Source organism: Acomys minous (genome assembly GCF_964271855.1).
Source record: "Acomys minous genome assembly, chromosome: 6".
Classification (NCBI taxonomy): domain Eukaryota; kingdom Metazoa; phylum Chordata; class Mammalia; order Rodentia; family Muridae; genus Acomys; species Acomys minous.
Window position 1 is genome coordinate 121,972,438 of NC_140487.1, and position 71,221 is coordinate 122,043,658.

The 71,221-nt window shown below is 50.6% G+C and overlaps 1 protein-coding gene across 1 annotated transcript; it reads left to right on the forward strand.

Annotated features, from left to right (window-relative positions):
- Positions 1 to 7,997: 7,997 nt before the first annotated feature.
- Positions 7,998 to 46,337, forward strand: CIROZ (ciliated left-right organizer protein containing ZP-N domains). Its single transcript, XM_084786295.1, is given in 13 exon segments — positions 7,998 to 8,119; positions 21,436 to 21,536; positions 23,842 to 23,940; positions 27,554 to 27,678; positions 29,018 to 29,161; positions 34,205 to 34,246; positions 35,730 to 35,867; positions 36,392 to 36,476; positions 37,594 to 37,790; positions 38,021 to 38,144; positions 43,737 to 43,909; positions 44,467 to 45,435; positions 45,437 to 46,337. Coding segments are annotated over 13 exon segments (2,289 nt in total). The 5' UTR covers positions 7,998 to 8,111; the 3' UTR covers positions 45,521 to 46,337.
- Positions 46,338 to 71,221: the final 24,884 nt, after the last annotated feature.

Consider the following 71,221-nt stretch of genomic DNA (forward strand, 5'->3'; position numbering starts at 1 on the left):
AGATGGTTGTGAGCCACTGTCTGGTTGCTGGGAATTGAACTCAGGACCTTTGGAAGAGCAGATGAGTACCATGAGCCATCTCTCCAGCCCCTCCCCCCACTTTTTTTGTTTTATTTTGTTTTTTGAGACAGGGTTTCTCTGTGTAGCCTTGGCTGTCCTGGACTTGCTTTGTGGACCAGGCTGGCCTTGAACTCACAGCAATTTGCCTGCTTCTGCCTCCCGAGTGCTGGGACTAAAGGCATGCACCACCATGCCCAGCTATTTATTTATTTATTTATTTATGGTTTTTCCAGACAGGGTCTCTCTGTGTTAGCCTTGGCTGTCCTGGAGTCACTTTGTAGACCAGGTAGCCTTGAACTCATAGTGATCCACCTGCCTCTGCCTCCCTGAGTGCTGGGATTAAAGGTGTGCACCACCATGCCCAGCCCTCGTAGGTTTTTAAAGTCATTTTTTTGCAGGAGTTGGAGAGAGGGCTCAGTGGAAAAGCATTGCTGCTCTTTCAGAGGACAGAAGTTTGGTTCCCAGCATCCACATATGGCCAGACGGCTCATAGCCATCTGTGACTCCAGTTCCAGGGAAATCTGACATTACACACTGTAGTGGTAGTAAACATGTTTTTGTTTTAATCCCAAGTGTGGGATGTTAAACAGACTTGGGTGAGGATGTGTAGCGTTTTTCCGCTGAAAACAGACTTGTGAGGGAACAGGTGATGTTTGTTCACTGGAAGAGGACCTGCCTCTTGCGGGAGCATGGTCTTTGCCAATAAACACTCTAGTACAACTCTGAGAGGAGCCATATATATATACCCCAAAACAAGAAGGGGTGCTTTTTCTTCTTGGTCTTGGCTGTTCATCACTCCTCTTCAAGACACTCCTAGAGAGAACCGTTCCAGCAAATGCTTCAAGGCTCAGGGCTCCCGCTGCTGCTCCGGGTTCTAGCAGCTGCCATTACACTCACCTTTGCTGAATTGCTGGTTTGCTGTTTAACTGGTCTATTGGAATCCTGCTGACTACACCTGTAGAATTACTCCAAGGGACTGGGTATAAAAAGGCTCTACTTCAGCTGGGCGATCGTGGTGCAGGCCTTTAATCCCAGCACTCGGGAGGCAGAGGCAGGCGGATCGCTGTGAGTTCGAGGCCAGCCTGGTCTATAAAGCGAGTCAAGGACAGCCAAGGCTGCATAGAGAAACCCTGTCTCCAAAAAAAGAAAAAAAGAAAAAAGGTCTACTTCTTCTGTTTCTATTAACCTCTTTTCTCTACTGTCTAGGGTAGATGGGCTGGAAGACAAGTGTAAGCATTAAAGAACCCTAAAGTAGGTTTGAAAACACTCAAAGCCTAAAGCTGGGCATGGTGGTGCACGCCTTTAATCCCAGCACTCGGGAGGCAGAGGCAGGCGGATCGCTGTGAGTTCAAGGCCAGCCTGGTCTACAAAGTGAGTCCAGGACAGTCAAGGTTACACAGAGAAACCCTGTCTTAAAAAAATCATTAAAAAAAAGTTCAAAGCCTACAACACATAAATAAAGATAAAACAATCAGTGGTGGCGCGTGCCTTGAATCCCAGCACTTGGGAGGTAGAGACAGTTGAATCTCTGAGCTTGAGGCCAGCCTGGTCTATAGAGTTACACAGAGAAAGTCTGTCTCAAAAATCAAAACAAGGGCTGGAGAGGTAGCCCAGAGGTTAAGGGCACTATCTGCTCTTACAGAGGTCCTGAGTTCAATTCCCAGCAACCACATGGTGGCTCACAACCATCTAGAATAAGATCGGTGCCCTCTTCCAGCAGGCAGGCAGAACATTGTATACTAAATAAATAAATAAATTGTTTTTTCAAAAAATCAAAACAAAACAAAAATAAAAGTAATAATTCTAAAATAATAAATATAAATCATTTCTATGAGAAAAGTAATCCAGGAAAAAAAAAAACCCTGAATCAAACTAGGCTAGCCTCAACTTGCAGTGATTCCCCTGCCTCAGCCTCCTAGGCACTGGCATTATAGACATATGCACCAGGCCCCTCCTTAAAATTCCTTTTATAAAATGACAAAGTATTTACATATAACCTATGCAAATGCCCCCATATACTTTAAATCGTCTCTGCATTCCTTACAATACCTAATAAAATGTAAATGCTATGTAAATAATTGTTGTATTGAGTTATTTAGGGAATGACTTACAAGGAAAATTTATGTACATATTTAATGCATGCTTCTCCCCCCTACTTTAAAAAAAACAGGTGTATGTGCTTCTTTGTGTGAGCATGTCTAAGTGGGAGTATATGTGCCTGTAGGAGACAGGTCTGTGCACGGGCAAGTCAGAAGACTGCATCACACACCCGCCTCCACATCACTCTCTACCTGATCTCTCCCTGAATCTGGGACTGAAGTTTTCTAGGCTAGGAGCCAGAAAACCATAGCTTTCTGTTTCTGCCTTTTCGGAGGTGGGGCTACAGGCATGCACTGAAATGCCCCCTCTCCTATGTGGGTGTTGGGTTCCGTACTGTTTCCCCACATTGCATAGCAAATGCTCCTATCTACTGAGCCATTTTTCCAGTTCCCAGTTTTTCTTTCTTTCGGTTTTTCAAGACAGGGTTTCTCTGTGTAGTCTTGGCTGTCCTGGATTCACTTTGTAGACCAGGCTGGCATCCAATTCATAGTGATCCACCTGCCTCTGCCTCCTGAGTGCTGGGATTAAAGGCGTGCGCCGCCATGCCCGTCCCCAGTTTTTCTTCTTTTGTTTTTTTGAGACAAAGTCTCGCTACTTAGCCCGGGCTGGCCTTACACTCACTATGTGGGTAGCTCACAAGTCAGATACACAGCAACCTTCCTGCTGTAGTTTCTGTAGTGCTGAAATTACAGGCCTAAATCTTTTAAAATCCGTTTGTTATTCTTATTTTTGAGGTGGGTCTGATGTAGCCTGGAGTAGCCTTGAGCTCCTTGTATAGTTGAAGATAATCTTGAGCTCCTAATCTTCTTGCTTCCGCCCCCCAAGTGCTGGGAGTACAGTTATGGCCAACATGCCTGGCTTTAACACACTATGTATTTGTTTGTTGAGGTAGAGTTTCTTTGTGTAGCTTTGGCTGTCCTGGAACTAGCTCTGTAGACCAGGCTAGCCTCAACCTCACAGAGCCTGCCTCTGCCTCTTGAGTGCTGGGATTAAAGGCATGTACCACCACTGCCCAGCTTTTGTAGTACACAATTTAAAAAGAGCTAAAGTGGGGTCGGAGAGATGACCTCGAGGTTCAGAGTACTGTCTGTTCTTCCAAAGGTCCTAAGTTTGATTCCCAGCAACTACCTGGTGCCTCACAACCATCTATGATGAGATCTGGTGCCCTCTTCTGGCATGCAGGTACACATGCAGGCAGAATACTATATAAATAAGAAATAAATAAACAAATCTTTAAAAAAAAAAAAATAAAAAGAGCTAAAGGAGAAGAACTCAGATGTTCCCAGCACAGGGAAATGACAAATATTTAAAGAGATAGAAATGCTAACTACCTGATTTGATGATCGTATATTGTACACAATTGTCAAATTGTCACACCGTTCCCCATAAATATATACAATTACCGTTCCCCATAAATATGTACAATTATCATGTATGAGCTTAGAAACTGGGATGCAGCTAATGGTACAGTGTTTTCTTAGCATTGTCTGTGTTTGGTCTTCAATATCACAGACTTCAAGTTTTATTATTGTTATTTTTAATTATGTGTATGTCTGCATGTATACATGAGTGTAGGTGTTCACAAAAACCAGAGGGATTTGTCACAGGTAGAATGATGTGGGTGCTGGGAACCGAACTCAGGTCCTCTAGAAGAGATGTGCTCTTGGCTGGGTGTGGTGGCGCATGCCTTTAGTCCCAGCACTTGAGAGGCAGAAGCAGGTGGATCACTGTGAGTTCAAAACCAGCCTGGTCTACAAAGTTCCAGGACAGCCAAGGCTACACAGAGAAACCCTGTCTCAAAAGAAGAAGGAGGAGGAGGAGGAGGAGGAGGAGGAGGAGGAGGAGAGATGTGCTCTTAAGCATTGAGCCATCTCTTCCCCCCCACAGATAAAGCTTCATCTGAACACAGCATGTGTACTCATCTGTCTATCCTCTGGGTTTGTAACATTTAACATTCATAGTGGCATCTTCAAAGCCCTAGTGTTTACTGTGTGTTCTTTACAGCAAAGTTCACCAACCTGTAGTCTATCACTTCTAACTGCTCACAGAGTCAGGAGATGACCACCCTGTTTCATGTACATTCTCTGATGGTCCCTAGTAATCCAAGGCACCACAGAGGCGCGAAACTCCTGGCCCTCTGCTAGCTACAAGGCTGTGTTCACAGAACCCTTCCTTGGCACAGGTACCATCTTAGCAATTGATGCCAAGAGCTTCTTGACTTGGAGCTGGAGAGATGGCTCAGAGACTGAAAGCACTATCCTGGGTTTAAGGTTTAATTCCCAGCAAACACATGGTGGCTCACAACCATCTATAATGAGATCTGGTGCCCTCTTCTGGCCTGCAGGCAGAACTGCCATGATAATAAATCTTTAAAAACAAACAGACAAACAAACAAACAAACAACCCCCAAGAACTCTTTTTTAAAAGATTTACTTTATGAGTGCTCTATCTGCGTGTGTTTGTGTTGCTAGAAATTGAACTCAGAAAGCTGGGCATGGTGACGCACCCCTTTGAATCCCAGCACTCGGGAGGCAGAGGCAAGTGGATCATTGTGAGTTTCGAGGCCAGCCTGGTCTACAAAGTGAGTCCAGGACAGCCAAAGCTACCCAGAGAAATCCTGTCTGGAAAAGCCAAAACGAAAAAAGAAACTGAATTCAGGACGCAAGAGCATACAGTGTTCTTGATCATTGAGCCATCTCTCCAAGCTTGGGTTACTTGACTCTAGCGTTGTGGAGCAGGTTAGTACCATCCCCAGGCAAGAAGGCGGCAGCCTGAAGCACAGCCCGGGGCCCCGCCCCACCCAGAGCCCCGCAGCACCTGAGTGCCTGAGAGCTGCCGCTTTCCCGCCCACCTCTGCACAGCTTTCCCAGCACTCCTCCTCACTCGTTTCGCCTCTCTAATTTTTGCCACTCTGATGAATGTAAAACGCTCTCTCATAATGTCACTTTGATTTGCATCTCTCTGATATCTGCAGAGTCGGAGTATCTGGGCTCTTAACTGTTAATTTGCTTCTTGAAATCAAACTAGTATATTTTCTAAACAAGATGGGGAAAAAAGGTTGCTTTTTTTTTTTTTTTGGTTTGGGAAGGAGCTGTGGTGGTGGCATAGACCTTTAATCCCAGCACTCAGAGGCAGGCCCTGAGCTCACTGAGTTCGAGGCCAGCCTGGTCTATAAATGAGTCTAGGACAGCCAGAGCTACACAGAGAAACCATGTTTCAAAAAACCAAAACCAACCTGGGCGTGGTGGCACACGCCTTTAATCCCAGCACTCCGGAGGCAGAGGCAGGCAGATCACTGTGAGTTAGAGGCCAGCCTGGTCTACAAAGTGAGTCTAGGACAGCCAAGGCTACACAGAGAAACCCTGTCTCGAAAAACCAAAAAAAAAAAAAAAAAAAAAAAGTTTATCTGCCCAAAACACCTCAATGATAACAAGAGCCAGATATTAAAGTGTCAAATAAACCCAGTGTTGTACTAGCAGCATTCTTGGTGAAGAAGCATTGCCAGCCACGGGTGGCTCAGTGCTTTACCTCCAGAGCAGTGATAAAGAACTGGGGCTGCAGCTCAGTGGCAGAACACTTAGCCTCCAGTGTAGAACGCCCCAGGTTCAATCCCTACTACCACCAAAAGCAAGCAAGCAAGCAAAACCAGGGATGACTGTAAAAACTGTCAGATTCCTGTGACAGTTGTCACAGGTCATAAAGTCACACGGGATTAGGGCCAGTAAGATGGTTTATCTGGTATGGACACCTGCAGCCAAGTCTGAGGGCCTGAGTTCAATCCCCAGGACTCACATGGTGGGAGAGAACCCACTCCCCAAGGTGTTCTCTGACTGCCACGTGTCTGTGGTGGCATGCCCACCCACCCACAAACACACACAAAATAAATAAATGGAAAAAAATGAAAGAAATGAACTGGGATTTCTCTTGGGGCTAAACTAATATAGTGGCTTATTCACTGCCTTCATAATGGAATCAAACGCTAACTTTAAATTAGATGTTAGTGACGGTGAGAATGTATTCCCCTCCACTGAAGATCAAGAACTCCTGAGCTTATACAGATATGTGCCTTTGAGGGTGGGCCCCACATTAGATGGCTCAGAACCCTGCCTACCTCAGAGAAAGTTCTGGACGAATGGCAGCTCTCAAAACAACTGGCTTGGGGTTAGGGATTTAGCTTAGTGGTAGAGCGCTTGCCTAGCCAAGCGCAAGGCCCTGGGTTTGGTTCTCAGCTCTGGAAAAAAAACAAAACTGGCTTGAGGGCATATAGCTCAGCGCTTGCCTAGTGTTCACAAGGCCACAAGTTTAATCTCTAGGGTGAAAAGAACTACACAGCCATGTCACAGTGTCCACACATCCATTTTCTCAGCCAGCTAGCAATAATGAAGGGTGAGCTTTTAAACACAAGAACCGTGTTCTGGGTTGACTTACTTCAGTTAGCAAGAACTGCTAGCTGGAAACGGAACCACAGAAGCCAAAAAAGCAAGCTTAGTACATTTTGAGACTTTCTCAGAACTACATGGACTTTTATGGATTCCGCCTTTGTTTTAGTTTTGGCAGGTGGTGCTCTATCTACGAGCTGAATTTTACGGCCTGAATGGTTCTTCCATCATGGAGTCAGTTGTGCTAAGGGCTGGGACCTTGTTACATAACAGATACAATGACAGGCTTTGCATATATTGTAACTTACTAACCAGGTTGACTTTTGGCAAGCCTAGTGGTAACAGTACTAGTTTTCACCGAGACGGGTGAAATTGAAAACGTCTGGCAAGTGTGGCAGTTGGAGTTTTTATTTTTCTTATTAATCTTTGACCTTCAAGTGTTGAAGGAGGTCCACGGTGGGTTGGTGGTTGTGCTCTCCGGAAAACCGGTTTTGTGGGTAGTAGAGCCCCATAGATTAGATGCAAGTTTTCATTTGCAAGAGAGGAGGCTGCTGCTGAATAAAACCTTGGTGAGATCCACGTGGGGGTGTGACTTGGCTCAGCTCCTAACTGTTACTCAGGAGAAGCGATTTTGAAAATGTGATGTCTCCCAAATGGAAAAACGAAATCCGAGCTCATTTGTGAAAGATCCCAGTGAAACTGCCTTCTCTAACAATATTCTAGAAGTGTGTGTGTGTGTGTGTGTGTGTGTGTGTAGATTTGTTTAAAGATTTGTGCTAATGCTGGAAGGTAGTGGCCCACACCTTTAATCCGAACACTTGATAGGCAGGGAGATTTCTGAGTTCCATGCCGTTCTGGTTTACAGAGTGAGTTCTAGGACAGCCAGGGCCACACAGAGAAACTTTGTCTTAGGAGAAAAAAAAAAGATGCGTGTTAAGGCATATGGCTATTTCCATACAGGTATTTGTGTGTAAGGGGGATGAGGATTATGTTGTCAAAAAAGGGAAGAGAATTTACTTTCTAATTCCTTCTCTATTTCATTTATTTTCTTTAAGTTTAAATTCTATTTATTTATTTACTCGTCTGAGTATATGTATATGGCCATGGTATGTACCATGGCACCTGTACAGAGGGCAGAGGGCAGCTTGCAAGAATTAGTCTCTCTCTTTCCCCTGTCTGGGTCCCAGGGACTGAACTCAAGTAGTCAGTTTTGGTGGCAAGTGTCTTTACACACTGAGCCATCTCCCCCACCCTTCCCTCTCTTTTTAAGGTTTAAACAAGAGCCTCAGTGGTCCCTGCAGTTCTTCGTATGGTGAATGATTTGTGTACCAAGGATATTTGGCCTGGCCTTGGCATTCCTGTGTGAGACAGCCTGAAGTGGATTCTTCAAGGGTCCCTGTGAAGGGTTACCCAGCGGTGCGCCCCAATCTGGATTCTTCTGTTTGGTGCAGTGAGAACCCTCAGCGTGTGTGTAAACAGGGCCTGCATGACGAGTTTTCGAGAATTACACCAAGGCCCAGGTTCCATCCAGGCCTCCTCGGGTGGCTGAGAATAATCCCTGGGCAGCGGGGAATGAACAGGTAAGTTGTCAGTAGAGAGCCGCGTTAAGGAAATTAGAGTTAGTGCTAATGAAGGGAGCTAAGCACTAACGAAGGGAGGAGATTCTAGAAGACTGGCCCAGGAGTTCGACTTGTAACTGCCCTGTGTGTTTTGAAAAGTTTCAGAACAAAATGGAGGAAAGGGCCAGTAAAATGGCTCAGTTTATGAAGGTGCTTGTCACCAGCTCTGATGACGCTTAATCCCTGAAACACACACAGCAGAAAGAAAGAACTGATTCCTGAAAGGGCACTCTAACCTACACACACACACACACACACACACACACACACACACACACACCACACAATGTATGTATGTGTGTATGTATACACATTAAAAAAAATGTATGTGAACAGAGTGTGCTAGTTTAAAAAATATATATATATTTCCCCAAATTCTGCGATACCTGGCATAATTTCCTTCTAGTCTAATTAAAAATAATTTTAAAATGATAAATGCAGCCAGACCCAGTGGTGCAGGCCTTCAGCTACACAAGAGACTAAGACAGGAAAATTGAAAGCTAAGGCCAGCAGGGCTGCAGAGTGAGTTCAAAGCTCGTTGGGCAAATGAGTGAGACCCTCGTTCTCAACACACAGACAGAAGGGACAGGAGCCCAGCTCAGCCAGGGGAGTGTACGTGCTTAGCAGGCATGAAGCTCCAGGGTCAACATGCTGAGTGGGAGGACGAGGTGCTGAAGTCCAAATGCTCCCCCTCGAGCCTCAAGAAGAAGTGCTCTCACCTGGCTAGCCATCTCTCAGCGCTCTCACCTGGCTAGCCATCTCTCAGCGCTCTCACCTGGCTAGCCATCTCTCAGTGCTCTCACCTGGCTAGCCATCTCTCAGTGCTCTCACCTGGCTAGCCATCTCTCAGCGCTCTCACCTGGCTAGCCATCTCTCAGTGCTCTCACCTGGCTAGCCATCTCTCCAGGGCTCTCACCTGGCTAGCCATCTCTCAGCGCTCTCACCTGGCTAGCCATCTCTCCAGGGCTCTCACCTGGCTAGCCACCTCTCCAGGGCTCTCACCTGGCTAGCCATCTCTCAGTGCTCTCACCTGGCTAGCCATCTCTCAGCGCTCTCACCTGGCTAGCCATCTCTCAGCGCTCTCACCTGGCTAGCCATCTCTCCAGGGCTCTCACCTGGCTAGCCATCTCTCAGCGCTCTCACCTGGCTAGCCATCTCTCCAGGGCTCTCACCTGGCTAGCCATCTCTCCAGGGCTCTCACCTGGCTAGCCACCTCTCCAGGGCTCTCACCTGGCTAGCCATCTCTCAGCGCTCTCACCTGGCTAGCCATCTCTCCAGGGCTCTCACCTGGCTAGCCATCTCCCAGGTCCCTTGTTTATATTCTGGAAGCTGGATCATGCTGGCCTCAAACTGGCTTTGTAACAGAAGATCACTTTGAGCCCCAGATCCCCCTGCCTCTACTTCCTGCACTGCAGCCGTGAGGGACCACAGCCAGCTTTTGCTGTGGGTCAGAGTGTGTCCTTACAAAATTACGTCAAGTGCTGGGGGTGTGAGCTAGCCCAGAGTGCTTGCCTTGCACATGTGAAGTTCTATCCTCAGGACTGAAAAAACACTTTTGTTTTCTTTTGTTGTTTATAGACAGGGCTTCTCTGTGTGGCTCTGGCTGTCCTGAAACTCCTGATGTAGACCAGGCTGGCCTCGAACTGTTTTTGCCTCCCCAGTGCTGAGATTAAAGTCATGTACCACTACACACCGCTTAAACTTTTTTTCTCTTTGAGACAAGGTCTAATTTAGCCCAGGCTAACCTTGAACACACTGTGTAGCTAAGGATGATTTTTTTTTTTTGTATACATGTTTTGCCAAGGTATGTGTTCCTCAGGTCACCCGAACTGGAGTTACAGACATTGTGATTTGTTATGTGGATGTGGGGAATTGAAGCCATAAGGTTGTGCTCTTAACCACTGAGCCATCTCTCCAGACCTGAGTGAGGAGGACCTTGAATTGCTAGTTCTCTTTCTTCCCTGGCCTTGACTTTGTTTTTTTTTTTTTTTTGTTTTGTTTTTTGAGACAGGGTTTCTCTGTGTACCCTTGGCTGTCCTAGGCTTGCTTTGTAGACCAGGCTGGCCTTGAACTCACAGTGATCCTCCTGCCTCTGCCTCCCAAGTGCTGCCAGCCTTGACTTTCAGAAGTGGCTTATCAAGCTAGGTGGTTCAGTGGTACAGCACTAGCTTGTGTAAGGCCCTGGATTCTATTCCCACTACTGCAATGAAACACACACACACACACACACACATACACACACACACACACACATACACACACACACACACACATACACACACACATACACACACACACACACACACACATACAGAGAAAGAGAGAGAGAGAGAGAGAGAGAGAGAGAGAGAGAGAGAGAGAGAGAGAGATTCTACAGATAAAATATAATAGTTGAAAATTAAGATTTTCGGGACTGGAGAGATGGCTCAGTGGTTAAGAGCACTTAGTAGAGGACCCAACTTTGGTTCCCAGATTCATATGGAGGCTCACAACCATCGGGAACTCAGGTTCCAAGGCTTCAGTTGTCTTCTGATCTCCAAAGGCACCCATGTGGTATATATATACACTTGTAGGCAAAACAATCACAGACATAAAATAAGTCTTAAAAAAGTATTTTCTGAGACAGAGTTTTTCTTGTGTAACCCTGACCTGGAACTAACTCCGTAGGCCAGGCTGGCCTTGAACTCAGAGATCTGCCTGCCTCTGCCTCAGGAGTGCTGGGATTAAAGATCTGTGCTACCACTGCCCTCTCAAGCTGTTTTTTGTTTGTTTGTTTGTTTGTTTTTAATACAAGAGCTACAGGCACCATCTTCGTTCAGCAGATCAGCCTAGGCCATAACCACATGCCACAGCCAGGGTGCCTTAAGCGCTGATGTCCTTTGTCTGTTAGGGAGGCTGCAGGTCCCAGGTCTAGAAAGTGCCTGCAGGGATGTTTTCCTCTCAGACTCTGTCTCCTCTGTGTCCTCTCATGGCCATCCTTCTGTCCGTCTGTCCTACTGTGCTCCTCCATGAGGCCACATCAGACTGGGGAGGACCTGCTACGGTTTGACGTAGAGACTTCTTGAGAAACACTATCTCCAAACTTAGTTCTTGATGACCACATTGCCTCCTCCCCATTTCCCTCCCCCACCTCCTCGTTTCCCTCCCGTCTCCTCTTTCTCACCACCCCCTCAACCGCCCCCTCTTTCTCCTCTTTTCTTCCTCTGCCTCCTGTTCTTTTCCTTGGAACCCAGGGCTTCCCTGTGGTAGGCAAACCATTGAGCCTATATGTTAGATTTGTCACACAAACTAGAGCCACTTGGGAAAAGGGGACCTCAGCTGAGGAACCACCTCCATCAGATTGGCTTGTGGTCATGTCTATGGGGGACGTATTATGATGATGATGATGATGATGACGATGACGATGATGATGATGACGACGACCAATGTGGGAGGGCCCACTCTACAAAAGTGAATCCAGGACAGCCAAGGCTACACAGAGAGACCCTGTTTCGAAAAACCAAAAAGAAAGAAAGAAAGAAAGAAAGAAAGAAAGAAAGAAAGAAAGAAACCCTTTTCCTTCCAAGTTGCTTTTGGTCAAGGTGTTTATTATAGCAACAAAGAGCAAGCAGCATCCCATTATTTTGAGGTCTCAGGAATAAAGCAATTAATGTCACCCCAGGGAGCACAAAGCAACTGAGAGGGGTTGACACATATCTGTGCATTCTGGCACCTGCCTGGTTCCTAAGGGGAGGGGACAGGCTGGCCCTTTACTTAGGAGCTGGCAGTGCCACTAAACTCATCCAGGGGAGGAGAGAGCCACCAGGCTGAGGATGTGGGGGTCTGTGGCAGTTGCCTGGTAAGTGGCCTTACCCAGGTCTTCCAAGAGGGTCTTATCTGGTCCTCGTGGGAGCTGCAGGCCAGGGGGGCCCTAAGTTTCCCTTATGCCCTTTGGAGCAGAAACCAATATTTTCTTTTAGAATCCAAAAGCTTCATGTCTAGAGAGGGAGAGGTAGTGGATGATGCTTGGTCAGGCCTGTAGCTGCTTCATGGACAAGGATAAAAAGAAGGCATTGCAGGGCCCAGTCTTCTCAGGAGAGGTCTGGCTAGTCACTCCCACCTTCCCCAGGCCCCACATCATCATCCCTTGGCATACGGAGCCCTTGCCTAGCCTGCACAAGACCAGGGCTCAGTCTCCACTGGAAAACAGGACAAACCCACTCAGAACAGGAGCGAGGCCTCTGCAGGCGGCTCGGAGGTCAACAACAGCTGGCAGTTGGCCCTGGGCTCTTACTGCAGGGCTTTTGTGTGCCCTGTGACATTTGTATATCTGTGGACAATGAGAGTGATGGAGAAGCTGGATTGGGTGGGCAAGCTGGAGGAGGTCTGGGTCCTGTGCCAGGAACCATCCACTTCTCATAACTGCTCAGAGTTGGGGGGCAGGAAAGGTCACGTCTATCCGCACGCTGGAAGGCAAAGTTCAGGAGCTGTAAAAGCCAAGATGGACTCTCATGCCTCGTGGGAGCTGGAGGTGGAGATTGGAGATAGCTCCTGAGGAGACTGAGGGGTGCAGGGGAGACTGAGGGGTGCAGGGGGAGACTGAGGGGTGCAGGGGAGACTGAGGGGTGCAGGGGAGACTGAGGGGTGCAGGGGGAGACTGAGGGGTGCAGGGGAGACTGAAGGGTGCAGGGGGAGACTGAGGGGTGCAGGGGGAGACTGAGGGGTGCAGGGGAGACTGAGGGGTGCAGGGGGAGACTGAGGGGAGCAGGGGGAGACTGGAGGGTGCAGGGGGAGACTGAAGGGTGCAGGGGGAGACTGAGGGGTGCAGGGGGAGACTGAAGGGTGCAGGGGAGACTGAGGGGTGCAGGGGGAGACTGAAGGGTGCAGGGGAGACTGAGGGGTGCAGGGGGAGACTGAGGGGTGCAGGGGGAGACTGGAGGGTGCAGGGGGAGACTGAAGGGTGCAGGGGGAGACTGAAGGGTGCAGGGGGAGACTGAGGGGTGCAGGGGGAGACTGAAGGGTGCAGGGGGAGACTGAGGGGTGCAGGGGGAGACTGAGGGGTGCAGGGGGAGACTGAGGGGTGCAGGGGGAGACTGAAGGGTGCAGGGGGAGACTGAGGGGTGCAGGGGGAGACAGAAGGGTGCAGGGGAAGACTGAGGGGTACAGGGGGAGACTGAAGGGTGCAGGGGGAGACTGAGGGGTGCAGGGGGAGACTGAGGGGTGCAGGGGGAGACTGAGGGGTGCAGAGGGAGACTGAAGGGTGCAGGGGGAGACTGAGGGGTGCAGGGGGAGACTGAAGGGTGCAGGGGGAGACTGAGGGGTGCAGGGGGAGACTGAGGGGTGCAGGGGGAGACTGAGGGGTGCAGGGGGAGACTGAGGGGTGCAGGGGGTGACTGAGGGGTGCAGGGGGAGACTGAAGGGTGCAGGAGGAGACTGGAGGGTGCAGGAGGAGACTGAAGGGTGCAGGGGGAGACTGAAGGGTGCAGGGGGAGACTGAGAGGTGCAGGGGGAGACTGAAGGGTGCAGGAGGAGACTGGAGGGTGCAGGGGGAGACTGGAGGGTGCAGGAGGAGACTGGAGGGTGCAGGAGGAGACTGAGGGGTGCAGGGGGAGACTGAGGGGTGCAGGGGGAGACTGAAGGGTGCAGGGGAGACTGAGGGGTGGAGGGGGAGACTGAGGGGTGCAGGGGGAGACTGAAGGGTGCAGGGGGAGACTGAGGGGTGCAGGGGGAGACTGAGGGGTGCAGGGGGAGACTGAAGGGTGCAGGGGGAGACTGAGGGGTGCAGGGGGAGACTGAAGGGTGCAGGGGGAGACTGAGGGGTGCAGGGGGAGACTGAGGGGTGCAGAGGGAGACTGAAGGGTGCAGGGGGAGACTGAGGGGTGCAGGGGGAGACTGAAGGGTGCAGGGGGAGACTGAGGGGTGCAGGGGGAGACTGAGGGGTGCAGGGGGAGACTGAGGGGTGCAGGGGGAGACTGAGGGGTGCAGGGGGTGACTGAGGGGTGCAGGGGGAGACTGAAGGGTGCAGGAGGAGACTGGAGGGTGCAGGAGGAGACTGAAGGGTGCAGGGGGAGACTGAAGGGTGCAGGGGGAGACTGAGAGGTGCAGGGGGAGACTGAAGGGTGCAGGAGGAGACTGGAGGGTGCAGGGGGAGACTGGAGGGTGCAGGAGGAGACTGGAGGGTGCAGGAGGAGACTGAGGGGTGCAGGGGGAGACTGAGGGGTGCAGGGGGAGACTGAAGGGTGCAGGGGAGACTGAGGGGTGGAGGGGGAGACTGAGGGGTGCAGGGGGAGACTGAAGGGTGCAGGGGGAGACTGAGGGGTGCAGGGGGAGACTGAGGGGTGCAGGGGGAGACTGAAGGGTGCAGGGGGAGACTGAGGGGTGCAGGGGGAGACTGAAGGGTGCAGGGGGAGACTGAGGGGTGCAGGGGGAGACTGAAGGGTGCAGGGGGAGACTGAGGGGTGCAGGGGGAGACTGAAGGGTGCAGGGGGAGACTGAGGGGTGCAGGGGGAGACTGAAGGGTGCAGGGGGAGACTGAGGGGTGCAGGGGGAGACTGAAGGGTGCAGGGGGAGACTGAGGGGTGCAGGGGGAGACTGAAGGGTGCAGGGGAGACTGAGGGGTGCAGGGGGAGACTGGAGGGTGCAGGAGGAGACTGAAGGGTGCAGGGGGAGACTGAAGGGTGCAGGGGGAGACTGAGGGGTGCAGGGGGAGACTGAGGGGTGCAGGGGGAGACTGAGGGGTGCAGGGGGAGACTGAAGGGTGCAGGGGGAGACTGAGGGGTGCAGGGGGAGACTGAGGGGTGGAGGGGGAGACTGAGGGGTGCAGGGGGAGACTGAAGGGTGCAGGGGGAGACTGAAGGGTGCAGGGGGAGACTGAAGGGTGCAGGGGGAGACTGAGGGGTGCAGGGGGAGACTGAAGGGTGCAGGGGGAGACTGAAGGGTGCAGGGGGAGACTGAAGGGTGCAGGGGAGACTGAAGGGTGCAGGGGAGACTGAGGGGTGCAGGGGGAGACTGGAGGGTGCAGGGGGAGACTGAAGGGTGCAGGGGGAGACTGAGGGGTGCAGGGGGAGACTGAGGGGTGCAGGGGAGACTGAAGGGTGCAGGGGAGACTGGAGGGTGCAGGGGGAGACTGAAGGGTGCAGGGGGAGACTGAGGGGTGCAGGGGAGACTGAAGGGTGCAGGGGAGACTGGAGGGGTGCTGGCTGTCCAGGCTCTAGCAAAGTGGCGTAATATGCTTTCTTGGGAGAGGATGGCATCAAACAGCAGCCGCAGCAGCTTCTTTCTCCCTTTCCAAGTCTCTTCTTGGCCCCTAGCAGCAGATTCACTTGGCCTTGGGGAAATCTTTCTTTAACACCAACTGCAGTAAATGCATCTGCTTTGGAAACAAATCAAATGGTGGTATTACTGCCCCCTGCTGGGAACCAGGGGGGACTCCAGCTAGTACTGCCCCCTGCTGGGGACCAAGGGGAGAGTCCAGCTAGTGCTAACCCCTGCTGGGAACCAGGGGAGACTCCAGCTAGTTCTGCCCCCTCCAGTTAGGTTCAGTATCTTGCGGAAGAAGCAGAACCTGGACCAGGGATGATGAATCTCATGCTGGCTTCCCTGTAGTTTGAGATGGGGTCTTGGTATGTAGCGCAGGCTGGCCTCAGGCTCCCAGATACTCTTGTCTCTGTTTGTAGAGTGCTGAGATTGCATGTCTCTGCCGCCATGCCTGGCTTTACTCTGGGTTCTGTATGCAGTGGGTGGGTGACGAGCAGGCAGTTGAATCTGGCAGGCTGCTCAGATTACAGGCTAAGGAAATTGTCTAGGCCAGCAGTTCTCAACTTGTGGCTCCCTGCACTTTTGGGGGTTGAACGACTCTTTCACAGGCGTCACCTAAGACCTTCGGAAAACACAGATATTTACATTACGATTCCTAATGGTAGCAAAACTATAATTGCGAAGTAAGAATGAAAATAATTTTATGGTTGGGGTCACCACAACATGAGGAGCTGTATTAAAGGATCGAAGCATCAGGAAGGTTGAGGACCACTAGGCATTTTTTGTGAACCTATTCTGGAGGGTTAAGTGCCTTGGCAATTGATCTGACTGGCACACTAGCCTTGGCTCTCAACTCATTTGACACCCAAGAACTCGAGGACTCAGTGACTCAGCCTTAGATGGAAACCTAGGCTCTTTTCCTGTCTTGCTTTTGTCTTAAATCCTTTCTTTATCTACTTATTTGTCTTTCATGTTTATGAGTGTCTTGCTGCCTGCCTATGCAGTGCTCACAGGCAACAGATTTCCTGGAGCTTCCTCCACGTGGGTCCTGGGACCTGAACCCTGGGCCTCTGCAAGAGCAGCAAGTGCTCATAACCACTGAGCCATCTCTTCAGTCCCTTGTTTTCTGCTTTTGAGATGGAGTTTCTCCAGGTAGCCCCGGCTGGTCTAAAGCTCAGATTCTTTCTGCTTTGGCCTCTGAGGTGCTGGAATTAGAGGTATATACATTCATAGTTGGATCGATACAACTTTAAACACTTGCACATACATATATGTATATATCCATACATATACAAATAGGAATTCATATATTTTTTCTTCTGGGGGGGTCAAACATGTGGCTTCGTGCATACTATGTAGCCATAAGCCGTTCCAATGAGCTACATCTGAATCCTTCTACTTGAAAAATATACTAAGTCTCTGGCTGGAAATGTAACGTAATCGTGTTTGGGCTTCAAATGCTCAAGGTCCTATGATCTATTATTCCCCAGAACTGAAAAAACTAAATTGAAATATGAACACATTTCAGAGATTTCAAAAAAATTGTAATTATAGTTATGTACAGAAAACTCAGCAGTATACATTTAGCCCAGTTTAGTGGCGAATTCTTTAGCCTTCATCTTTTCTAGCTTGGCAATTCGAGCCACAGATTTAGGACCTAGGATGCTGCCTCCCCGGTAGCGGCAGGTGTCATCGTATCTGCCGTTGTAATTGGTTTTAATAGCTTCCACCAGCTTAGCCAGAGCACCCTTGTCTTCCGAGTTAACTTGTGTGAAGGCAACTGTGGTGCAAGTCTTCCTGTAGACCAGCTGCCCCAGCCTGGCCTTTCCCTTGATGATGCAGTAGGGGACCCCCATCTTGTGACACGGGGCAGGTAGGAAGACCACCACCTCAATGGAGTCTACATCATGGGCAGTCACCACCAGCTGAGCCTTCTTGTTCTCCACCAAGGTGGTGACTGTATTGACTCTGCTCGAAGGACAGGTGGTCTTAGTTGGGACGACCTTTTCCCAGCAGATTTCTTTTCAGCATGGGTCAGCAGCCTTTGTGTCTTCTGCTTTGTCTCTGGCCTGTATTTGTTGGCAAGCTTAAGCAACTGGGTAGCTGTTTGCCGGTCCAGGGTCTGGGTGAGCTGGCTAATGGCAGGAGGCACTTTGAGCACTTTTACAGGATGGCTCTTTGCAGCTGCAGCCTGATGTAGTGGAGCCCTTTAGGATCTCTTTTGAGTTGGATATCCTGCCCGATGCCAAAGTTCTTGGGCCTTCTTAAACAAAGGACTGAGCACCTCTTTGGCCTCCTGTTTCTTCACCACAGCGAGGGCCAGGCCACCTTCTTCTCCTTGGTCTTCTTTCCCTTGGGCATCCTGCTGGGCTGGAAGAAAGAGCCATTTCAGCGATTTTTATTAAATGTTGTCCGTGGTGGTGCACACCTTTAGTCCCATCACTCAGGAGGCAGAGGCAGGCGGATTGCTGTGAGTTCGAGGCCAGCCTGGTCTACAAAGTGAGTCCAGGACAGTCAAGGCTAACACAGAGAGATCCTGTCTCAAAAACAAAACAAAACAAACAAACAAACAAATGTTGTCTTCAGTTCCAAAGAGAAGTCCCCAGAGCAGACACATACACAGGCAATATGGAATGCTAAAATGAATTCCTTTAATGGATGCAAAGCTAGACTACACCCACAGGTCAGCAACCAACTGCACTCTACCTGGGTATGATTTGTTAAGAGAAAAAAAAAACCCACATTTTTTTTCATTTAGCCCAGGCTGGCCTTAACCTTGTCAAGTAGAGGAGAATGATTTTTAACTTCTGATCCTTTTGCCTCCACCTCCCAAGAGCTGGGATTATAGGCACTCATGCTCACACCCGCACTCTTGCTCACACCCGCACTCATGCTCACACCCGCACTCTTGCTCACACCCGCACTCATGCTCACACCTGCACTCATGCTCACACCTGCACTCATGCTCACACCCACACTCTTGCTCACACCTGCACTCATGCTCACACCCGCACTCTTGCTCACACCTGCACTCATGCTCACACCTGCACTCATGCTCACACCTGCACTCATGCTCACATCAGCACTCATGCTCACACCTGGTGTTCTGGAGTGCTGGGCATCGAGCTCAGGGTTCCACTCATGCCAGATAAGCCTTCTACCAACTGAGCTATAATGCAACCCTTGACTCATATTTTTCTGCATAAGAGCACTCTGGAGGCAGAAGCAGATGGATCTCTGTGAGCTTGAGGCCAGCCTGGTCTACAAAAGCGATTCTAAGACAGCCAGGTCTCTTGTTGCACAGAAAAACCAAGTTTTGAAAAAAAAAAATCCCAGCACTGGGGAGGCAGAGGCAGGCAGATCTCTGTGAGTTTGAGGCCAACCTGGTCGACAAAAGCGAGTCTAGGACAGCCAAGGCTACACAGAGAAACTCTGTCTTGGGATAAATAAATAAATAAATAAATAAATAAATAAATAAATAAATAACCAAGTAAAACAAAATCCCCCCCAAAACCCCCAAAACAAACAAACATCTCTGCCTCAAAAACAAAACAAAACAAAACAAAAAAAACCCAAACAAACCAAAAAACTAGAACCAAAAACAATTTTCCCAGCACTTTCCAGTGAAGCTACAGATAATGAACCCTGAACTTTCAGAATTAGGGCCTGAAGCCTTACCAATTGGCATAGCCAGGCTTGATTTTTTTTTTCTTTTTCCCTCACAGATAATGAAAGAGGCATAGAATCAATCCTGAGCGCACTACAGAACAACCAGTTGGTTTTTGTTTTGTTTTTGCTTTTTTCTGAAGAAACATATTAATTTTGTGGTCCACTCAGGAGCCTTTCGACTTTTCTTGTACTCTCGTTATTCTGAAGCGAACACCCACATGAATAGCCGCTCCTTGTTCCCCTCCCCCCCCCCCGTCCCGCCCCCCCCCATCCCCCCCTTCTGCTCTCCCTCTCTAAGTGATTTCCACTTTCCTCCCCAGAGGAGTCGAATCTGCACCTCCAAATGCAATGACTATGTCTTTTGTTTTGTTTTGTTCTGTTCTGCTTTGTTGAGACAGGGTTTATCTGTGCAGCCTTGGCTGTCCTTCGTAGACCAGGCTGGTCTCAAACTCACTGCGATCCTCCTGCCTCTGCCTCCCCTAGTGTTGAGATTACAGGCATGAGCCACCATGTCTGGCTGACTATGTCTATTTTCGACCTGTCTACAAACACGGCGACACAAAAGCTGCTCAGTCATATCTGGCATCTTTCACTCAGCGAAACATCCATCAAGTGGCATATTGCTTTTCATTGTGCTTTAGCGTCTTACAGGGTGAACAGGATCTCAGTGAGTCTGTCCACTCCAGTGCTGATGGGCGTATGGGTGGTTTCCGATCTGAAGAAACAGCCCTACTCAGCGGACAGCCTGGTGCATGCCGTTTTGGGCACTGTGCCCGAGATGCGGCTGGCATGAGATCACAGTGGGATCAGCCTTAGCTGGTGCTGGCTTCTGAAGGTGGTGGGTTGAATCCATATTCTAGCTTCTGGGAGCTGGAATTTTCTCAGTGGCCTGGCTCCTGCCAGCTCTCCCAGGTGCTGCCAGGCACCTCCAGCTGCTGACTCCAGCACTATTTCCCACACGTCACTAAAGGAGACTGCCTTTCTGGAGAGTTTAGGCTCTTCATGTAGTCCTTAAAAACAGGATTTGAAAAAAAAAAATAAAAGATTTAGGGCTGTAGAGATGGCTCAGAGGTTAAGAGCTCTGACTGCTCTTCCTGAACTGAGGGTCTCTCAAACTGGGCACGGTGGTGTTCGCCTCTAATCCCAGCACTCAGGAGGCAGAGGCAGGTGGATTGCTGTGAGTTTGAGGCCAGCCTGGTCTACAAAGTGAGTCCAGGACAGTCAAGGCTACACAGAGAAGCTCTATCTGGAAAAACAAAAACAACAAACAAACAAACAAAAAATAGGGTCTTTCACTAAACTTGAAGCTCATCAATCCAGACAAATTAGCTGTCCACGGAGCCTCTAGGAACCATGTGACTCTGCTCCCCAAGTGCACATTGCCGTGACTGGCTTTTTCCGTGGGTATGAGGAATCTAACTCAAGCCCTCGTGGGTGTGTGGCAGGTACTTACTGATGAAGCTGTCTGTCCAGCCTCTTGTGGTTCTTTAAGCTGTGGACAATCCTGGGGTGTGGGAAGGATGCTTGTTTTGGGACTGCTGCGTGTAATGAGGGTATTCACCCAGAACTTCTGCCTCCCACTGGGGACTAAGCTGGTTTTCCATCTGTTTGCAAATTCATCCCAACATTCTGGATCTAGGAAAATAAATGTTCTTCCCCCCCCCCTTTTCTTTTTTCCCTTCTCCTTTAAACTAGCTATAAGTCTTTAGGGCTTCCTCATTAATAATGCGTTCATCCTTAATACAGATTCATTGAAACATCTGTATCACAATGTTGCCGTTTTGGAAACTATATTTTTAGGTTGACATTGTCCCTCAGCCTCCTCTGTTCTCTGTCTCAGCCCTGTTTCTTCTTTAGTGCTTGACTGCTATGGGAGATCAGCTATTTCATTTCTTTCTTTGTCTTTGCTGTTTGGTCCCTGTCTTGGCTGCTGCTCACGGTAGCCATGCACACAATGTAACTCTGGGGCTAGGGTGTAGTTCAGTGGTCGAGCACTTGTTTAGCATTCTAATGCCCTGGATTTGACCTCAAGCAGAGCAATAAATAAGTAAAAATCCATATATACATAAATATAAATGACTGGGTGAACAGTCATCAAGATGCTGCCTACCTGTAATCTGGGCACTTGGTAGGCAAAGGCAGGAGGATTTCAAGTTAGTGGCTAACCTGGGCTACGTAGTGAGGTAAATTCTGGCACATGGTGAAAGCTTGTCTTAAAATGCAACACGACAAAAGAATAATAAAAGCAAAATAAATAAATAAATAAAAGAAAAAACCCATAAATGAGATATAATTGCTTGACTGGATGAAGGCAGACTAAGAGGCCCTGCTGGGCTGGGTGCCCACTCCACGCCCTCCTCTCTTCCTTGCAGGGCCATCTGTCTGGCTTGTATTCAACCTGCTGTGTTCCCATGGATCCTCCCCTTCAGGTCAAACAAGGACAGGCCTCGCCCAGCACATGGAGCTCTGACAGGTACATCAGTCATGGTTTGATGGTTCACAGCAGGCTTTGGGCGGCCCCCTCTCCTCAGACTGATAACCTGCCTGCTGCGGTTACATGGAAGCCAGAAAGCATTTATGCCAGCACAGCAGCCTGGATGGCAGTCCCTTCTTTCAACGAGGGGGCCAAGTGCTGGGGTTCTCAGAGACTGCTGGTGCCAGAGTCAGGACTGGGCTTCCACTCACGGAGGTCAGCAGTGCTTTTGAGATAGCTGGCATAGGCTCGCGTACCAGGCCTGGCAGGGAGTCTTGGCGCCCACTAACTTGTTTGTTTTGTTGTTTCGACCTTTGTTATTTGGTTGGTTTTTGGGTTTTCAAGACAGAGGTTTTTCCGTGTGGCTTTGGCTGTCCTGTAACTCACTCTGTAGACCAGGCTGGCCTTGAAATCACATGATCCGCCTGCATCTGCCTTCTGAGTGCTCAGATTAAAGGCATGTGCCACCATGCCTGGCTTTTCTGCTGATTTGTAAGAACACAATTTCTAATTTTATTTATTATTATTAATGGGGGGGCACATGTACCATGGCATGCTCAGTGAACAGCTTTGTGGAATTAGTTCTCTCCTTCCATCTTTATATGGTATCTTAGTGTTGTGTGTGGGTGCATGTTTGTGTGTGTGTGTCTTTGTATTTGTGTGTATCTGTGTCTGTCTGTGTGTGTGCGTCTGTGTCTGTCTGTCTGTACATATGTGTGAACTTGACATAAACTAGAGTTATCTATTGAGAAAATACCTCCATCAAAATGCCTGTAGACAAGTCTGTGAGGCTTTCTTTTTTTCATTTTTCCCTTTTTACTTTCCTCCTTTGAGGCTTATTTTATTTATAATGCACTTTATGTATATGGGTGTTTTGTCAGTAAGTTTTGTCTGCACACCAGAAGAAGGCATCATATCCATGGGACCACAGTTATAGATGAGTGCTGGGAATTGAACTCATGACCTCTGGAAGAGCAGCCAGTGCTCTTCCACTGAGTCACCTCTCCAGCCACAAGGTGGTGTAAGTTTTTGGTTGTTTGTTTTTGAGACAGGCTCTCATTAAGTAGTCCTGGCTGGCCTGGAACTCAGAGATCCACCTGCCTCTGCCTCCTGAGTACTGGGATTAAAGGCACTATAACACCTGGCATTTTCTTAAGTAATGGCTGATATAGGAGGGAACAGTACAGTGGGCAGTGCCATCCCTGGGCAGGTGGTCCTGAGTTGTATAAGAAACCAGGCTGAGCAAGCCATGGGAAACAGCCAGTAAGCAGCACCCCTCCATAGCCTCTGCTTTGGCTCCAGCATCCAGGTTCCTGCCCTGACTTCTCTTTATGACAGACTACAACTGTAAGCTGAAATAAACCCTTTCCTCCCCAAGTTGCTTTTGGTGTGACTGGTGTGACCAATAGAAACCTAAGGGATATGGGTACTATGGGTCTAGCTCAGGTTGACAGATTAATGTGTTGGGGTGGCAAGGACTGTTACTTGCTGAGGCATCTCACTGGCTCCCACCTTTTACAAAGTAATTTTGTGTGCATGTGTATGGTATGTGTACCTGTCTGAGTATGTGTGCCCTTTCACACATGTAGAGGCTGGTGGCCAGTAAACCTTGCTGGTCCTTCATCAGTATTCATTTCCTCATCATTAGCATATACTCAATTCTAGGAAGAAACAGGCACACATGCACACAGACACATACACACACACACCCAGTCACACACCAGACACATATAGACACACACAGACACAGACACAGACACAGATACACACACATACATAGACACACATAGACACACATAGACACACAGACACACAGACACAGACACACACAGACACAGACACACACAGATACACACACACAGACGCATACACAGACACACAGACACACAGACACAGACACACACAGACACAGACACACACAGATACACACACACAGACGCATACACAGACACACAAACACGCACACATACACACATAGACACATACAGATACACAGACACAGAAACACACAGACACAGGCACATACACACACACACACACGCACTCACACATACACACACAGACAGACACAGGCACACACACACACACACACACACACACATTTAGACCTAGATATTCTGACTCTGGTGCCTACACTCGCCGCTAAATCACACTATTCCCCGTCTTCCCATAAAACTACAGTGACCCCTTTCCTACCTGGTCCACTGCAGCAGGGTTGAAAGGAGGCCCATAGGTCCGTCCTCCTTTCCTTCCTCCCTCCCTTGTGTCCTCTCTGCCTCCTCAGAAGCCTCTTCTTGTCCCACAGAGAAGGTCGAGTGTTTCTCAGACTACATGACCCTGCAGATCCCGAGGAGCCACGTGCAGGGTTTGAGGCAGTGGCTGGCCAGGGTCCTGCACCTGCCAGGTAAGCCATCTTCTAGGGCTCAGGTTTTCCAACCTCAGCCACTGGCTGGCTGGAGCCTTTGCTAAGGGAGATCCCCAGGGCGTCCCCCACACCAGGCCACGAGTGCTGTAGTTCCCTGAAGGCTTCCCTCTCTGCGCTTCATGCTGGTAAATCTCTCCCTCCCCAGGCTGCCCTGACCTTCTCCAAGGCGACTCCCCCGTCCTGTTACAGTCTCCCCCTATTTCCTCTCAATTCTTGTCCCCACTTAAAATGACCTTCTACAAGCCGGTTGGTTGTGGTGGCGTAGGCTGTAATCCCAGCACTCCGGGAGGCAGAGGCAGGTGGATCACTGTGAGTTCGAGGCCAGCCTGGTCTACAAAGTGAGTCTAGGACAGCCAGGGCAGCACAGAGAAACCCTGTTTAAAAAAAAAAAAAAAGACCTCCCGCTGTTCACATGCTTGTCATTAGTGCCACCAGCAGGTAGCTGGGAGCAGGCACAGCCCCATGTGCTCCATGTTGATAGCTGCTGTGCCTCTGGAACTAAGGACTCTGTCTTGTGCTTAGGAGGCTCCTAATAGATATTTGCTCAGTGGACAAATGGCCCCAAACCTGGATTGAGGTGCCCATCAGGTGCTAGTATGCCCCCAAACTTAAATCACATGGTGAAGCTAATGGGAATTAAAAAATATATTCTTTTGGTTTGGTTTGGTTCGGTTTTTGTAGACAGGGTTTCTCTGTGTAGCTTTGGCTGTCCTGGACTCGCTTTATAAACCAGGCTGGCCTCGAACTCACAGAGATCCACCTGCCTCTGCCTCCTGAGTGCTGGGATTACAGGTATGCACTACCACATCTGGCTTAAAAATATATTCTTTAAAAATTCTGTTTATAGCCAGGTATTGTGGCACAAATCTTTAATCCCAGCACTCAATGAGGCAGAGGCAGGCTGATCTTTGAGTTTGAGGCCCGCCTGGTCTACAAAGCAAGTTCAGGACAGCCACAGCCAGATAGAGGAATCCTGTCTTTAAAAACCCAAACCCAAACCCAACCCAAACCAACAACAACAAAAAATGAAATCATTATTAGTGAGGAAACCCTGAAGATTTACAGCCCCAAAAGAATTCATTATGTGCCACAGTGGCTAACCAAGTGGATCCAGGATATTGAATTTGGGTCATTGGGCTTGGTGGCAAGTGCCTTTAACTCACCAAGCCATCTTGCTGGTCTACAATTCTTTTCTTTTTTTTCCATTTTAATCCTTTAGTGCATGTGTATGGGTGTGGCGCCTGCATGTACATCTATGCGCCATGTACAGGCATTGCTAGCGGGGGCCAGTAGAGGGTGTCCATCTCCTGGAACTAGGATTTCAGATGGTTGTGAGCCACCACGTGAGTGCTGGGAACCAAACCCAGGCCCTCTGGAAGAGCAGCAGCCTGTGCTCTTCACCACTGAGCCATCTCTCCATCCCTGGCCCACAGGTCTTACCTGCATTTTGTGCATGGTGGGAGAATCTCATGCCTAAAACAGGCCAAAAACAACGATCGCTTTCAGAAAACTTTGAGCCATGAGCTTACCCACTGCAAAGTGGGAAGACCTTCTGGAAACTTCTAGGAGGAGTAAGAATAGAGAAGGTGCCTGTGGTTCACCTTTTGCACCTTTGCTCGCAGAGGCTGCAAGGAAGACACCCCAAAATTTCCTCTCTTGGGTACAAAAGTGAAGAAATTGAGGAGAAAAGCCTTCCCATCTCAAAATGTTTTCCTCCTCCCCTTATTTTTTAAAACAGATTTTTTTTTTTTTAAAGCTGTGTCCCAGACTACCCTAGCACTCTCTATGCAGTCCAGCTTGCCTCAGACTCATGGTAGTTCTCCTGCCTCAGCTTCTCCATTGCTGGAATTACAGGTGGGAGCCACCACTCTCGGCCTCATGTGGAAATTCTACAGGGCTGTCCGTCAGGACTGGTGTGTCCTGAGTCCTGATCTGGCCCTGGGATGGTCAGCCAGCCAGCGACGCCCTGGGAGCTGGAGCCGCATTGGTGTTTTAAAAGGCCACTTTTCCAGGAGAAAACGCGGAGGATACATTAAGCTGTCGCCCGTTCTTTGGAAAGCCATTATTAATGGAAAACAATAGATTAATAGTTTTAAAACGCTTGTTCAATAAGTAATTTTTATGGCTCTGGATAGAGCCCATTAAACATTTCTGTGTGTTATTATAAAGAAGTTTTAAGTGTAAAATCATAAAGTCAATAATCAGGGAATTAGTCACAGCAGCCAGCCACAGGCCATTAGTTTTAGGCGCTGTCAGAGACACCTGTGGCTTCTTCGGAGGGAGAGTGTTTCTTTTTACTCAGCAGTGCCAGGTGGGGATGCGGAAACGGCGCTGCCTGCTGCCTTCCATAAAGTTGAAGGGACAGCGAGCAGGTGTGAGCAGCAGGATGCAGGCAAATATTTACAAAGTGCAGACGTGAATGGGAAACTAAAGCGATCCGGGTCAATTTGCACATCGAGGCTTAGACACTTTATTTCCCCAGTGATCTGCCTTTCAGAGTCACGGGCCCGGCCTTGATCTCCTGCTAAAGATAGCCTCGAAGGCTTTACACTCTTAAAAGGAAAGCATGTCACCAGAGAGTCTCTCACATCCAGGCTGCTGGAGCTGTCTCCTGCAAGGGTGTGTTCAGCTCACATCAACTATTTGCAAATAAAAGTGTGGGCTTTGGGGTGGGAGAGACTTAAAAACAAAAACAAAACAAAAAGAACACCTTAAAAGCAATACAAGATAATTATGGGAACAGAATAAATCCAAAGAGGAAAATGGAAACTGCCCGTAATCCCTCTGCTCAGAGATATTCCTCTTTGTGTTTTGCTCATCCAATAAATGTTTACTGAGAGCCCTCTGTGCACCAGATGCAGCTTAAGGCACTAGAAAATACGGCAAAGAGCAAAACAGATAAATACCCTTGGCGCCGTGGGGCTGGCCTTTGGCAGCGAGACCAGTGCTACAGCCATGGTCATGTTTTTCAGCAGGTGAGGCGGTAAGGTGTGATGCAGAAAGGGAGCCTGGGAGTGGGGTAAGGTTGAGAGAGAGGTGATGGAGTCTCTGCTGGCAGAGGCCTCACTGACAAGGGGCCTTTACTTAAAGGCTCCAGAGTGGTGGACTGAGCCACACAGGGACCTAGAAGAGAGTTATAGGTAGAAGACACAGCCAGTGGAAAGGCCCTGAGTGTACCCAGGGTGTGTTAGGAAAAGCAGGAAGGCCAGAGTGGCCAAGGCAGAGGGAGGGTGGTCAAAGGTCAGGTGAACCTCACGTAAGTCTCTGGATGGAGTGTGGAAAGATCTGGTACAGGTTCAACTGGGACTCTGTGGGACTGGGGGAAGGTAGGCCACAGCGGATGGAAGGAAGCAGGAAAGGAGTTAGGAGACAACTTCTGCAACTCAGGCTGGGCCCAGAGCTGAGAGGAGGGAGGGAGGGAGAGCCTGCATGCACATGTGGCAGCACCCAAGGGCTTCTGTCGGCACAAGACTCCATCTTCGCTGTTCTCTGGTGTCCAGGATGGAGCGGCCCTGGCCTTGTGTTCTGGCTGTCGGACACTCCTGACCTCGCCTCTGCTGTTTCCCCCACGGTTTGTCTGTTTCTGTCACAGGCACCAAGAGGGCCCCCGACCAGCTGGATTCTCTTCTTCCTAAATGTGGTTACCTCTTGTGTCCTGCTCACGAGGGTGGCTTCATCTTCCGAGCTCTGTACTCTGCCTGCTTTGTACAGAGAGAGGTGGGTTTGAGAAGGTGCTCATTTGCTGTGCTGGGATCCGAACTCAGGGCCTCACGCACACGCTAGGGCGCCCGGCAAGGCACGTTCACGGAGTCGCATACATATCCACTGAGTCGCATACATATCCGCCTTCTTTTGTTGTTGCTCTCAGACAGGGTCTTGCTATAAACCCATGGCTAGCCTGGGTTCATTGGCTGTGTAGACCAGGCTGGCCTCAAACAGAGGCCTCAGGGATCTGTCGGCCTCTGCCTCCCAAGTGCTGGGACTAAAGATGTACATTGCCTTCTCCAGTCCACCCCTCCCTCCCTCCCCCTCCCCCCTCCACACACCGCCCCTCCCCCCACCCACCCCACGTTCCCACCGCTGCCTTTAAATTTTTTTTTTTCCAGACAAGGTTTCTCAGTGTAGCCATAGCTGTTCTGGACTTGCTTTCTAGACTAGGCTGGCCTCACAGAGATCAGCCCGCCTCTGCCTCCCAAGTGCTGGGATTACAGGTGAAGCCTTTGCCCTTCCCCTCCTTATTTTTGTTTTGAGGCAGGGTATCTCTGTACAGGCTGGCACTGAACTCTCCCCGTAGCCCAAGCAGTCCTTGGATTTGTAATACTGCCTCAGCCTCCTGAACCCTGGGGTTATGGGTTTGCCCCCCCCACCCCCCAACCCCCCCCCACCCCCGTTCCTGGCTTACTACTCTCTCTTCAGCCCTACTGCTCCTCTCTCTTGTGTCATCGCTCCCCTTCCTGGCAGCCCCTCAGTCCCGTCCCTATATACCCTGTTTCACCAACCCCTCACCCCAGGGTTCACACTTGGTCTTCTTCCAGGGGTGAAGGGGTCAACCTAGGCACCTGTGGGACCCCTTGGTCTGACATATTGAAACTCTGCTACAGAAATGGCCATGTGCTGTTTGCTTAGTTGCTCACTTGTGTTCAGCATATCTCCCTCCCCGCCCCCATCTTTTATTTGCTGTTGTTTTTCCAGACAGGGTTTCTCTGTGTAGCCTTGGCTGTCCTAGACTTGCTTTGCAGACCAGGCTGGCTTACAGCTATCTGCCTGCCTCCGACTCCCCGAGTGCCCAGATGCCATGCTGTCTCTTTAAGGGTGACCTTCCTGAAAGGTGCAGCCCCAGGGGTCTCACCAGGGGCTCCCTCTGTGGGGGCTGCTGAGGTCCCCCCCAGTCCCTGAGGCCCTTCCACTTGCTTCTTAGCTCTTCCATGGGCCAGATGTCCAAGAGGCCAGCCAGCGTTGACTGTGCCCACAGGGAACAGAGGCTGACCTGTAATTGTGGCCTATTAACTTCATTTTCTTCTTTCATTTGCGCATGTGGATTTTGCCCGGCTTCCAGAAAGCAAATTATAGGTTGGAAATCAGAATGTTTCATAAAGGGGCAAAAAGGTTGAAGCTGAGCCATCGCTATGTAATGAAATGTCCCATGGTCACGTCGCGGCTGGATGAGCAGACCGTTCGCTGTCACCCCTCATTCATCCAGGTAAAAGCCTGGGAAGGTCTGGGGGTGGAGGTGGGGACCCCCCAGAGGTGGCGGGAGATGGGGAGTGGGGCTGGGTGGTGGCATCTTGGGCTAGCTTCCCTTCAAAGGCCTTGGGATGTAGCCCAGCAGGAGTGACAGAGACACAGGGTAGGCCCAGTCTCTGTGGACCTTGGTAGTACTGCCTGGGTGCCACCTTTCGACTGGGATTTTGTTGCCGTGAGCCATGTGGCCTCGAACTCACAGCAATCCGCCTGCCTCTGCCTCCCGAGTGCTGGTATTAAAGGCGTGTGCCACCACCGCCCAATGAGAAGAGTTTCTTGTGTGTGTCCCAAGGACAGTGGAGGACAGAGGACAGTTCTCTGGACAGAGCCTCCTGCTTGCAGCTCCGTGTCAGGCTAGCTACCTTCAAACTTGCGGGCATTCTCCTGACTCTGCCTCCTGTCTATAGGAATGCTGAGACCACAGACCCCAGCTACTGCACCTGGCTTTATGTGGGTTCTGTGGATACAAGTGCAGGCCTTTACATTTTTTGAGGCAAGTGCTTTATCCACAGAACAATTTCCCCAGCTTTGGCTCCTTTTTTATACCTAGGTCATATCAAAGCTTTATAGACATCAGGGTTGGGGCTGTGCCCAGTCCCAGCAACACAGGCCTTGGCATAGTCCAGCTGTGTGACGTCATTGCCTGGCGGCGTCCTTAAGCTCAAGTTTACTCTGTAGCCCTGGGACAGAGAGAGACTTGGCTGGGAGCAGGGGAGGGTCGCGAACCCACAGAAGCAATGAGCCTGCCACACAGAGAAAGGCCTAAGCAACTGAACTCAAGCTTTCACTTCCTCAGCACAGCTTATCTTCCCACTCACCCCGCTGTGCCAGGCGTAGATGCTACTGCTTTGCGCTTTGCTTATTTTGGTGTTAAGGACGGAACTCAGGACTTGGCATCTATTAGGCAAGTGTTCACCCACTGAGCCACGCCCCTGCCCCTCACTGATGGATTCCAGGCCAGTGCTCCACCACTGAGCCACGCCCCTGCCCCTCATTGGTGGATTCCAGGCCAATAGTACCCCACCACTGAGTCACGCCCCTGCCCCTCACCGATGGATTCCAGGCCAGTGCTCCACCACTGAGCCACGCCCCTGCCCCTCATTGGTGGATTCCAGGCCAATAGTACCTCACCACTGAGCCACGCCCCTGCCCCTGCTCTGCTAATGCTGACCGCAGGCAGGAGGTTCTGTTTACTTCTCGATCCTATAGAGTGGACGTGAGAGTTGATTGGGGTCCCGTTGCCGACAATGGCAGAATGGGGGCTATGAGCCCCAAGTCTAATGGGCCCTGGCAAACTAGAACAGGCCCCTTTGATGAGCAGCCACTCAACCTCTGCCCGGTCTTGCTAGAATTTTCAGCTTTTAAAAGAGAAACAGGAAATCTGTAACTGTGTGTGAAATTACATTGTAAAAAGTGGGCTTCTGGTTGGGGAAAGTAACTCAGTGTTCGAGTGCTTGCCTAGCATGTGTGAGGCCCCGGGCTCCTCAGCAAGGGAAAAAATGTTCACTTTATTCCTCAAACAGGTTTTGTTTGTTTGTTTTTGTTTTTTTGTAGTTGTTTATTTTACTTATTTTGGTACAAGGGTCTCATGTGCCTTAGGATGGCCTCAAACTCACTATGTAGTAAAGGGTGAACCTCTGACTCTCTCACTTCCATCTCCCAAGGGCTAGGTGACACCACACCTGGTTTATGTGCCAGTGGCTTCATGCATGCTAAGGGAACACCCCCAACTGAATCACATCCCCAGCATCCAAATATATTAACTTTAGAGCTGGGTGTGGTGGCACACACCTTTAATCCCAGCACTCGGGAGGCAGAGGTGGGTGGATCACTGTGAGTTCGAGGCCAGCCTGGTCTACAAAGTGAGTCCAGGACAGCCAACGCTATACAGAGAAACCCTGTTTTGAAAAAAAAAAAGTTAACTTTAATTTTGCAACTACTGAGTGGCCAAGCAGAGTGCTGACCCTAGAGCTGGGCTTGATGGTGCACATCTGGAATCTAGCACTCAGGAGGGTAAGGCAAGAGGCTTGCAGGTTTGAACTCAGCTTGGGCTACAGGGCAAGACCCTCCCAGCAAGTGGGTAAAGGCGCTTGCCACCAAGCCTGAGTTTGATTCCTGGAACCCACATAGTAGGAGGAGAGAGCTGCCTTCTGCAAGTGGTCTCCTGACTTTGCCTTGAAAAACAAAAACAAAAACAAACAAAACAAAAAAAGAAGCATCCGTGAGGCACATCCTGAGTGACAGGCTCTATACTGCAGTTAGATGGTCAGATCTGAATGGACCTTAGCCCTGCCCGTGGAGGACGTGCAGTTCCACCCTCGTCTTTTCTGGGCTCTGAAGTGAGTGTGCTAGGGACACCGAGGAAGAGCTGAGCAGAGTTTGGGACCCCCCAACTCTGCACCTCCTTCCGGCATCTGGAGTTTTCTCTGCCTCTCAACTTTAAGGAGTGGTACCTGAGGCAGAGGGATTCTTTGTTTGTTTTTGTTTTTCGAGACAGGGTTTCTCTGTGTAGCCTTGGCCGTCCTGGGCTCACTTTGTAGACCAGGCTGGCCTCGAACTCACAGCGAACCGCCTGCCTCTGCCTCCCAAGTGCTGGGATTAAAGACGTGTGCCACCACGCCCGGCCGTGAGGCAGAGGGATTCTTAGGTCCCACTGTGGTCATGCCAGGCAGGGTGTTGCTGTTCCTAAGAGTCATAGGCCTTTTCCTAAAGATCCCCCAGTGTAGCTTTGCGGCGTGGGTTTGACAGTCTAGGTCTGATCGCTTCTCTTTACACTGGCCTGTAATTTTGAGAGCGGCCACCAGGGGGACAAGGTTGCCCGTGTCACACAACACTGGACAGAAACCGGGAGGAAACCGGAGCTCGTAGCCAGCCAAGCTCCCACTTTGTCCCTTTTGACCTGCCCAGATCCCTAGTGTCCCTCCCCAGTAAAGGTGTTGGAACCTACGGAACCTTCATACCCCTGGGTGGAGTCACCGAGAGTCGGCTGCACTGGAGCAACGGGACTCAGCTGCCCCGTTCTCCTCTGTTTCCCCCACTCCGCTGTCATAGACCCTCACCACCTCGTCGAATTGACTGATTCATTCCTGGTGACTTCTGCAACCGCTTCCACGGCTGCACCTTGAACTTGCATTAAGTTTTAATTAAAGCCGTTACACCAGCCTTGCCCTTGGCTAAATGCAGCTGTGGGGCACAGGGCACATAGATATTTAATACTCTGCCTCTCCCCGCTGATGGCACAGGGTGCCCAAGGGTGTACCCGAGCCATGCCCTGCTCGCAGTGATCTGCGAGCTTGCTTAAGTGTGCCCACAAGCCCCGAGCGGGGAGGCTGCGCAATAACTATTCATTGCCCTGGGTTAAGTGTGCCCAGGGGCACCGGTAAACTCAATGCTGTGATTACCAATTGCTCCCAGGGAAGACTACCCGAGGTCCTGCTGAGTGTCTGCCGGCCCTAAATATAGTCTGCGCGTGGCCACTTAAAGGGCATGGTGGGGTTGGACTGTGCGCTTGATCCCAGTTCCTTTTGCTCTTTACACAAAATTGCTCCCTCTGTGGGAAAGCCCAGCCTCCCGGGCTGCCCTGGGCTGTGGGTATAGGGACCAGAGGGAGCCTTTGGTGGCCAACCTGGGAAATGTTGAATCCCTTTATCATCTGGCCAAACCTCAGATGTCTTTCCCCATTCCTTCCTCTCTGGCCCCCCGAAGTGAAGTCAGAACCCCCAAGGTGAGGAAATTACAGGCTTCTTGTGGGCTGTGCTTAGCCTGTTGGCAATGGTGGGAGACGGCAATGTGGGGACTTGGGGAGTGGGGGAGGGGGATGGCTCCCTGAAGCGGGGGTGGGGTGGGGGGTGGTTGAGGGGGAGCAGCCCAGCTGAGGTATTGACAAGGTTGAGGAGATGGGGGCCACCCCCAACTCTATCCACTTGCCTCTGGGCCTGGAGGAATGGATTCTGTACATCATGGGAGGAGTGCAGCCAAACCGGGAGCATTGTCATGGTGCATTAGTCTTTTGTGGACTCCGTGTCCTTAACTATTATGGGTTAAGGGGAGGGGAGGAAGTCTCTCTCTGTTGGTCTTGATTCCGTCCTGTGCCTCAATCTCCCTGCCCATGCTTGCAGCAAAGTTAAAGGGGGTGGGGATGGGGGCGGGGGCGGCGGGGTGGAGGCAGCAGAAGGGTAAGCGGAGGGCTGTGAGGTGGCTCGGTGGCACTCCCACCCACGCCAGACAACCTGAGTTCTGTCTCCAGGACCCACATGGTAGAAAGAAACAGCTGGCTCCCCTAAGTTGTCCTTGGAACCCCTACATGCACGCTGTGGCAGGTGCGTGCCCCCACACATACACATTGACATAATAGATACATAAATAATGTAGTAAAAGAAATGTAAGTAAAGAGGGCAGCTGGGAACAGCTGGGCTCAGGCAGGTCCCTGGCCCACACCTTGAGGCTCGGGTGCAGCGAGGGAGCGGCTGTCCAGGCCTGCCTGAGACCATCTGTATTTTAGCATTGAAAGTTCTTCATTGGGGGAACCCGAGATGATTGGGCCTTCTAAACATGGTGCCATGGAGGGCGGGGTGGTGGTGGTGTAACACTCTTCCATCTTTGCTTAGTGGAATCCGCAGGGAAAGAAAAGTGTGAGGAAGGGACGGGTGACAGGGGGCGAGATGAGGTGGGAGGACCTGGAAGATATCGCACCCGGTCTCGTCTAGAACAGAAGGGCCATGCTGCACGCATGCACCACCCCCTCCACCTTGCCAGCTGTGCTCTGCACGCCAGCTGCCCTGTTGGCCTGGCCCAGGGCAGCAGCTGAGGCGACATCTCCCTGGGTCTGTTGACACTTGAGTCCCAGAGCATAAATGATTTTCCTTGTCTTAATGAGCAAACAACCGGGGGCGGCATGGCTCTCTCGCCGGACTCCTGCTGAGGCAATTGCAGAAGCCCTTGCTCTCTGACTCGCTCGCCTTTGCCCACAGCTTGCAGATGTTGCTTCCTCTCTCTTCTGCAGGTCTCTAGGCCCTTGCCTCCTCCAAGGAGCGATGGTGGACAGGTAGGTGAGGTAAGAGCATTGTTCTGGAAGGTTCTGCCAGGCTCTGAGGCAGAATGTTGTCACCTCCACGGCTCTTTTGTGGAGAGTGTCCATGGACAGCAGGACTCTTTGCAGGTCTGCATCTTGGCCAAACTGGCATTCCTCCTGGTACCCACTATGCAGAGGCCTGAAGGTGTCTGGAAAAAACCTGGTGGGGCCCTGCTGGGGTAGGAAGCCTCTAGGTCCTGTCATGCTAAGAGTCTGTCTGAAAAGTCCCAGTGGCAGGGCCGGGTGTGGTGGCGCACACCTTTAATCCCAGCAGATTCTGGGGGGCAGAAGCAGGTGGATCGCTGTGAGTTCGAGGACAGCCTGGTCTACAAAGTCCAGGACAGCCAAGGCTACCACAGGCAGGAGCTGGCTCCTTTGCAAGGCCGTCACCCCTTTCTGTTGTACACAGCTTTCCTCTCCCTGACTCCCCTCCTTTTCCTTCCTCCTCTTTTGTTCTGAGACAGAATTTCACTATACAGCCCTGACTGGCCTGAAATTTTCTATGTAGACCAGACTGGACTTGATCTCACAGAGATCCACCTGCCTCTGCTTCCTGAGTGTTGGGATCAAAGGTGTGTGTCACAATGCTCAGACCTCCTCCTCTTCCCCTTCCTCCTCCTCCTCCTCCTCCTCCTTTTTAAAGATAGGGCCTCATGCAGCCCAGGCTGGTCTTTAACTCACTAAGTGGCTGAGGCTGACCTTGAACTTCTGGTCCTCCTGCCTCTATCTCCTGAGTGCCAAGCAATGGAGACCTGAGTCACTACACCAGTGACCAGACTTTGCTCCTGGTCTTAGGTGTCCCCACAGCCACCTGGGAAGAGCCAGCCCCTCTTCCCCTCACCTCTTTGGGTCTTTGGAATCCATACAGGGCCATTCATACTAAAGTCTTTCCCCCAATTCTGGACTGGGGTGTGGTTCTTCCCTGTACCTCTTACATTACCAGGCACCCGTGTTTTTGTTTTTGTTTTTTTAAATCCCAGTGTCTTACTACAGGGTAGCAATGAGAGACCAGGTCAACAGGATGTCAGTCACGCTGGCCTGAATAGCACACATAGTCTGAGTGGCTGTCCCTGCTCTTTGGAGGCACAGAATGTTCATTTGTGCTCTAAGCATGCCTAAAAAAGGTCTGCTCAGCCGGGCGGTGGTGGCGCACGCCTTTAATCCCAGCACTTGGGAAGCAGAGGTAGGCGGATCGCTGTGAGTTCGAGGCTAGCCTGGTCTACAAAGCGAGTCCAGGACAGCCAAGGCTACACAGAGAAACCCTGTCTCGAAAAACAAAAAAAACAAAACAAAACAAAACAAAAACAAACAAAACAATACAACAACACCACAAAGGTCTGCTCCCCTGAAATATGAGGGCACCGGTGTCTCTAAGTAGCTGCCGTGCTCCTTGGCCCTGAGTGAGCATGTCTCCCTCCCTGATCAGCTGGACTGTGACTTTGCCTTATGTCTTCAGACCCCATGGCTGCTGTCCCTTCGAGGGGAGCTGGTGGCTTCTCTGGAGGACGCCAGCTTGGTGGGATTGGACGTGGAGATTGGTGCCACGGCAGTCACCATCCAAAGCCCAAGACAAGAACTTCTTCAGAGGCAGGAGGTCCGTGCTGGACTTCACGACATGCCAGGTTGCGGGAGGTGGGGGTGGGGCTCGGAACGGCTTTGTAGCCCGGCACCCCAAGGAGCGCTTTGTCACCCTGAAGTGCCAATTCACGTGTCCACCTGTGAGACTGGACAGATTTAGGCAGGCGGCTTTGAAAATTGGGGCCCATTAGCGCAAAGTGCTCTGCTCGGCAGATGAAGGGCTCCGGCAATCATGTATTCAGCGCGTCCTGATCATGGTGGCAGGAGCGTAATTACCGTCTCTTTAAATAGCCCAAAGTTGCCGTGTAAGAGAAGACGGCTCACATGACATTTGCTCCGAGCTTGCTTCCTGCTAAAAATATCCTGGCTAAATAATATTTCCTGGTTGCACGGGAGCAACAGGCCCTGGCCTGGCTTCTGACTCTTGGGGCTTTTGTTCAGAGATGAGGTGAAAGGTGGGGTGGGTAGGGTGGGCGCTTATGGAGGGAGTGTGCCTCTGGAAGGAACAGTGGCCACAGGGGGACCTTCCTGCTTCCCCAGGTGTGGAACACCTCCCTGGAGCTCCTGCCATTGTGGCTGGTGAGCGGTTCCTTTGCCTACTCCTTCGAGGCCGCGTGCCCACTGGGTAAGACCCAGCCCCAAGCTTGGCTGAGGACTTCTGAAGGCTTGGTGCTTGTGAGAGCAGCAGTCTGTGTGGGGCGTGACCGTGTGGACTGTCTACGGAGAGCAGAGGACCCTGCGATCAGGGAACTGTAGGGGCTCCAGGCAGGCTCTAGGGACAGTGATGAGAAAGGGTCTTCTTATTCTGCAAGGCTTAGCGGCCACACCCTCCTTTCTCACTTCTGCATTGTGAAGGAGCTGGGGACCCTGGAGGCAACTCTGCCGACCTCTAGGGAATTTTCACTCTAAAGATCTCACTATGCAGAGTTAAGATGGCTCAAAGGCTTTGTCCTATGTGGGTAAATGAGAGATGAGGAACCCTGCGGGTTTGATTAGAATTTTATCATGAAATAAGTTTCAGAGTGAGAACTCTGGGGAGTTCGGGAGCCTTGGGGGAATGTCCTTGCCAAGTCCGAACACATCTCTTACCCTGTTGGTACTATTTGAAATATCTTTATTTGGAGACAAATGCTTTCATTTAGCAACTGCAGTGCTGGCCCAGAAAGTCCCCGTGAGAGGGCTGACACAACAAAATTCTTGCTAAAGTGTAAACAACTGATATGAGTTGTGTTTCCTAACAGCCGCTTGTAATCGAAGGAGGACCAGGCAGGGTCGTGGAATACAGTGTTGGCAGAGAAAGGCCTTCCTACTCCTGGCACCTGCCTTTCGGTAGACCTTTCTCTCTCTCTCTCTCTCTCTCTCTCTCTCTCTCTCTCTCTCTCTCTCTCTCAGCTTTTCGAGACATGGTTTCTCTGTGTAGCCTTGGCTGTCCTAGACTCGCTTTGTAGACCAGGCTGGCCTCACAGCGATTCACCTACCTCTGCCTCCTGAGTGCTGGGATTAAAGGCGTGTGCCACCACGCCCAGCTCCCATAGACCTTCTCGAATGGCAGCATCCTCTGGGAGCTAGGCAGGGTGGCCTCCCCCACCCCCCACCCCCCCTCCCCCCCACCTTCTCTTATTTGTCCATGCAGGCATGGTCTGGGGACACTATGTCTCAGGGGGGCTGGTCACGGCTATGGCCTGGCTAAACCCCTGTGTGCCCACAACTCGTTTTCTGGATCTCGTTTCCTTCTTGCCCAGCATCATCCCAGCCAGGGCCGGAGATCTCAGTTCACATCCCCAAGCAGAGGCTGGGTCTGGTCAAAAGAGGATCCCTTGCTGAAGAGTCTCTGAGTCCCAGGTTTCTTCAGGTGCACCAGTCAGACACCTTCACAGTGGCAGAGGACAGGGACTTTGTGGTTGTCAGTATACCAGCCGTGCTGCTGCTCCAGAACCAGGTCAGTGGCCTGGTGGCACCGCCATGCTGCCTCCGAGGCCTCCTGCTCAGGCTACGGTTGGTACCAGAAGTCAGAAATGCAGACAGTGGGACTTTGGGGCTGGTTGAGTGGTAGCCTCCCCATTTAGACCCTGGAGGTTCAGCTTTGTTTCAGAGGTGGCCCCAACGGGGACAGCTACAAAGCATGGGAGGCACCTTGTCCTGTGTAACCAATGCGTTGCTGCCCTACAGCCATGCCAAGGAGCCGGAGACTCCCCAGGGACACAAGCTTTCTACAGGGTGGATCTGAGCCTGGACTTTGCAGAGATGGTTTCCCCAGTGCACTGGACGGTGGAGAACTTTTTCCAATGCGTGGGTAAGTGAGGGACCCTGAAAGCATTCCTGCTGGGTGACAGGTACATGCCACACAAGGTCTCGTTCCCTGCCCTGGGTTCACTCTCCTATGATGGTGTTTCATTCCCTGGATCGGAGGGCTCCCACGTGCAAGCAATGTAGTGATTCTGTCAGGCACGCTGCGGGAACTGGCTGAGACAAAGAGAGGCCTGGGTACCGACCGGATGGTGCAGAGGTACCTGGCTGTGGACGGGAGATGGAGGTAGGAGTGCATCAACTGGCCAGATCAGCCTCTGTGTGCGTGTGAGTGTGTGTGTGTGCATGCGTTCATGTGTGTGTGTGTGTGTGTACATGGATATGGAAGACAAAGGTTAATGTCCAACATCTGCCGTACCCACTCAACTTGCTTTCTGAGACAATCTCTCAACGGGCGGCCAGCTTACCTTTTCAGCTAGTCTGACCAGATAGTAAACATCAAAAATTACTGGGATTGCAAGTGCACACAGAGGCATGGGGCTCTAAAAAGCATTTCGCTGTGTTTCTTTGGTTTTGTTTTTGGTTTGTGTCTTCAAGATAAGGTTTCTCTGTATAGCCCTGGCCACTTAGGAACTCAGTCTTTAGACCAGACTGGCCTTGGACTCAGAGATCTACTCGCTTCTGCCTCCCAACTACTGGGATTAAAGGTGTGCATCACCACCACTCAGCTTTTTTTTTTTCTTAAAGGTGTATTTATTTACATGAGTGCTCTATTTGCATGTATACTATCTCTCTGGCTGGCCTGGAACTCACAGAGCTACATCTGCCTCTGCCTCTGCCTCCCAAGGGCTGGGATGAAAGGCCTGCTCCGCCAAGCCCAACTTAATTTTAATTTTCTTTTCAAACAAGGGTTCTAGAGATCTGAACTTGGTCCTCTTTCTTTTCTTTTCTTTTCTTTTCTTTCTTTCTTTTTTTTTTTTTTAAAGATTTTATTTATTATTATGTATACAGTGTTTTGCCTGCATGTACACCTGCACTCCAGAAGAGGGCACCAGATCACATTATAAATAGTTGTGAGGCACCATGTGGTTGCTGGGAATTGAACTCAGGACCTTTGGAAGAACAGACAGTGCTCTTAACCTCTGAGCCATCTCTCCAGCCCTTGGTCCTCTTTCTTATTCTTGTGTGGCAAGTGCTTTACTGACTGACCTATTTTCTGGTCCTCTATTTCTATTTCTGAGACAAGGTCCTAAGTGTGTAACTTTGGATAGTCTTACCCGGGTTCTAGGTTTGCCGGCACGTGCCACTTCTCTGAATGTTCCCTCAGTTTTCAGTTTAGTTTTTATTTTGGGAGACAGTCAGAGACTCATTTAGTCTAGGCTGGCCTTGAACTCACCACGTACATAGTCAAAGGTCACGTTGAGTTTCTGGCTCTTCTGCCTCTAGCCCACGAGTGCTGGGACCACAGGCACGTGCCACCATACCCTGTTCGTGAAGTACTGGTGATCCAACCCAGGGCTTCGTGTATGCCAGGCAACCACTTTACCCACTAAGCTACATCCCTAGTCTTCACCTCAGTTTTTTTTTTTTCACTCCAATCTGGAACACAAGGATCCCAGAACCTGCCACAAACACTGCATTAGACAGTGGTGACCCAGAAGAGCACCTGGCACCAGGATACGCCATCTCTGTGTGGGCTCCCGGTTCCTCAGGTTTAGTCGGTGCCTCAGACTCCTTAGCAGAGAAGCTTTCGTCTCTGCATCCTTCCTCCAAGGGGAGCTGCCTTTTGAACACTACGTATGAACTCTGCACAGGATGCTGCAGCCCTGTCTCGAAGGGGGGTTTCGGTGAAAGCCGCGCTACCAGACAACCTGGTATTCACACATGCAAAACCACCAGGAGCAAAACCCATTCAAATCCAGCACGAGGAAATACACATAATTCACAAATGATGTCAATCACTTTCATCTTAGACTTTCCTAACTGTCCTCAATAGAAGACAGACGGGAAGGAGATTGAACTCAGATGTTAAAAGTGCAAGAATGCCCCGTTACCAGGATATGATGTCTCGGTGCTGCATAAAAATGTAATTATATTCAGAACTATATTTAAAGATTAAAAGGGGGACTGCCTACCACATCTAGCCCCAAACTCAGAATTAGAAACAAAGACAAAGGCCGGGATGGGTTGGGGTGGGGGGAGGGGGAGAGGTGGCGTTAGGACGGGTCTGCTAAAAATGGAAATATTTCTCAAAAGTTTTTTTTACATGTTTCGGCTGCTTTTGTTTTAACAGTTTCCTGCGGCACTGATATTGATTTTGAAAGGGAGGGCTGCAACTCTACCCGGCCAGTGTGCACCAAGCGCTTGCAATGGGAGAGGTGGGAAGGGCGCAGAGGCCACCAGATGGGGGTCTCTTCAGCAGCCTGTGAGGGGAGATAAGAGACTTCTAGGGAGTCTCTTGGAAGGCAGGTGGACTCACGGGGAGGTGCTGAGCGTGAGATGGACTATGCCCTGGCCTCTGAAGGATAGGTAGGTTCTTCACAGGAAGATAATGAATAAAATACGAAAATAGCAACAGCAATAAAAACATTTTAGGAATATTTTTTTTCCCTCCCTAGGAAGATTTACACGGGGAAAGAATGTTCCCTTTCTGGTTTTATTAATTTCATATCAGCGGGCGGAATGAATCTCTCTCCTCCCTGGTCCCCAGCGCACCTCCTCTGTACCTCCCCGCAGCTTCTAGGGCTTTCTGTTCTTTTTATAGTTTCTGCTCTGAGCTTCTGACTTCCCTGCAGTCTGGAAGCCTGGGGAGCAGGGGCTGCTGCGTCTCCTGTAGTTTTTCTTCTCCAGGTTTTTCCATCTTGCCTTAGCAAATGCTTGCTAGACCCAGTTTTCACCAGGAATTTTCACAAAATGTTTTCCTTTTGCCAATGTGCCAATATGCGACTGGTGAATTAGAATACAAATGGATGAGTTGGGCAGCGGTGTTGCGCACCTTTAGTCCCAGCGCTCGGGAGGCAGAGGCGAATCTTTGTGAGTTTGAAGCCGGCCTGGTCTACAAAGTGAGTCCAGGATAGCTAGGGCTACACAAGAAAACCCTGTCTCATAAAAACAAAACAAAAGAATATAAACTGCCTCTCTTTTTTTTTTTTCATTTAAACTGCCTGTCTTGAAAAACAAAACAAAACAAAACCTCTTGCTGGGCATGGTGGCACACATCTTTAATCCCAGTGCTTGGGAGGCAGAGACAGGCAGATCACTTGTGAGTTCAAGGCCAGCCTGGCTTACAAAGTGAGTCTACAACAGCCAAGGCTATACAGAGAAACCCTGTCTCGAAAAACCAAAAAAAAAAAAAAAAAAAAAAAAAAAGGAAGAAAAAAAGAAAAGAAAAAGAAAAAGAACTGGTTACCTAAGTGCCTGTGGCTATGGAACTTTTCTTTCAGATTTGTTCATTTTGTTTCTTGTGGATGGGTGCTTTGCCTGCATGTGTGTCTATGTACCATGCTTGTGCCTGGTGCCCTCAGAGTCAGATGAGGGCACCAGATCCCCCTGGAACTTACAAGGTACAGGTGGTTGTGACATGCCACATGGGTGCTGGGAACGGAATCCAGATCTTCTGAAAGAGCAGCCGCTGGTCTTAGCCCCCAAGCTGTCTCTTCAGTCCTGGGTTATAGATTAAAAAAAAAAAAAGAGTCTCCCTCTTCCTTGACAAAATGAAAACCACACCAAAGCAGTATTTAAGAGCATCCTAACTATTTCAGATGGCAGCTTCTGAGAGCGATGGAGTAAGTGGGGTGCCCAGCCCCAGAAGAGAAAGTTGACGGTAGTGATAGTGGGGTTATGACTACAGTCCTCTTCACTTTTTTTTGTTTTGTTTTGTTTTTCAAAACAGGGTCTCTCTGTGTTATCCTTGCTTGTCCTGGGCTCTCACTTTGTAGACCAGGCTGGCCTCGAACTCACAGAGATTCACCTGCTTCTGCCTCCGAGTGCTGGGATTAAAGGCCTGTGCCACCACGCCTGGCTCTTCACCTTCTGAAGTTGGGGTGAATGCTAGGAAAATGGCTCAGCAGGTAAAGGTGCTTGCTGTTGAGCCTAATAGCCTGGGTTTGAACCAGTGAGGGTATGGACACTCAGGGCCCAGGCGTGGGGTGACAGAGCAGCAGTGGAGTTTAGGACAAGAAGAGGCAGGTGGACGGACAGTCAGGGGCAGCGGAAGCCACCAGACTTCCTGAGAAGAGACACATGTGACTTCTCTGGAGATGCATCTGAGAGGTTTCTGCCTTGTGACACGGTGGGCCATGGTGGCTGAGTCTGTTCATTTTTCTGTGTGAAGCTGACTGGAGAAAGTGTCCCCCAAGAGCTGAGTGATTTAAGAGTGAGTTCAAGAACAGCCTGCCTCAGACATAACAACACAACAAGACGTTTACGAAATCGCACCACTCTGGGCTGGAGAGATGGCTCAGAGGTTAAGAACTCCGGCTGCTCTTCCAGAGGTCGTGAGTTCAATTCCCAGCAACCACATGATGGCTTACAACCATCCATAATGAGATCTGGTGCCCTCTTCTGGCCTGCAGCAGTTATTTGCAGGTAGAACACTATATATGAATAAAAATAAAATAAAATAAAATCACACCACTTTAAGCATCCTGTAGGATGAACCTAGAATGTTTAAGTGACTATACTGGACCTACAGATTAGGAGTTGCTACTTAGCATGTCTGGGGGATGCCACAGCATCTGGTACGCAGAGGCCAGGGATGCTGCCGATCATCTTAAAATGCACAGGATGCCCCGCCCCACAGGACAGCATGGTCTGGTCTAGAGCATCAGTAGTGCTTGGGCTGGTTAACCTGAGAATGCATAGACAGGGAACACTACCCAGTTCTGACTGACACCCGTGACTGGGCCAAATCAGTGAATTGTACCTCAAAATAGGAGATGGCTCTACGCGGAAACCAGCTGGTAGCATCCGGGCTGAGCAGTGGGCTGGGGCCAGGTAGTCTTTGCAGAAACTTGGGTTTATATATTTTATTTTATTTTTTAATATATTTTATTAGTTTATTCATATTATGCTTCAATTGTTATCCTATCCCTTGTATCCTCCCATTCCTCCCTCCCTCCCTTACTCCCATTTTCCCCTTACTCCCCAAGGGGGACCTCCTCCCCCTGTATCTGCTCATAGGGTATCAAGTCTCTTCTTGGTGGATTTATATATTTTAGGTTTGTTAGTTTTGGGGACAGAGTCTCAAGCCCAGACCAGCCTTGAACTTACTATTCAAGGATGATCTTGAACTTCTGATTCTTCTGCTAACACCTTCTGAGTTGCTGGGATCACAGGGGTGTGCCACCATACTTGGATTATGCCGTGCAAGGTTTGTGCGTGCTAGGCAAGCAGTCTACCAACTCAGCCGCATTTCTAGCAACTTAATTTTAAAGGCCTGTGAGAGTCTGCCATGGGGGAAGCTCCTACCTAGCTCAGTGCTGGGTGCTAACCACTAGGCTTCCATTCCCTGGGTATGGGGATGGATGCTCATAGCTGGCGTGACTGGTATCAGGAAGAGCTGCACTTCCTTAAGGGGAAGGCTGAGTTCTGCTTTCCATTTTGAAAGGTTCAAGAGAAGAGTCACTTGTCCCAACAGCCACACCAAGTGCTACTCTTCCCACCCTGCCCCCTGGATGGGAGACTACTCTGGCGGAAATGCCAACTGCTGCTTTCTCCCAGTTCCTGATCCCACGAACGGCTGCCGCGGAGGAGCTCCCTCAGCATCTCGTGCCCCAGCCTGATAAAGAGACCACCAAAGCAAACCCACAGGTGTGCCCTTTGTGCCCTGGTCCCCAGCCAAGAGTCTGGTCCCCGTCGTGAGGCAGGGATGGCCTCAACTGGGCCTAAGCCCTTTCTTTTATCATCATTCATTCTAAGACAGTCACTCTCTGACACCGCCCCCCTTCCGTCCCCCCCCCTGCCCCTCCCCCCCCCCCCCGCCCCGCAGCCAACCCCACCCCCACCCACCCCTGCCAGTCACATTTCTTCCTTAAATTCAGAATGTCTCCCGAGGAGAGCAGAGACCTAGAGCACTTCCACCTGAGGACAGAGCCCTTCCATCTTACCTGGCTCTTAGCCTTTCTGTGCCCTGAGATGTGATTGTAGGAAGCAGCAGTAGAGACAGCACCTTTATTCTCAAATCGGGGGGCGGGGGTGTTTGTCAGAAACTGAGGCATGCCCCAACAGTTTGGTAGCGAAAGTCCTGGAGGCAGGCCTAGAAGCCCAGCCTGAGGCCAGCGTCCCCATAACCTTCTCTGGGCTGAGGTCTGCAGGGTGACCAGGATCACAGGCTTTTCTTTTTGATGCTTTTTGTCTCTCTGTGGCAGGAACTGACAGCACCATTTATGCAAATGACTAGACCTGCAGGAGGAACCCGGGTGTCCGTGGCTTCCCGCTTCTCGTCCAGTGCGATGCGACAGCACCAGGGTCCTCAGACTCCTCCAGAGAAAGCAGACTTAATTCCACATTCCCAGGATCCAGCCGCAGTCCCCTCAGAGCATACAGAAGCTTCCCAGAAGGGCCCAGGGCCCTCACATTCCGTCTCCCTGCCTCCCAATTCCCTGACCACACATTTGTTTTCAGACATCCCCTTTTCTGTGTGGCCTTCCAGGCCATCTGATGGTCCCCAAATGCTCCAGGGTTCTGAGCCATCTGTTACCCTAACTGAAGTTCCAAGAGCCGTGAGAGCTGAGCAGGACCCTGCCCAGCCACCAGGAAGTCCCTTCCCACTCGGAGAATTGTCAAGCGAGACTGTGAATTCAACAGAGTCTATTGAGAGGGAGCCTGGCCACATCAGCGGGCAGTTTCCGCCATTGGCAAGGTCCTTCATGAGCAGCCAGGCTAAAGAGGGGTGGATTTTCCACCATCCCCCCAGGAGGCCTCAGGAGATACTACCTAAAATCGAGACCCAGGAGTCAGCGCAGAATGACCATGCTCCCTCTGCAGAGGGGGCCAGAGGGTACCTGAGCCTGTCAACCTCAGAATCCAATCAGGCCATGGAAGGGCTGGGACTCACGGTCTTGCTGGGAACAGATGCCACATTCACCACCCCAAGAGGGAGGCAGCCAGATGCCAGGGTCCCTCTGGGGACCTCAAGTCCAGGGCCTGTTGGAAGGCACAGGGTGGGCCTGGCAGTTCTCCAGACATTTCCCAAGGGCCTCCTGGCTTCCACCTCTGAGAAGCCTTCAGCGCCTTCTGAAGGAGGTGCCGACAGAACCCTGCAGCCAGAGTCAGCGTCTGCAGGGCCTGAAGGCCAGCATGACCTGGGGGCTGCACACACAGCCAGTCCCCTGCCTTTCACACACCCAAAGCCCTCTGGTTCCTACAGAAACCATATTGCCCTGCTTCCGTGAGCCTGAGAAACCCCTCCCTGATGGTTAGGAGTTAATGGCGTCCAGGTTGGCCCACACCCCTGAGAGCCACCAGCCTCCTGAGCTTTAGCGCACGTGGAAGGGCGCTTTGAGAGGCTCCCTTGCTGAGCTTTTCTGGAGACTTCAGGGGCGAGTCATAGTGTCCAGGGAGGGGAGGCACAGGGGAAAGGAACACACCACACCGTGTCCCTACTTCCCTTGTGGCTTGGGACATGACAAGAACCCTTGGCCTCTTTGAGCTGGCCCAGCTGTGTTTTGCATCTTCTCTCACTGTTAAATCTGGGAAGGCATCTGGGCAGGGTGCTGGCCCTATAGCTGGGCCCACCTGTGTCTCGGGTTCTGCTCCGAATGTCTCAAGTCTAGCTTTATAACCTCAGCAGGGAGGACAGTAGCCTTTCCGAGCCTCAGTTTCCCCATCAGTTGAATGGAAAGGATGTGAGTTCTGCCCCGTGGGTTTATTGAAGGGCGTGGACAAGAGCCACATATAGTTTTGAATGTGGAGCCCCGGCCAAGCATGCTGGGAAACCCAAGGGAGGACAATGGGGTGTCACCCTTCTGGCTTGGACAGACCCATTGACCTGCAGTCACCCAGAGCTCTCAAACTCTGTGGCCCAGAAGCCCAGCTGTGGCCAGGCATAGTGACCTGGGCCGGAACCCCACTCAGGGCTTCCCTGAGAGGGCAGTGCCTCACGCCCCCCCACCCCCAGCCCCCCACCCCCACCCCCGGGGCCGACCTATGGCTGGAAGTGGGATTTGAAATGCAGCCAAGAGGAGGAGGCCAGCGGCAATGCCAGCCCTGAATGCGAACTAAATAAATAAATAAATAATCAGGGATGTCTTGGCTGATAAACGGTCCCTACCTCGAAGATGACTTCTCCCCCCTGCGTGCCCCCCTTCTTCCTCTTTCTCTGGGCAGATCCATCCCAGGCAAAGGCTTAATAGCCCCATTTAAGGCTTTTCCTTTTCACCACGGAATTGAGCTGCTCCTGCCATTACAAGGTTTTCAGCTTCTCTCTGAAATCAAATTACTGACTCCATTTAATTTTTTAAAAGCTCAGATGATTTCCCTTCTTGAATCCGAACCGTGACTCCTAGGCCAGCCCCCTCCTCTGCCCCCCAACCCCCCTCCAAACCCCCCTCCCCACGGCACATCCCCTGCGGTTAACTGCTGCCTGGGGATGGCAGCCCCCATGCCAAGGCAAGCCTGACACCTAGAGGGGGAAGGCAACAGAAGACAGGCCAGGTCCCCACATCCTGGGCACATGGCTAGGTGGTCTCAGCTCCCCCCATCCCCCATGGGTCTGTAAACTCACAGGAGCCCAGGGATCCCATGCTGGAACACCTTCAGATGCTAGGGAGATGAGTGGTCAGAGGGCAGCCTGATACCCTGGGCTCATGGCCATTCTGCAGACAACCGCCATCCCAACCCCACTTCCGCCACGTGTGTTCGAGACTCCATGCTGTTCGAGACTCCATGCCTTGACAGTCTATGGGGCCATTCCTTTGTACCAGGTGCCATTCCAGCTCCAAGGAGGCCCTCTAGACAGAGAAAAGTCCTTCATTCATGTGTGTGTGTGTGTGTGTGTGTGTGTGTGTGTGTTCTAGGGTCGGAGACGTAATAACCACGTGAGGGCAATTCCAGATGTTTCCCAGTGCCCTGGAGAGAACCAAGCAAGCAGCTGGGGTGGGGGCTGCTTTGAGTAAGATTGTCAGGATGCAGCAAGGAGGTCAGAGGCGAACCCAGAAAGAGCCAGAGGAGGCAGGTGCAAGGCACGGTGGCGCAGGCCTGTGGACCCAGTCCTCAGGACTCTGAAGCAGAAGGCGCTGGAGGGCCATCAGGGGCTACAAAAGGAGACCCCGTCTTGTCTCAAGAATAAGAAACACAAACAATCCTCCCCGCTGCCAAAAAAGAGAAGAAATAGCTGGGCGAGGTCATCTAGGCCAAGCAACAGGAATTACAAGGGTGCCGAGGGACAGAAAGGTCTTTGAAGAAGGTGTTTAAGCAGGATGATGTGGAAGGCAGGGACCCTGAGGGCTTGAATGTCTAGAGGGAATTTTACTGTAACCCACAACGGGCATCTAATAAGGTGTGACCTTTAGGAAACAAGTGGCCTTAGGTGGGTACTGTACAAAGGCGGCCATGGCTAACTGGTTGGTCAGAAGGACAAGACAGCAGCCAGGAGCCTGGAGAACAGGCGCTGGTTCAGGACTCGCCTGCTGTCCTAGAAGGGAAGTGACTCCCAAGGTACCTTTCGCATCGTGTGCAATTCCTTAGTCCTAATGATGCCTGGGATGTGGCTGGTAGGAAGCAAGGCAAGCCTTCCATCGTTGCTCTTCACTGTGGCTACAGTGTTGCTCCTGGGAGTCATTTTGTCTTCTTTTCCTCCACCACTTACCTTTCCTCTTCTCCTTTTCAAGGCCACCCCAGCGCTGGGACATCACAAACCAGGGAGGGCATGAGCACACGCAGGAGCTCTGTGACTCTTGAGGTCTTTCCCAAGTCCTCCATGGGTTTTACCAACCAGCATCCTTGGATGCGAGACAAAGGGAACGGAGTTAATGAAGCCGCCAGGCTCAGGGTGAGGAGGATGTAGCTCGGGAGGTAGAGCACTGGCAGAGCCACGGGGTTTCTGGTTTGGTCCCCAGTACTGCATAAACTGGACCTGGTGGCACACGCGTGGAATCCCAGCAGTCCAGAGGTGGATGTTCCAGGTCAGAAGTTCAAGGTCATTCTAAGCTACATGGCACACTGGAGACCAGCTTGTGCTAGATACATGAGACTATGTCAAAACAAAATAGAATAAAAACAACCACTATAAAAGGCCCAGCAATCCACAAGGCAGGAAGAGCCTAGGCATGAACTGGGCGGGGCTCTGGGTGCTCTTTCCAGCTGGAACAAACAATAGGCAGACATCTCTTCCCTCTCGCCTCGATCTCCTCATCCTCTCAAAAGTGGGAAGTCTTTAATTAGAAAGTGCTTGGGGGTTCTGTGCGGGACTCTTGTTCTCTTTTAAGATGTAACAACACCAGCTCTGAGATGCCCCTCCCCCCCCAACTCTTGATGTACCAGGGCAAAAATGGCACCCATGACCAATTCTGGGGCTATGGCAGGCATATTCATGAACATTGTCCCTGCCTTGGGGACATCTAGTTTTCTTGTTGAGACCTCCCAGGTCTTGTGGGCATCTGCTTATGCCTGACACATCTCTGTGCCATGACATCTCGGAAAGGGCAGCTCTGCGGGGTTTGGGTTGGGGCAGGGTAGAGGTCTTGGCCAGCCCAGGGTACTCAATGTGATTAGACTTCATCGGGCATCTTGGGTTCCATCTTTTTTTTTCCTCAGTGACAATACAGAGTCCACAGCTAGCATGCATACACTGCACCTCTCTTCTCTCTGTGGAGTAGTCAGTGTGGAGCCAGGAAACCCCTGGGTTTGCCTCTGTGAGCACCAAGCCTGTGGCCCTGAAAGCTCAGATTTTCGATGATGGCTTCCTGTCACAGCATACCCTTTTAGCACTGGCTGCAAGTCTCCATTGGGTATTTGAGTCTTACTTAAACTGGAACTGCAGTTGTCAACTCAGTAATTCTCCAAATTACCGAGTAACAAGAGAGGCTGTGTGGAAGGGAGAGCCGGGGTGAGGCGGGGTAAGGGACCAGATTGGTCAGGTCCAGGACTGCTGTGACCTTGGTAGTCAATTCACTTGCTAAGCCTGGATGGGTGGGTGTGTAAAAGTAGGGTGGCTGGAACCTCTGACCTAGGATAAGGCAAAGTCTGTTGGGAGAAATGAAGACACTGTGTAGAGGGTGTCTGGGCCCTGGCTCAGCCCAAGCCTTGCCATCTCCCCCTGTCTCTAGTTCTTTCAGGCCTGGGTTTGGGGGTGGCGGGGTGGCAGGGTGGCGGTTGCTGTAGGCTGCCACAGGTATCAAGGCAAGCCAGGCTGGATGACAGTCAGGACATGTTCTCACGTACCCAGCCCTGGGTTGTTTCTTTTCTCCACAGCCACTCCCCTTTACTCCCTGCACGCACCTATATTCTTTGACAAACACGCAAGGATGGTCTCAAAACTTACTGTGTAGCTTAGGATGACCTTGAACTCCTGACCCTCCTGCCTCTACCTCCTGAGTGCTGAGATTGCAGGCATGAGCCACCTTGTAAGGCTGGACATGGAATCCAAGGCTTTGGCCTGCTAAGCAAGACCTCTACCAATTTAGCCCTATCTCTTCTCTTCAGCCCTCCTCTTCCTCTTCTGAGACCTAGGGAGAGCCATTCCATACCCCAGTGCTGGGACTTTCAGAACTCCGGTCCTCACAATGAGGGCCCCAGCCGGCAGCATCAGCATTCCCTGGGAATTTTCTAGAAAGGCAAATTGCTAATTTTTTTTTTTTTTTGAGACAGGGTATCTTATAGGCCAGGCTGCTCTTGAACCTACCATGTAGCTGAGGCTGCCCTTGAATGTCTGATCCACCCTGTTTCCAACCCCCCTCCCCCCAGTTGATGAGATTACAGCCATCTCCCATCAGGCTTAGCTTAGAAATGCAAATTCCTTTTTTGTTATTTGTTTATTTTTGTTTTAGACCAGGCTGGCCTCGAACTCACAGTGATCCTCCTACCTCTGCCTCCTGAGTGCTGGGATCACAGGTGTGAGCCACCACGCCTGGCAGAAATACAAATTCTTAAACGGGAACTGTAGCTCTGTTACCACTGTTTAGCATGGCTGCTGCAGAAGGGAACAAATTGGGCCACACCCCAGATGACAGATCTAGAAATTAAGCCAATGAGATCTAGCAGTTCACTTTCTAACAAGGCTTCCACCAGCACTTGGGGAGGCAGAGGCAGGTGGATTTCTGAGTCCAGGACAGCTGGGGCTACACAGAGAAACCTTGTCTCAAACAAACAAACAAACAAACAAACAAACAAACAAAAAACAAGTCTTCCAGAGGGCTCTCTGCTCCATTGCACAAATGAAAACAACTGCTTCAGAGACTTCAGAGAGAGAGAGGGGGCGGGGCCCTCAGTGAGAACTCCCCTGCCTCTAGACAAAAGTAACATTTTCCAAAGACTTGCCACCTCTGTCTGCCCTCTGCACCCCTCTAAGGAAGAAAGAAACTCCTCTTCCCATTTTGTAGATGGAGAAACTGAGGCTCACTGCCTTGTCCAAGGTCACACAGCTGGAAAATAGTAATTCAAGGTCATCTGTCTTGGGCTCCTTGTTCCCAGGCAAGGAATCCTTCCAGCACAGCTTGGGCTTTCAGGATTCTTTAGGCCAAAGAAACACACACAGGTCTATTGGCCAGAAAGGAGATCCGCCTTCCAGCTTTCTGCCCAATTTCCAGTTGCAATCACAAGAGAGAGCATCCAGGAAGCATAAATTTTGCCTGGCAGTTGTGTAAGGGTTCTGAAAGGAGTTACACGTCAGGGAGATGGGACTTTATTTCTCAATGAAATAGCCTTTTTATGGCTGGAATAAAAGTGCCAGGGGGAGCCTAATGCCAGGAAGCAGCAAGCACATTTGATAAACTCCTCCAGCCAGGGCGGGGCTGCCTGGGAAGCGGCGGCAGAAGTCCTCACAACTCCAGTGCGTGTTCTCTGCAGATTCGAGTCATGGGAGAGATCTTGCGGGCGGTGGGCATCCTCGTGGTCCTTCTGCATGGAGAAGAGTTGACCCTGAACCCAGGGGGAGAGCCCGCAACTGGGTCCCCAGACCTGAAGAGCGGAGCTGCAATGTGGAGAGCAGTCAGCAGGGGGCAGCATAACACACTGTTCCAGCTCGATCTGTGGCGGCTGCAAGGGTGGGGTGGGGGGGGCTTGCGGTGGGGGTGTGTGTGTGTGTTTCTGGGGTTCAACCCTCAGAAGAGGTCAGAAGTAACTCCCCTTCCTAGGACGTCTTCCTCCTCATTTCAGCCTTTCTCTCTTCAACCTTTTCATAGCAAAGAACAGTTTCCCATAAGCAGGAGACTGTACCCTCATCTAAGCAATGGATGAGGTAGGGGCTTTCCGTCTCTTGCCCACCCTTTGGGCCGGGACTGACTTCTTAAGCTTCTGCAGCTTTATCTTTGGACTTGACTAACCCTTTGACGTCCTTCCAATGGGGTCTTTCAGATGATCTTAGTGTAAATACGTGCAAATGGGCAGATTTTGTGTGTGTGGGGGGGTAGCACCTTCCTAGTCACTGGGGGCATGAAAAGACCCTGAAGGACAAAGAGAAAGCAAGGAAAACTCCTCATTTGAGAGTAGGTAATGATTGACAGGTTTACGGCCTCAGCAAGGTGCGTGGTATTCCGCACAATCAAGTCATTTTTAAAAATAATCTCCCTGCTTAGGTCGTACATGCTGCTAATTGCATTTTAATAAGTCTCTTAAAATCTTGCCATATTTTTTAATATCCTAATATTAGGTAAGTGATTGCGGGGGACACTGGAGGGCACGGGGAGTTTATGTAACGGAGGGAGGGCTCCAGCGAAGGTGGTGGGGGGCTGGGAGTGGCTGCCAAGTGGCCTGTGGTGTGTGTCGAATAAGGGTGTCTGCATTTATGTGTGTGGGGGATGTAGTGGGTGTGTGCGCACACGCGCGAGTGCGCATGTGTGTGCACGTGCACCAGGAGTGTATGCAGGGCATGGACATCCTCAAGACCAGAAGTCCTTACAGGCCTTTCTTTGGCCACTAAATCAAGACTCTATGAAGGAAGCTGACTAGAGCTCCCTTTTTTTTTCCTAGCCCCAGCTGGAACATCTGAGACTGAGGAGACCTCTGACAGGCTTGTCTTTCCTTGCTTTTTCCAAGACCGAACACCTTGGGCTCAGAGAGGGGTCACCCCACAAGACAGAGAAGTCAAACTTTAGGCTTGGGAGACCAGAGCGTGGGCCATCCTTCCGTCCTTTTCCAGCCCAGCGCTCTGGCTGTGCCAGCTGGACTTAGCATGCTACAGCACTGTTGTAACTCGGCCATGCTCAATAACGTGAGAGGCAGTGGTGGGCTGCCCTGTGGAGCTCTTCCCACGCACCTGGCACTTGGCTGACCACTTTCCCCTAAGTGAGCGGACCCAGGGTTGAGAAGCAGCAAAGATGGTATTCAAATCTACAGTCAGCTCCTGTGGATTCAACTTGTGGGTGTGGGTGTGGGTGTGCGTGCGCGCGCAGCTGTCTGTGGAGGTCAGAGATAGCACGTACACTGGATCTGGTTTTGCAAGCAGCTATAAGGCACTTGCCGTGGGTGCTGGAGATTGAACTTGGGTCCTTTGGGAAAGCAGGCGGTGATCTTAACCACAGGGCCGCTGGGCCATCTCTTTGTCACATGAGTAATCTAACTCAGGTCATCATACTTGCATTGCAAGCACTTTACCAAATGAGCCATCTCTCCAGCGCCCAGCAGAGAGGCTCACCGTGGCTGGACGGGAGGATGAGCCAGGGCTCCAGGCACTTCCTGCACGGCCAAGTATCCAGGCCTGTGGACGTTATAGGCAGACAGCTGAGGAGACTGGCAGAAGCTGGGGAGCTGGCCTGACCACAGCATGATTCTTGAACTGTCTGCTCCGACAGCCAAGGTCACTGTCTTGGTACTCAGAGCCTCTGCAGGTCAGAGGCCTGGAAGGACCCTGCTGAAGTCACCGGGCCAAGCACTGTAGCTTATCCTTTAGACTACTGGAGGTTCCTGAATGCCTCTACTGGCCCTGGCCATCCTCCTGCCTCCTCCTCCTCCTCTTCCTCCTCCTCCTCCTCCTTATCCACACCACCAGCCCTGGTGGGAGGCACATGTTGAGCGAACTTCTGAACAGGAAGTCAGCGTCCAGGTCGGCCCGAGCCCCTTTTCATGTGGTTTCTTTAATCCCCCGGGCTGGGTTTCAGAAGCGTTTTATAGTTTCAGTTTTACAAAGCTATGCTCCCTTTAATGTTGGTGTGTTCAAGAGGTGGGGGGAGAGGGCTTCAGTCAAAACATGTGTGCTCTACACCAGCCAGCTGCGCGGCCAGGGGGGAGAGGCAGCAATGTGGCCTCCAGGCTCCGCAACACGTGGCCTGAATGGATGTGGATGACGTCCGCTGGCCTCTCTCGCAGCTTACCTGTGCCTGGTCCTCATCATGGTCGGCAGTACCAGTGTCCCACCGCCCCCTCCCATTTGGGCAGGAGGGTGCTGCCCTTTGCCTTCACACCTTGGGCCTGTGCTGTTACTTACTTGGTATTTTCCCTGACACAGGCACAACCTAAGCAGAAATAGCCAGGAAATGGTCAGTTTGGTAATGTCAGTTATATCTGGATGCCCCCACCCCACCCTCCCCCTCTCTCTCTCTCTCTCTCTCTCTCTCTCTCTCACACACACACACACACACACACACACACACACACATACACACACACACACACACACACACACGCACACAAACCAAATATATCATTTTTTTCTTTTGTTTTTTGTTTTTTTGTGTTTTTCAAGACAAGGTTTCTCTATGTTATCTTGGCTGTCCTGGACTTGCTTTATAGGCCAGGCTGGCCTTAAACTCATGGAAATTTGCCTGCCTCTGTCTCCCGAGTGCTGGGATTAAAGGCATGTGCCACCACAGTGGACTCTTTTTCGTTTTTGTTTTTTTTTTTTTAAGGCAGGTTTTCTCTATGTAGCCCTGACTGTCTTGGAACTCACTCTGTAGACCACGCTGGCCTCAAACTCATGTAGATCCATCTGCCTCTGTTTCCCAAGTGCTGGGTCTAAAGGCGTGCACTGCCACACCCAGCACAAATATGACTTTTAAATGAAAAGAAAAGGCTAAAACCACACCATTGCCAGGCACGTTTCAAGAAAGTCAGTACAAATATACCCCCGTTCCCAGGAGAAGACAACATTGATTTGTTTGATTTGGTTTTTCAAAACAGGGTTTCTCTGTGTAGCTGTGGCTGTCCTGGAATTCACTATAGACCAGGCCGACCTCAAACTCACAGAGATCTGCCTGCCTCTGCCTCCCAAGTGCTGGGATTAAAGGTGTGCACCATCACCACCCACCTTAAATTCAGTTAAAAATTTTACATCTATCATCTATCTATCCATCCATCACTCATCCATCTATTATCTATCTACCCATCCATCCATCCATCCATCCAACCATCCATGCATCCATTATCTATTTCGGGGAGAGGAGCATGTGTACCATGGCACAGAAGTCAGAGGGCAACTTGCAGAAGTCAGATCTCTCTTTCCAATACGTGAGACCCAGGGAGTCAAGACATTAGACTTGGTGGCAAGCACCTTTCCCCTCTGAGCCATCCCTCCAGCCTGAAGGTCATAGGGTAGCCACAATGCACAGCCTTACGACACTGCAGCACTCGAGGGACTTGCAACATGCTTTTGTGCTGAGGTTCCATCTGACATAATCCTGAGGCGTATGAAGCCCTGTGGGTTTGAGGTAGAGGCAAAGTGTCTGGGGCAGGGGGTGTCAAGGTTATTGGTGGGGTCCCCACCTGACAGGCCTGTCTGCCAGGCTGCTAATTTCTGCCTGTAGACAAGGTCTCAAGTTGCCTGGACTTAACTCTGAGTCGGGAGAAGAGAAGGATCCAGCTTCTTGGCGGTGAATTGGTGGGAAGAGCAGACTTTGGAAGCAGTGAGTAAATCTTAGCTTAAACCCTGGCTGTGCTTCCTCCTAGGAATGCCACCATGGGTGAGCACCAGTGTCTCAGGGTTTCAGGTCTGAGTCTTCCCTTTGCAACATGGGAGCAGCAGCATTGGTGTAGAGAAAGAGAGTGAGGAGAGAGAGTGAGAGAGAGAGAGAGAGAGAGAGAGAGAGAGAGACAGAGAGAGAGAGAGACAGAGACAGAGAGACAGAGAGAGACAGAGAGAGAGAGAGAGAGAGAGAGAGAGAGAGAGAGAGAGAGAGAGAGAGAGAGAGAGAGAGAGTCAACTTCCGGTTGTTTGGAGCCTGGGACCCTTGTTGGGAGCCACTTCGTCTCTGACCACAGCCTTTGCTTTCTTATGGGTCCTGCCCTCTCCACAAGAGTTAGCAAGAGCTGGGCACTGAGCTGCTGGGCAAGGGGCCTGGCTCCCCAAGTCCTGAATAATATGAGACCAGAAAGGGGGTGGTTGGCCTATACTATGGGAGGCGATAGGAGCCATGGTGTGCACAGGTACATGCTTGTCCCTTACTTGTCCCATGCTTGTCCCAAAGTTCTGTGGACATTCCGTAATCTTCAGCTACTTATACCCCAGAACCCTAGGCTCAGTGTCCCCGCCCTTAGCAGCCAGTGGCCTCCCACCACACCTCACCTCTCTGGTGGGGTCTTGGGGTTGAATGGCTGTTCCTGGAGTAGGTTCCCTTTCCTCAGAGGCTGCAATGGTCAGTAGATTCTGAAGAGATGATGATGATGATGATGATGATGATGATGATGGTGGTGGTGGTGGTCGTGGCAGTGGTGGTGGGTGACACGGCCAAACACTTGCCATGTGACAGATGGAGCTGAGCCCTTTATACATTTCCTTCTGTCTGTCCTGTGTCACCCACTGGGAGGGAACCCAGAGCAGTACCTGGCATAGGGTAAGCCCTCAACCTCAAAAAGACCTGCTAGGACTGGGGCAACGCCTCCATCATGCTTGAACAAGCATGGGGACCTGAGTTCGACCCCCACCCCCAAAGCCATGTGGAAAAGCCGGGTGTGGTAGAGGGCCTGGAATCCCAGAGCTGGGGAGGTGGAGACAGCAGGACACCTGGGGCTTGTCAGTCTAGCCCAATCAGTAAGTTCAGGTTCAATGAGAGACTGGGCTTCAAAAGCAACCTGGAAAATTATGTCGACCTCTGGCCTCGATAGGCGTGCGCGCATGCGCTCACGATCGCTGAGGGCTTAGTGAGGGTGGGTGTTCACTGATCGTCTCACCGCCCTCCCCTCTTGCGTTTCGTCTCCAGGAATAATTGCAAATGGTGGGTGCTCAGTCGCCACCTGAAGGGCTGTTCCCAGCCGCATGACAGCACAGTTCTGTGTCACACTACCTGCTGCTTTCCTTTTGGGTGAGTCTGTCCACTTACCCCCCAGCCACCCAGGGGGAGAACTGCCCTGGGCCAGGGGCCCCTCCTGTCCCCTAGGGCAGCGAAGGGCTGGGCGCTGGCCCTGCTACAGCTGCTTGGGGCCCAGGGAGGAGAGAATCAAAGGCAGGCCATGTGGGCCCCCGCTTTCATCTCTCGGCTTCAAAGAGGTGCAAACAAACCCTGTCCCCATGCCAGGCGCTGCAGCAGCTCGCTGCTTACAGCCCCAGCCTGTCCTTCCCCGTCCTCTCCTCCTTCTCAGAAAGAAGACAGGGCCCCAGTCCTGGTCCCAGGGCACTACCCAGAGGGCCCTGACTGCTGGCAGAGCAAGCAATGCTGGGCAGAAGCCACCGCGCAGCAGAAAAAAGGTCTGTCAGGCAGGGCCAAAGCGACCAACACCCTTCGTCTCACACTTTCCCACCGTGGGCTAGCCTGGCACCTAGAGGCTCACACGCTCTGAGTAGCAACTTTCGGTCAGGAGCTGCACTGCCCTGGGAACCTGGGATGGGGGATAGACCAAATGGATGTGACCCTTGACCCGAGGGCAAAGTACACACAGATAGCGACAGAAGGATACGGCATGGTTCATGGACAGTTTTTACACCAATCCCCCCCCCCCGCCCCGAAGTGAAAATGATGGGTGCTATAAGGGCTTAAAAATATTACTAAAATTAATTTCACCACCAGGTCCCTTTTACCCATTTATTTATTTATTTGGTTTTTCAAGACAGGGTTTCTCTGTGTAGCCTTGGCTGTCCTGGACTCCCTTTGTAGACCAGGCTGGCCACGAACTCAGAATGATCCATCTGCTTCTGCCTCCTGAGTGCTGGGATTAAAGGCATGCGCCACCACCGCTCGGCCCTTTTACCCCTTTAAATGTGTGATGTTGAGAAATGTCACCGAGTTCCTTTACTCCTCTGGGGTCATCCCCATTCTACAGATGTGGAGTCTGAATTTAGGGATTTTTTTTTGTCATGTGGCTCCCAGGTGATGCTCAGCCAAAGTCTATGGGATGAATGAATAGGTTGACAGGTGGAGCAAGATGTCTGATGCTGGCTTTGGGGGAGACACAAAGGAACCCTGGTCATGAGCAGACGGGTGGTCTAGAGTCTGGTCCAGAGCTCGGTGGGTATAATCATAGAATCAGAGCTCAAGTCTCTGGGGGCACTTGTGGCCTCCGAACCACAGGGCGAGAGAGAGACACCCAAGAGGCTCTTGCGTTCTGCTGCTTTACCTGGTGTGTGACCTTGGATCAGAATTTGTTTGTTTGCTTGTTTGCTTGTTTACTTGTTTCTCTGTTAGTTTTGAGACAGGGTCTTGTATAGCCCAGGCTGGCCTTAAGCTCCCTATGCAGAAGAAAAGGGGGCCTTGAGTTTTGAGCCTGCAGCCTCCACCTCCTGGGTAGGTGCTGGGACTATAGGTGAAATGTAGGATTATATACCCTGCCACCCACTTGATCTGGTGCTGGGGACAGAACACAGGGCTTTGTGCCTGCTATGCAAATGCCACACTGACCGAGCCACAGCCCTAGCGGGGACCTAAGCCATTCTTGACTCTGTAAGATGGGGGTGATATGATTAAAACTAATAGAAACAGTGCTCATTAGCTCAATTTTCCCCAGGGATGCAGGGAACAGTGCCGCGAGGAAAGGAGAGGACCTCCGCTCCAGTCACGCAGAAGCGACACAGTGTGACTGTCCTGTGGGACATGTATCACCTAAGGTCACACAACTGATCTGTAGCAGAGCCAGGAGAGCTGGAGGCAAATTCTGTCACTATAGCTGTACCCACACACGACCGGACTAGGGCTGAGTAAGACAGCCACCTTCCAGGGAACTGTAACCTCAGGGTCCACCTGGGCCCTGGGTCCCTTCTCCCAAGACTGAGTTCCCTCCTGTCTTTGGAATTATCATTCCTCCCCTAACCGTCTCCAGCCCCATTCACATACTGCCCGAGCCCCACTTCTGAGGTCCTGTGGCCCTGAGGGTGGCTTTGGAACTTTGAATTGGAGTGGCCCCAGGCAGACATGGATCTGGGAGAGGGCAGAAGGGACTCTGCACATTAAGTGGGGTGGGGACATGGAAGGGCCCATGACGGAGTAGAGGGACCAAGCTAAATTGGACTCCTGAAGGTCTGGATGGGACTCAGAAGGCTGTAATGGGTACCGTGAAATCCCAGGGCACCCCAAGAACAGGGAGAGGGCAGCCACAGTAAAAGTCTGAGAGGCAACAAGATGAAACATGTTCATGGTGGAGGCCAAGAAGCAAGGTCAGGTCAGTGGGGACCCCTCTGGGCAGAACTTGCTAAAGGCTGAAGGAAGAGGGGGGCTGCTCCCCACAGCTGGAGAATGGGGGGTTCCCAGAGGTGGTAGCAGGAAGTGAGTCAATTGGAACCAAACAGGGCCAATGGGAACCAGATGCGATTAGGGTCGGGGGCTCTTTGCAGGGGGAGATGTTTTCCCTTTCCTTCCAAGCTGTGGCGGGGGGGGGGGGGGGGGGGGGGGGGGGGAGGGAGAGGGTGAAGCCTGCTGTTCTTTTCTCAGCCCCACCCCCACTCTGTATCCACCTCTGCCCCAGTGTGGCATCAGGGGCTTACCCATAAACCACCAGTTCCTAACAGGTAAGGAAAGCCACAGCTGGGAAGGAGTTTGCACAATTCCCAAGGTGCCCCCACGGTCTCCAGGGAGGGGGCAGGGCAGGAGCCTCCCCGCTCTAGCCTCTGCCTGCAGCTGTGGAGATTCTTGGGGACACAGGGTGCCTGCCTCACTCTAGTTGCCTGATGGGACTGCAGGCTCCTTGCTGGTTGTGCTTGCTTGCAGACGCTGCTCCCGAAGTCCTCTTGGATCCGTAGGTTGGACCAAGCACCCGATCTGTATTCCCAGTGCCCTTACTTGAAGCAATCCTTCTGCCTCTACCTTTATTATTGTCATTTATTTGTTTGTTTGTTTGTTTGTTTGTTTGTTTCGGTTTTTCGAGACAGGGCTTCTCTGTGTAGCCATGGCTGCCCTGGAACTCGCTCTGTAGACCAGGCTGACCTCGAACTCACAGAGATCCTCTTGCCTCAGCCTCCCAGAGTGCTGGGATTAAAGGCGTGCCCCACCACACCCAGGGCTCTACTGTTTAAACCCTTGGATTATAGCTGTGTATTCCCATGCCCAACTTCCTTCCATATTATGTTTATTGGTTGATTTATTGAGACAGGGTCTTTTATAGGCCAGATTGACTTTTTTGTAGTTATGTAGTTTGTAGCTAGGGAGTTGAGGGTGGCCTTGGGTCTCCAATTCTCCTATTCTTACCTAAGTCAGTGGTTCCTCTCTGTGGGTTGTGACCCCTTCGGAGGTCACATCAGATGTTTACACTACAATGTGTAACAGTAGCAAAACTACAGTTACAAAGTAGCAATGAAAATAATTTTATGGGGGTGGGGGGCGTCACCACAACATGAAAAACTGTTAAAGGGTGGCAGCGTCAGGAAGGTTGAGAAGCGCTGCCTGGGCGCTGGGAGTGAGGCCTGCACCACCACAAACTGATTCATATGGTGCCAGGCATTGAGCCGAGCGACTGTGCATGCTGGGTAAGCACTCCTGTAGCACCAAGCTGCTTCATCAGCCCCCCATGGAGCTGTGGGACAGCGTCTGAACTCCCTCCGGTGGGTCCTCCTCACCCACTGCTCTCAGCACCGAGGCTGGAGGTACAGAACCCACAGCCACACCCCAGACCTCCCTCAACGCCCACTTTCCAATTCTCTCTAATTCTGGGGTCACTTTGAAAAACACCCCCCCCAATGCTACACAGACAAACCCTGTCTCAAAAAACAAAAATAAGAAAGGAAAAGAAGCACACACACACATACATACACACACACACACACACACACACACACACACACACAGAGACAGACAGACAGACAGACAGACAGAGACAGAGAGCAATCATTCACAAGTTATTGCTTCTACAAAAAACAAAACAAAACAAACACACACAAAAACAAAACAAAAAACAACAAAACAAAACAGGCAAACTAGCTGGGTTGTGATAGCTCCTAGCACTCAAGAGGAGGCATAGACAGGCTGATTTCTAGGTTCCAGACCCATGTGGTCTACAGAGTGAGTTCCAGAACAACCAGGGATACACATAGAAACCCTATGTCAAAAAACCCAAAATCAAAACCTGGCAAACTACACAGAAGCATAGAGCATAACCGTGAAAGGTCTCCCTGCTTGCACTGGCCCCCACAGGCTCTCCCCAGCCGTGAAGACCACTGTTGGCTTAGTGCAGGCTTTTTACAGTCCCGAGTGCGCATGTGCTAAAACACACCAAACCTGCCTCTTGGCTGATGTGAAGAAACAGTTCCATGGCCCCAAGGCCGTCCCTGGGTGCCTCCTCAGACCCTTTTCATCTCCTCCCACTGAAACGCTGCCCAGGGCAGAACTTGCTCCCATCACGCCTCTCAGCCGCGCTTCTCTCTCTGTCTCTGTGAAACCTGGCAACTCCGGGCACTTCACGATGACAGAATCAGTCTCTACCTTCTGTGTTTGGATAATGTCACCCAGGGAACTATCCCCAAGACTCCCTGTGTTGTAGCAGGTCTCAGGATTTATTTCTAAATCTTAAAAAAAAAAAAAAAAAAGCACTTTGAGTCTAGAGATGCAGCTCAGTTGGCAGAGTGCTTAGCAAGCATGCACAAAGCCCTGGGTTGTGCTCCAGACGGGGTGTGGCCGTGCACGCCCACAGGGCTGCCACGGATAGGTATCCTGGCATGTCTACATAGGCATGTACAGAGTGTATGTCATTCAAACATAAAGAATTTTTCTCTTTTTTATTATGTGTGTATGTACACTTACGTGTTCATGTACATACGTATGTGCATGTTCACGTGTGTGCTAGGGGTGTGTGTACATGTGTATGCATAAGCATGTGGAGGTCAGAGGACAAATCAGGTGTCATCTCAGCCTTGTTTTCTACTTCCTTTGACAGGTTCTCTTTTGGCCAGGAGCTCCCCGACGATTACACCAGACTGGCTGGCCAGAGAGCCCCAGGGACCCTCCTGTCTGGTCCCCAGCACTGTAGCTACCATTTTTTTTTCATGGGTTCTAAGGATTGAACTTAGGCCCTCAGGCTTACAAGGCAAGAATTGTATGGACACTGGGCCCTTTCCTGAGCCCCTAAAACACACTTTTCACTCTGAAGTCCTGGCCAAGATTTAAAAAAAAAAAAAACCACCGTCTACATGTTTGCATCAGCCCACCTCCCTAACATGACAAGGACGCTCTGGCTCTAAACCCTGGCTCACATGGGTCTGCCTACCAAAGTGCACTCGCTGTCTTTCTCTAAATCTTTCTCTACTTTTTTCAAATGTCTGGGGGAGGAGAGCTAAAGAAATGGCTCGGTGGGTAAGAGTGTGGCACAAGCCATCCAGTAAAGCACGTATGACAAACGTTACTACAGAACCTGAGGCGGCGACCCCTACTCAAAGGGAAAAGCCTCCTGAAATCGGGTCTGACGTTCTCGCCAGGAGTAACTAATTACAGCCCTGCCCCTCCTTTTCTCTTATTGCTTGTTGTTTAGAGACATCCTAACTGTTTTCTCTTTCTGCCTATGTTTTTATTTTTCTAATCAAAAAAAACTTTTCAAACGTAACTGTGTCACTAGACGACCCTTTACTTAAAACTACAACCAAGGGTCATTCAGTCAAGTTTATCACTAAGTTCCGTTCCACTCGTTAATAAAAACATGGCTAAAAATTAATCATAGTTCATATTATGACTTACAAATAAAAAATTGAATAAAAGTTCAGATAGTGATGGATAAACTAAAAAAAAAAACTGTCTTGACTCACAGATGTTTGACATAGTGAAAAAACATTGACCTTTGATAAAAAAAGACACGCTGATACCAATCTAATGACTTATAAATGATTGTTCAAAATTAATGACAACATAATTACACTACATCCTGTATTTTTTTAATTGTGTGGAAAAATGATGTAACCACGAGTAAATGCCCCCATTTTAAAATGCATATATAAGCCGGCTTGCTCGTCTCCAAAATACATTCAGACACAGACTCAATTTTGAGTTTTGTCTCTGTTTGTCACTCGGCTATCTCTGCCCATCAACACTTCAAAAACTCCCGACCCCCAAGGACCTATACCTGACTAAATCGGTCCCCGACATAAGAGCACTTGTTCTGCAAGTATAAAGACCTGAGTTCAAATCCCCAGCTTCCAGGTAAAAAGCTAAGCGCAGCTCCATGTGTGTAACCCAGGACTGAGTGTTGGAGACAGGCAGATCCTGAGAGCTGGCTGACCAAGCTGGCCTAGCTGAGGCTGTGAATTCTGGTCCAGTGAGAGAGCTTGACTCCAGGCGACGAAGTGGAAAGCAATAGAAGGTACTCGGTGTCCTGTTCTGGCCTCTGCCTGTAGACATTTTCGCTCCCCCCTCGTCCCCCCTCTCAAAGCTCTGTCCAAACGCTGCCTTCTTTGGAAGGCCCTCTTTGCTGACCCCAGGGACCTCTCTCTCCTGGCACTCTTCAGCATTTTATACCTTAGATCCTCTGATAGCAATTGAGTACCCATACTCCTCACAGAGTAAGCGACCAGGCCTCCTGATCTTGCAGTTAGCATCTTCTTTTTAAAAAAAAAATATTTATTTTAATTTTAACTTATGTGCATTGGTGTGAGGGTGTCAGATCTTGGAGTTACAGACAGTTGTGAGCTGCCATGTGGGTGCTGGGAATTGAACCCGGGTCCCTTGGAAGAGCAGGCAATGCTCTTAACCACTGAGCCATCTCTCCAGTCCCCTGTTTGTTTTCTTTCTTTTTCTTTTTCTTTTTTTATTTTTGAGACAGGGTCTCTCTGTGTAGCCTTGGCTGTCCTGGACTCGCTTTGTAGACCAGGCTGACCTCGAACTCACAGTGATCCTCCTGCCTCTGCCTCCCGAGTGCTGGGATTAGAGGCGTGCGCCACCACGCCCGGCAGGCGCAGTTAGCATCTTTAAGAGCCACCTCCACCCCTGCCCTGAAACCTGTCCTAGGTGAGTAAGTGAGAGAGTGTGTCATGGTGCACCGGCTTACAGAAAGGCCAAGGCAAGGCTTGGCATGTAAAGCTGAGGTAACAACTTGTCCTGGTGGTAGTGGTGATATGCTAGTGACAGAAGCTGGTAGTCATCACAGTTTCACAATCATGCAGACCTGACACTTTTAGATTTGAGGCACCTCTTAGTTGCATCGTACTCCCCCAAAGTGGAAATTGGAAATTCACCTTCTCAGCTTCCCTTGCAGCTAGGATAGGTCCACGTGACCTGGCCTCCATGCGTCTGGTACAGCCTAGCATTTTTACTTGAAGGAGCCACTGGACTGGGTTGGTGCTGATGAGCTCCTGTAGAAGCTTTGGAGAGACACAAACAGACACCAGAGGCAGTGGTGAAGGGGTCATGGCAGGGGCGTCCCTGATACCTGTTGTAGATTGAGTTGCCTTTTCTGTGCTCAGAGACAACAGCAGGAGCCTCTTCACCAAAGCAGCCCCGGGTGCCTGGCCGTCTTTCATACATGAGGCAGGAGAGTATGGTGGTTTGAATGAGAATTGTTTCCATAGGCTCCTGCATTTGAACACTTGGTCCGCAGTTAGTGGAACTGTTTGGGAAGGGTTAGGAGGCGTGGCCTTGCTGGAGGAGGTGTGGCCTCGCTGGAGGAGGCGTGGCCTTTCTGGAGGAGGCGGGGCCTTATTGGAGGAGCTCTGTAACCAGGGGTGGGTTTTGAGATGTCGGAAGACTTCCACCATTCCCATGCGCCATCTCTGCCTGTTGCTTGAAGATCCAGATGTGAATTCTCAGCTATTCCTGCCACCGTGCCTTTGCTCCATCATCCTGAACTCTAATTCTCTGAAACTGTAAGCCCTGTGAAACGTTTTATTTTATGAATTTCCCTAACTGTGGTGTTTTGTCACAGCCCCACATCCCGACTTAAAAAATTACAAAGTTTAAAAAAGAAGATTTTATTTTTATTTATGTGTGTTTCTGTGTGTGTGTGTGTGCGCCACGTGTGTTTGAATGTTGTCAGAAGCCCATAGAGGGTTCCAGATCATCCAGAGCTGGGATTATAGGCAGTCATGAGCAGCCTGTCAGTCCAATATGAGTGCTAGGAACTGACTTTCCTCCCCTATCCCAGGGTTTTTTTTTCCCATAGAGCTATTCAAATAATATCTATATATACAGTAAGATTTGTAAAGCCAGGCACGGTGGCACATAACTTTAATCACAGCACTCGGAAGGCAGAGGTAGACCGATCTCTGTGGGTTCAAGGCCAGCCTAGTCTACAAAACGAGTTTCATAACAGCCAGAGCCACACAGAGAAACCTTGTCTCGACAAAACCAACAGCAAAAACAAAAGATTTGTATGTGTTCTACATGTCTTGACAGACTTATCCAAACCGGTAACTGCTATGACAATCACTATGTAGAACATTCCATCGTACCCCCAAAGTCTCTAGGAATTTTCAGTCACCCAGAGGTGGACTGGAGCCAGCTGACACCAGTGCACGAGAGTCAGTGATAGGTTTTCAGAAACATTGTGAGTAGGACGTGAAGCCAAGGAGTCCCTCGTTTCTGGGTTCTTCTGAGATATTTCCCCTTTCATTCACACTCTCTGGATATTGGCCTTCGATGTGCCACTACAGGCGCCCCATGGAAAGGCGTGCTAGTGAGCAGCTTGTCTCAACGCTGGCTCGAACTGCACGTTGGCAGGCTGATGTTGGCCATGGTAGGAGTATTTACACCAGAGAAATTGGCAGTGCCACAAATCCGGGTTTGACTGATTGCTTTGCTGATTGTCTAGACACCGAGAAATCAGTGGAGGCAAGGTGGACAGTGCTGATGAAATTTAAAGTGTATTTTTCCTGCAGCCACTCACTGGGCAGGCGCACACACACACACACACACACACACACACACACACACACACACACACACACACACTGTTCTTTCCGGATCTAAAAGCCATCATCTGACTCAGCAAAGTGCCACTCACATCCATGATGAGTGAATGAAGTTCTGACTATGTCTTTGTTGCTTTCTTCTCTTGTCAAGCGATGGCTCCTTAAATAGCTTCCTATGCTGCCATCCAGCAAACCAGACTGAGCTCATGGCTGACCATGGGGAGGAGGACAGCACATCTGCAGAGCCCTGTGAGGGTCACCAAGTGAGGAGCAAAGGTGGACTTTCTTGAGAATTGGAAGCTTGCTGTTAGGGGATCTTTCTGAGCCTGGTGTGGTGGCGTATGCAGGCTGGCCAAGGCTACAAAGTGAGACCCTGTGTCAAAAAAAAAGGAAGGGTCTTCCTATGAAATTTGACTAGGACTGGACTAAAGGTCACAATAAAACAATGCAGAACCAAGTCGGGCACGGTGGCACACACCTGTAATCCCAGCACTTGGGTTGGCAGAGGCAGGTAGATCTCTGAGTTCAAGGCCAGCCTGGTCTATAAAGTGAGTCTAGGACAGCCAAGGCTACATGGAGAAACCCTATCTCAAACAACAACAACAACAAACTCTCCCCCCCCCACCAAAAAAAACCAAAAAACAATGTGCCGGGCATGATGGCGCACGCCTTTGATCCTAGCACTCAGGAGGCAGAGGCAGGCAGATGGCTGTGAGTTTGAGGTCAGCCTGGTCTACAAAGTGAGTCTAGAACAGCTAAGGCTACACAGAGAAACCCTGTCTCGAAAAACCAAAAACCAAAAACCAAAACAAAGAAAACCAACCAACCAACCAACCAACGAACCAACCAACAAAAAACAATGCAGAGTGAGTGGATAGAGCAAAAGATATTTTTCCCCCAATTTGTTGTTGGAGATTGGCCCCAAGACTTTGTGCATGTGTGGCAAGTACTCCACACAGAGCTGCACCCTCAGTTCCCTAGTACAGGACATTTATTTATGTAGAGACAGGATCTCATTCTGTGGCCTGGCTGGTCTGGAACTCACTCTGTAGACCAGGCTGGCCTCAAACCCACAGAGATCCACCTGCCTCTCCCCCAGGTGGTGGGATCGTGCCAGATCTTTAATCCCAGATCTGGGGTGGGGGCGGGGAGCAGAGACAGGCGACCATCGCTGACCTCATTGGCCTGTGAGTCTATCAAAATTGATGAGCTCCAGGTTCGGTGGCAGACCCTTCTCAAAAAATTAAGATGGAGGGCTATGGACATGGGGCTCCGTGGATAAGGACACATGCTACCAAGCCAGAAGATTCCGGTTCAATCCCAGGACCCACATGGGGGAGGAGAGACCTGATCCTGAAAACTGTCCTCTGACACAATCATGTGCACACTCACATGAGTGAGCAGATGAGTGAAAAGTAAATGAATGTAGTTAAAAAAAAAAAAAAAAGATAGAGTGCGATCAACAACACCTGATGTCAACCTCTGGCCTCCACATGTGCACATACAGAAACATATCAAGGCCGTACTGCTCCACCTCCAAATCCACTGATTCCGTTCAACTCCTATCAAAATTCCAGTGGCCTGGCAGGAGAGAGATAGCCCAGCAAAACATGTGCTTAGCATGCGTGACATCCTGAGTTCAGTTCCCAGAAAAAGAAAATTAATAATCTTTCAGGCAGATCAGGGGAGAAAAAAAAAAGCTAGGAGGAGAGCAATTGAAAAGGATACCCAAAATCAACCTCTGACCTCTGATCTCTGACCTCTGACCTCTGCCTTCACATGCACATGCATTCAGGGCATAAGCACATGGACACACATCTGTACACCTACGCCAAACACACAGATGCAAAGGTGTATTCAAAGGCTCCTGTGTAAGCGTGTTCACTGCTATCTTGTCTATTGAAGGGGAGAAAATGGACATATCCCGCAAAGTCCATCAACAAGAAAATGGTGGAAGAAAATGACGGTCTGTCCACCTTATAAACTACTATGCAGACTTCAAAAAGCACCAGACAGATATTTACGGCCAGCCGGGGGAGAACACCGCGCTACACGGCGAAATGTTAAAAGCAACTTGCAACAATACACGCAAGCCCATTTGTAAAAATGTACACAGACGTTTGTTTGCACATGTAAAGCAAATGTCTGGAGCCACACACGCAGAGCGATGAATAGAGTTATTTCCAAAAGAGACTTTCCACCCCGAGTGCTTCTGATCTGCTGGAGTTCTTTGCCTTGAGCAGTGACTTTAATCTAAAAATAAAAACCACACACAATCACACACACACACACACACACACACACACACACACACACAAACAAGGTGTGTTCTTTCCTTTAGAAATCAGGATACATACGGAAGCACAGAGGGGGCTGCGCTGTCTTGACTTGCCCAGGTGGGCAGCCCAGGGAGCCACGGCGGCGGCGAGGAACTGGCTGTGCAGAAGTCTCCTGTCTGCCTTCCCAGGCTTTGCTCCGCCCTGCCTCATTCAGAGGCCTGTTTCCTTGCTTGTCCTCCCTGGCCAAGTTGCCCTCTGCCTGCTCAGCCACAGAGGAGGCGGATGGAGGATGTTCTGGACCACATCACCTTTGCCTCTGGTCTGCGTTTTTTTTTTCCCCCTTTGTGGAGTTCCCCCAAAGCTAGTGACTGCTTAGAGGGTGGATGGTGGGTGGGGGCTGATGCAGGTTGTGGACCAGGAAGCTGGAAAATGAGGTCCGGTTCCTACCACCTTCCCAGAAGAACTTGAGAATGCTGGCTCCAGCTGGGCCTGGTGGCGCACGCCTTTCATCCCAGCACTCGGGAGGAAGAGGCAGGCGGATCTCTGTGAGTTCGAGGCCAGCCTGGTCTACAAAGTGAGTCCAGGACAGCCAGGGCTACAAGAGAAACGCTGTCTTGAAAAACAAAACAAGGGCTGAAGAGATGGCTCAGCAGTTAAGAGCACTGTCTGTTCTTCCAGAGGTCATGAGTTCAATTCCCAGCAACCACATGGTGGCTCACAACCATCTATAATGTCATCTGATGTCCACCTCTGCCTGCAGATGTACATGCAGGCAGAGCACTGTATACATAATAATAAATAAATAAATCTTTAAAACAAAACAAAACAAAACAAAACAAAAAAGAATGCTGACTCCTAGGGGCCAGTGGAATGATTCAGTGGCTGAAAGTGCTGGCTGGGCTTCTAAAGGACCGGGTTTGGTTCCATGAGGTGGCTTACAACCAACTGTAACCCCAGTTCTAGGGGATCTGACACCCTCATCTGGTCTCCATGGGTACCAGGTGTATATGTGGTGCGCATCCATACACATAGGCAAACACTCATATACAGATTAATTTTTATTTATTTACTTTTGATCTATCTATCTTTCTTTCTTTCTTTCTTTCTTTCTTTCTTTCTTCAAGATAGGGTTTCTCTGTGTAGTCTTGGCTGTCCTGGACTCACTTTTAGACCACACTGGCCTCGAAACTCACAGAGATCAGCCTGCCTCTGCCTCCCGACTGCTGGGATTAAAGGTGTGCACCACCATCACCCCTGTCCTCGGACCTCCCTTCCCCCCACCCCTCCTGCCGCCCTGCCACTTAACACTCGTATACAAATTCTCCAAGTTCTTCTCCAAATCTGCTGTATCTGAATCCCTTGGTGAAGGGAATGAAACCTAGGTTTTATAGGTTCTGGGGCACAGTTCAAAGCTGTTTGTAATTCTCTCTCCCCCTTAGAATCACCTGGGTACTTAAAAAGTAGACCTCCCTCAAAAGGACCCACACTCATACCAAGGCACACATGCAGAGGTCAGAGGACGGGCAAAAAGCACCTTTACCCACCAAACCATTTCACCAGCCACCAAGGGGCTTCATTGTGTTGGTACCCAGGTCTGAAGACTACTGGTCTCCCATTGAAAACCCACCAGCATCTCTAGGCTGAGACCTTGCCACTTGCGAATACTTCTGATGCCTAGGACACTCAGACAAACCCAGCATCTTGTAGCTGCAGCGTCAGAGTCAACATGGAACTTGTGAGAATTACAGATCCCACCCACACCTACAGTGTCAGGGCCTGCAGTTTATTTTCTCTCTTTCAATATGTATTTTAGATTTATGGATTTATTTCATTTTATATGTCTGTTTTGCCTACATGTATGTATGTATGTATGTGCATTGTGTTAAGGCCTTGTGTCTGAGGAGGCCACAGGGGGTGTTAGACACCTGGAAACTGCAGTTACAGATGGTGTGAGCTACCATGTGGGCACTGGGGATTGAACCTGGGTCCTCTGAAAGAGCAGCCAGGACTCTAAAATGCTGAACTATCTCTCCAGCTTTCTCCCTGAGCCCTGGCTTTTTGGGACAAGATCTTGCTCTGCAGCCTTGGCTGGTCTGGAACTTGATATGTATACCAGACTGGCCTTGAACTCATGGAGATCTGTTTGTTTGCTTCTGCCTCCTGAGTGCCACAATATCTTTCTTCCTCCCTTCCTTCCTTCCTTATTTCTTTCTTCCTTCCCTTTTTTCTTTCTGCTTTTGAGATGGGGGTCTCATGTGTTTTAGAATGGTCTCAAATTCCAAAACTTGAAATTCTGACCCTTCGGACTTCACCTCCGCAGTGCTGGGATTACAGGCCTGTGTTACTACACCACCCTGTGGTGCTGGGGATGGAACCCAGGCCTTCATGCCCAGAGTCTGCGTCCTAAGGTCCCCAGGGAGGGCTAGAGCAATGGCTCAGTGGTTAAGAGAGCTTGCTATTCTTACAGAAACCTGGATTCAGTTCCCAGACATCAAGTGTCTCATAGTAGCTTGCTACTTTGGTTCTGGGGGGTGGAGGTGGGGGTGGGGGTGGGGCAGGTCTAAGGCCCTCTGACCTCCATGGGTACCTGCACACATAAATACACACACACACACACACACACACACACACACACACACACACGAAGTATCCTTAAAAGAATGTACTTTTTTAAAAAGAGAGAGAAAGACTGCAGGTGACTCGGATGTGTACCTCAGGTCCCTTGGATATGGATCACTGTTGGAGATGTTTAAGAGGGCTGAGCTTCGGAAGGATAAGTTCAGTGTTCTCAACACCCAACATTAGAATCACCTGGAAGTTTAAAGCATTCCCTATACCCAGGCAGCACGCAGACAGTCTCAAACCTGTCATGTGTGGGTCTAAATAAAGGTTCGCAGGTGCATCTGGGGTGAGGCCTGAGGACCGCTGTGTAGAGGTCCGGACTGGGACTGGCGTTCCGGCTAATATGGTGTTTGATGGGGTGGATCAGTCTCCTCACAGGCTCAGCCTGCGTTTCCTTCCTCTTCCCAGCTTCCTGTGCTGTAGTGCTGGGTGCAGCTTCCTGGTCTGGGGAAAACAAATGAGCTCCCTTTTCTTTTTCTCTTCTTTCCCTGTCCCTCTCCTCCCTCTGCCCCTCCCTCCCTTCTTATCTCTCTCCCTCTCTCTTCTTTTCAGACATGATCTCTTGTAGCCCAGGCTAGCCTTGACGTTTTGTTTTGTTTGGTTTGGTTTGGTTTTTTTTTTTTTTTTGAGACAGGGTTTCCCTGTGAAGCTTTGGCTGTCCTAGACTAGCTTTGTAGACCAGGCTGGCCTTGAATTCTCAATAATCCGCCTGCGTCCTGAGTGCTGGGATTAAAGGCAAGTGCCACCACACCTGCAAGCCTTGATGTTTTTATGTTGCCAAGGTGATCTTAAACTTCTGATCCTCCTCCCTCCATCACTCCAGTGCTGGGCTCAAAGGCATTCACCACCACCATGCCAGTTTATATAGCTCTGGTGGCTGACCATGCA